Source organism: Adiantum capillus-veneris, chromosome 10, assembly GCF_014529385.1.
Source record: "Adiantum capillus-veneris isolate H3 chromosome 10, ASM1452938v2, whole genome shotgun sequence".
Classification (NCBI taxonomy): Eukaryota; Viridiplantae; Streptophyta; class Polypodiopsida; order Polypodiales; family Pteridaceae; genus Adiantum; species Adiantum capillus-veneris.
In genome coordinates, this window is record NC_140940.1 from 94,187,002 (window position 1) to 94,259,090 (window position 72,089).

General features: G+C 40.5%; 4 pseudogenes; 1 reads left to right on the forward strand and 3 right to left on the reverse strand.

Annotated features, from left to right (window-relative positions):
* Positions 1–5,861: 5,861 nt before the first annotated feature.
* Positions 5,862–7,132, reverse strand: LOC147449268 (uncharacterized; annotated as a pseudogene).
* A 20,418-nt stretch (positions 7,133–27,550) lies between these two features.
* LOC147449269 (uncharacterized) lies at positions 27,551–27,830 on the forward strand (annotated as a pseudogene).
* Positions 27,831–51,390: 23,560 nt separating this feature from the next.
* On the reverse strand, positions 51,391–51,668 carry LOC147449270 (uncharacterized; annotated as a pseudogene).
* A 6,232-nt stretch (positions 51,669–57,900) lies between these two features.
* On the reverse strand, positions 57,901–59,171 carry LOC147449271 (uncharacterized; annotated as a pseudogene).
* Between the last annotated feature and the right edge of the window lie 12,918 nt (positions 59,172–72,089).

The window sequence follows — 72,089 nt, forward strand, 5'->3', positions numbered from 1 at the left end:
TTGAATCACCTTTGCAATTGCCTTCTCATCCTTTATATACTTACCTTGCTTTCAGTCGCTCAACTTTAGGTTATGGGGTGACCTTTCCAATTACCTTTGAAAAACAAGATTTTCAAAAAGGTTGAAGTAGCCTTTCTAACTTTAGCTAATAAGGTCGCACACATTTTTTATAAATGGGAAATTGGGAATCAACAAATATTCATTTTAGTCCCCATCCGCACTAGCACTAATAATTCGGGTGCATCCGCACGGCGGGGGTAGAACCCCTGCCAGTCTTCATCAGTTTTGTCGCGTACGCCAACTCCTGCCAGTGCAAAGCAGACCTTTAACCAGACGAGGCGGGGATAGCCAATTTGTTTTCTAACTCTGTCGATTTTGGCAAAGTTGAGCCTTTAGATCCTCGTTTGTTGACGATAGTGGGCTGGGGTTCCACCCCTCGAGTGTGGATCCGCCCTTCGAGTGTCAATCTAGGGCATCTCATGTTATTTCAAGACAAGGGCCTTCCAAATCCATCAAAATTAAAAAAGGAGGAAGCGTATTGTTGATCTTCAAAAAAGGTGTGAAGTAAGATCACACATTCATAACTACATTTTGCAAGAAAATTGCAATATTACACAGCACGATCTCACGTTGTTGTCTTCTGGCACGCTTATAATGTGAAAACAAAATGTTCACCTCACTTTTAATGTCTTCTGCTATGTAGGACCAAATGTGACAATTAATGTACATAATGTCCAATATGCGACAACTGTTGCCATGGTTGTAGTCGTGTACATGTCTTACTCGGGTGGGGAGGCCTTGGACATGGCACTATTGCGTGTTTTATCGCATTAGAATATGTCCAATTTGGAAATGTACATACAGTACTCCACTTCGACCCAGATGCTATGGCATACACTTGTACAATCTCCAAGGCCTTTCTAATTACCTCTAGGCATGCTTTGGAGAAAAGTAGGGAGTCATCTGCAAATTGCTTCACGAGCAGTTGGTTGTTGTTTGGTAGAGAGAGCCCTTGAATCTTCCTTCTTGCAGTAACACTATCTTCAGGTAAATCCAATAGCGAACATTAGAGGGGCCAGTGGACAACCCTATTTGATTGATCTTTTGACTGCAAATGCTCCCACTATTCTCTCATTAAATAGGAGCTCATAGTGGCTACCAACACCAAGTAAGCCTACTAGCCGACACATCCGCGACCCAGTGGGCTAGAGGATGAGATCCAATAGCGAACATCAATGCGATTGTAGTGCAAGTTTTCCACAATTTAAGGAATTTTTTCCAGCTCGTTTGGGCTTTTTGTGGGGAAAAAGGATATTTTTTGGCTTAAAATGACAAAAAATGGTCAACAATGGCTCAAAAGGCCACATCATAGACATTTCCATGAATATGACAGTTGGAGTAACATTTTAGAAGAGGAATACCATCTCATTTAGCCTCTCTATGAAGGGATACTTCTTCTATGGAGTCCCTAGTGCAGTAGTGCATTGTTCTAACCCCATGTTTGAGCGTACGAGGGTTCCACTTAGGTTTTCTTCTCTTCAAAAAGGTGTGTAAGTTTGTCTATGAAAGTGTTGAAGCTTCCATAAAATGTCCTTGACGAAGAATTCAAGATGCAAGAAAGGGTTTTAATAGGGCAAACATACATTGTATTTGTGCAATTGGGAGTGAGACTACACCCAATCATCACAAACACAAGAGTTTCGAGTTGATCTTGGTTCTCTTTTAGAGTAAAGCTTTCATGGCTGGAGTTTTGTTCTTTTTTGGTGTGTCTTTTTCTTCAAATCTTTTGTGACTCGTTTAATTTTGTTGCGAACTCTCACAATCGAAGGCCAACCGCACTAGGCACTTCTCGACAATGTCTAAAGCACACTTGCTAGAAGCATCATTGTCATGTCATGCAAGCCGTGGACACGTATTAAAGGATACGATTTGATACCTCTATGATTTAAAAGATCCATTAGTATATGCACAAATTCACACTTAAGAGGTCCACAGACAAATGAGCATAATCCATTAGGAAGGAAATGGGATCTAAGGGAGCCTCTTTATTTGCCATGGGTTAAAAAGGAGATTATGAAAGGGGAAAATGGGTGGATGCCATGTGGACTAAAATGGTGGGTATGGAAGGGCCTAAAAGTAAGTGGTCAAAATTGTACTCAACTTTTCTCTAAATAGTTGAGTAAAACCCAATCCTTCCTCTCTCTAGTGGCTCCCAATTCCTCCCCCCTCTCTCCTAAAAGGGGGTCCCTCCAAAAATGTGTTGATCATTCCCTCCCTCTCTCTCTACTATACCATCTCTCACTTCTCTTCAATACACCTTGTACGTTGCTTCTGTTTCCTCCCCTAATTTTTCTCTCCCAAAAGCTCTGCAACAGAAGTTTGAACCTCCTTTCCCTCCTCAAGCTTACTGCATTCTCCTCAAGAATGCTACATTCTGCTCAAGCTGAAGCTTTCCATTTTTCCATGAACCTCACTAAACACCTCTACCTAAAGCTAAAGATCTACAATATTTCTGCTAGATCATCCCTCTTTCTTTTCTCAACAAGTTTCCTGCTCCTTCTCCATTCAGCTCTCTAGATAGGATCTACTTCCCTCTCAAGCTTTGCAACATTATCTTCCTCATTGAGCCAAAAAACAGGTTGAGTAGTACAGCAGTAAGTGGCATCAATCGTCTTTGTGTACCATCAAGAATCTTGCTCTTTATACAGTTGAGAACCGGAATGTGCAGTTTTCACAAAGTCTATTATTTAGCTAACCCAAATTATTTTCTCATATTGAACTAATCATTTAATGTGGGAAAGTAAATGCGAACAAGAATTAGAATATAGACATGTGCTTTTAGATCTAGCTTAGCACGAGACCAAAGGAAGAGAAGGCAACATGTGAAAAATGGAGATGGTCTATCAAAAAGCAATGACCAGATAATGGAGTTTAAAAGACCTTATGGTTAGCTTCATTAAAGACCTCCAAAGGTTAGTGTTAAAAGTCCTTATACATAGGACCTTTAGGTATTTTAGACCTTAAACAAGCTAAGCATGTGCTTGAGGTGCTTGTCGTGCTTGATGACTAATTAGGTGCTTGAGGTGCCTGTCATTCTTTCTGGCTAATGTGCTTGCGGGGCATGACTAAGGTTCTTAAGGGGTGAGGTGTTCCAAAGTCAACCTAGATCCCTACACAAGGGGATACAAGCCCTACAAGTAGGAACACACATACTCACTCACTCAAGGAAAGCCCAAGACAAAAGAGGCAACAAGCACACATGTCAAGCTCCCCCCATGTTGCCCTCATAAGGCGCCTAAAGCCTATTGGTTGGTCTCTAAAGGGGTCAAATGATAATTTAGTTTGTTTAATTAAATGTTTAAGCATTATTCAAGCTCTCTCTCTCGAAGGGGAAAGGAGGAAACTTGTCCAAAGTCTACCTCTATTGCTTGAAATGACCTAGGCTTGTGATTGGGTGGGCTTGACATGAGCCAATGAGCTTCAAGCATGATCTAGAAGGAGGGGTCGACCCAAGCAAGGAGGGGGTGTGCTTTCAATACATACACCCTCACACACACTCTCTTGGTTTGAATCAAGAACTTCATCTCCTTCTCCAAGCTTGCTAGGAACTTGAGAACCTACACCAACACTTCTTGGCTATGGAATGCAAATCCAACCAAGAGCCATGATCCAAAGCAAACTCTTTCCATCTTCTTCATCTCCACTACTATGCTACTATGCTAGTAGTCATCATTTTTGTCATCTAAGACAACTCCTCTCAAGCTTTTCAACATTATCTTTCTCATTAAGCCAAAAACTAGGTTAAGCAGTATAGCAGTAAGTGGCATCAATCATCTTTGTGTACCATCAAGAATCTTGGTCTTTATACAGCTGAGAACATGGATGGGCATTGTCATAAAATCTAATACTTAACTAACCCAAACGATCTTCTCATATTGAACTGATCATTTGATGTGGGAAAATAAATGGGAACAAGAGTTAGAATATAGACATGTGCTTTTAGATCTAGCTCAGCATGAGACCAAAGGGAGAGAAGGAAATATGTCCAAAAGGGAGATGGTATATCAAAGAGAAATGACCAGATAATGGAGTTTAAAAGACCTTAGGGTTAGCTTCATTAAATACCTCCAAAGGTTAGTGTTAAAAGTCCTTAGACCTAGGACCTTAAGGTATTCTAGGGCTTAATTAAATGTTAAAGCATTATTCAAGCTCTTTCTCTCAAAGGGGAAAGGAGGAAACTTGTCCAAAGTCTACCTCTATTTCTTGAAATGACCTAGGCTTGTGATTGTGTAGGCTTGACATGATCCAATGAGCTTCAAGCATGAGCTAGAACTAGGGGTCGACCAAAGCAAGGAGGGGGTGTGATTGCAAGATATACACCCTCTCACACACTCTCTTGGTGTGAAGCAATAATTTTGTCTCCTTAGCCAATCTTGTTGAGAAGTTGAGAGCCTACACCAACACTTCTTGGCTATGGAATGAAAATGCAACCAAGAGCCATGCTCCAAAGCAAAATCTTTCCATCTTATTCATCTCCACTACTATGCTACTATGCTATGCTAAGCCACAAGATTAATACAAGGGAGGAGACTATTTATTTCTCCTATGTTACTTCTTCTTACTCTTCCCTTCCCTCACTCCTTGCTAGATCTCTTCACCTTTGAAGGTGTTTGAGGCCTTGGGATTGAGGCTGGGGATATGTTAACACTAGTTTGGTACCAAAAAGGACACTACAGTATCCTTTTTGGGTGTTTTGCAAATAATTCTAGCAACTTTGTCGTGGATCATTTGACCAACTCCTTTCTAAGGGGTTTTACATACAAGATGAGAGTATTATTAGAAAAACCAAAAAAGCTAAATGGCCTTTACATAAAACCTCTCAAGTATCACATGGTATAAAACATTGATCTGCATTTTATGCATACATAATTTTCTTTCGTAAAAAAATCATTTGAATGAATTGTGAATTTGTAAGACCTCTTTCCAAGTTAGCGAATGATAGATGATCAACTATCACTTCAAGAAAAATAATTTTCACGTATGAAAAATTTATTTTTTATGCTTACACTCACCAAAACAGCAAATCCAAAAACGCATATGGCTCTTCAAGTCGACATTGATACATATGGTATACATGTCACAATGGAGAACAAGTTAAGAATCTTAGCTTATGACTAAGAAAAACAATTCACCATTTGTTTACAAAATTGCCTTACATGTGAGAATCCCTGCAAAGTGGTTATCAACAAGTTGCTCTTGCAAACGAATCATAAACTGAAACCGATTTACATTTTTTTTTCCATGCAAACACTTCCAAATTATGTACACATTTGCAAAAACAGAATCCGACATGCCCTAAAACAATGCATGCCACCACTTCCAACCATGTATAGTAGCCTCTAAACTGTACCCAGATCCCAAGACCATACTATCAAATACATCACAACCTGCTTTGTTCTTGTTATATACTAGATGGCTATGTTTGGACAAGTAAGTGCAACTCTATGACCACTTCCAATCTACCTCAATACTTCACCACTTTGCATACCATAGACATTGGAAGCAAAAAATTGTATTTTCATCCATCCAACTACATGCAAGCAGATGTTGGGGTCAGTCCAACTTGGGCGATCATCCATGTGCGAACCTCTTATTGTAAATCCTTTATAAGGCTTAATAAAACCATGCAAATCAAGAAGAACCACGCTCACGGTGCTCAATATGTAGCAACTGCAAATCCAAAAAGTTTTCCATGTTAGTCATGTAAGTACCTGTAGCACCATGCTCTTGTTCGGTCAAATACATCAAGAGATTGACTGATGTAAAACACCTATCAAAGAACACATGATGAACTTTTTATTTCAAATCTTTTGCAAACATAGGTTCAACATTATATGAAAGCTCTACACAAGGCAATTTGTCATACAAACGAAAGGAATAATTATACCCAGTCTCAGAATCATATAAGTTCCATAACTAGATCCCAACCTTGTGAGGCTTCTTGGGATTATATACCCTACATGGATTCAACTTACGTTTAGACGGTATAATCCTCTCATCAACAGTCACATTTTATCCACAATTGAATTGCAATTGAAACATTGCATTCAACCTTTCCTCTAATGGCAAGACTTGTCATAGCTTATGCTCTCACAATCTCTGAATTGACCTTTGAGAGTTGTCTCTTACATGCAAGAAATGCTTTATCTGTTGGTACTCAGTTTGCCCCATTTTCTCAGCATAGTCTAGATAATGCATGACACCACAAGTTTCCCCTTTCCAATAAATAATTCTTGTCTGGCATATACTCCAAAGCCATGCCAAGAGAGGCACCAAGAAATTGCAGAAAATAGTGCAGAAAATAGAAACAAACCCGTTAGACTTGTTCTTTCTTTTCCAATGCATATCTATTTGTCTCACCCACAATCATGTCAATCAAGTCTAACGGGAACAATGCTATAAAAGGCTGAATTTCTGTGAGCTCTCTTGGTACTTTTCCCAAGTCTAGACCTCCAATATCTACAAATGTGGGAAGCACTCTAAATGTACCTTCAAGTTTGACATGCATCTTATCACCACTCTTCCTTGAAGGCATAGTCACATTAGACCAATTGGACTCATCATCACTGTCCCGCAAGACCGGCCCTTTGGCCTCCAAAAGCTCATCCTTGCATTCATTTTCTTCTCCCATAGATCCATGATCATCACAAGAATCACCTGCTTCATGGATACTTGATTTCTAACCTTTTGTATCAAGCGTCTTTTGCACTTTTCCACGCTTTTTGAGAAGCTTCTAGCCCTTGCCATGAGCATGACTACTCTCTACATCACCATAAGCATCATGAATTTATTGCATGATTCCTCTCAGCCTTTCTAGATGCATCATGAGTGTCCACATTCACATTATTAGCACAACCATCAAAAGAAAATCAGCATGTTGGGCCTTTGTATGCCCTCTACCCACGATGAAAGGCTTTGGAGGTCGACCTCTCTTACATGATGTAGGAGGTTCACCTACAACAGGCATAGTTGCAATAGAAGCAAATGTAGACAATCAAGGGGCTTCCTCATTTCTTTCTTCCACATGCGCATAAAATGCATGCATAGTAAGCGTATCATCCATAGCGTCCATAACATGCATCAAATGGGCATCACCACAAGCTGTATCAATTGCATCAAGGACAATAGGCATCTCTACACAAGGTAATACATTGTCTCTCTGATTTTCCCTCTTTTGACATCACAAAGATATGGCCAAGGAGAGATCATCATCGACATCAAATGCAGTACGCATATCAAGCATGGTTTTCTCCTTAGATACAATGTACATGCGTATAGAGTCCCATGACAACATGTAGGCGGTCTCATCACCATCAAAAATGCATTTGAACAATCCTTTGCATGAGTTATATGACACAATCTTTTCCTTGTACTGCTTGGTCTCCCAATCAAGAGGGGGAGCTCTTTTTTCCCATTCAACACCAAATCCCATGGCAAGGTAGAGAAGCTCTCGTCCCTCTAAAGTGAGGCAAAATGCATTGGAAGGTAGCCATGTTAGCAAGGATGAGGTCACCGTGGCATGGAGAAAAATTTGTGGGCGAGCAGGACACCCAGAGGAGGATTACCGAGTGATGTTTTACCTGTGTGCTGTGTTGCAGGTTTCGGATTGGTTTTTTATTTTGCTCAAGAAATTCAAATTTCAACATGATAAGGCTTTACTTTCACTTACAATGCTTCTAAGATCCAAAGATCTTGTGCGTTCAATTGCCATGGAGATCCAATGGCAGGCATCACTTCAGCCCCAAGGTGAGAGTTGCATAGCCATGCAAGGTCGCCGATGAAAAACATGAGCACATAGATCTTGATTTTTTAACCCACTAGCACTCACCATTTGACCCAAACCAAAATTTCATGATATTCTTGGAGTCATACTCTAAACCTACATAATGTTTTATGGGAAAATTGGCTAAAAGTGTGCATTTTTAAAAAAGGACAAAATTCATGTGCTCACAGGAAACTTTAGTGTCTTAGGACACTTGAGTGTCCAATTACAGGACTAGTTTTCCTGCTTTTGCAAGATAGTTAAGGGCATAATTTTGGTGTATGAAGTCAACCATCTTCATTGCACCAATGAGGTCTCAAGGAACACAAGATTGTATTGTACCAAGTCTATCTTTATGGGGGAATCTATAATACAAAATCCTTTTGGAGGGGGGACCGGCTCCACATAAATTCGGACCTCAACTGTTGTCAATTTCTCTACTCCTTTCTCTCTCTCTTTTACAAGTATTGTTCATGCCAAGCTAATTAGCTGTAGTGTTCATCTTGCTACCTTTAATCATTTACTCTTCTTATGCTCTTTAAGAATTCTCTTAAAGGAAATGCTCACTATTGTTATTTCAATTTCTTCTACAGTCAATGTTATAGCCATGTTCCATTACATTGTTATCACAGCTATTGGTTTTTATTTTCTTCCTTAAGAAGAGAGGTCCTTAAGTTTTCCATGAAAGGTTGGACATGTTCATTGCAAGAGGGTAAGTGGGACATGGATCTATTAGCTTGGTTGAAAAAGACTTAGTTTGAGGTATGTTGTTGGGAGCTATAGACTTAATAATGGATTCTTTTCAGACTTGCCTTCATATTAACCATTATTGAGGTACTAGCAAGCTCAACAAGAACCATAACCAATCGAGCAATGTTAGACCCTATCCATTACTCTTTGCAATCAAAGTCTCTAAACCACGGGTGTGGTTGCTTGAGAGCTAATTTTCAAAGGTAAAGAAGAGTAGCAACTAAGGTTTTCAAGGGCACCAAAGCACAAACTAACATATACACAAGTTTAATTAGCGTGGTTGACAATAATAAAGAGAGTAGAATGAATATTGACAATCTTGATTTTGCACATGAAGGTGCTACCGATGATGCACCAATGTTTGTGAACTATCTTGTTCCTGGGTTGCAACAAGCTATGGCGGCAGCCATGCCTTACAAGCCAAAGTTACTCAACAACTTCGTGCTTATGGGATTTGTCTACCTCTCCAAGAAGAGTGAGATCTTAGGAAGCCTCCTGTTGAGACTTCAAAAATAAGACTGATACTAGTCTTTGTTACCCAATAACTCCCTCCTATGACACCACACAACACATTGTTCAAATCTTCTTGTGCAATCATTCAATGTCTCTCTTTTCTTTTATTTAAAGCTTTAAATTTGAGAGATAGTGTTCTGTTTGATTCCCATTTTCAAGAATACTACCACAAACCTACTTCCCAATGTGGGTAGGTCAGTGATTGTTTATCTCTCTATCTTTTAAAAACATTTAAATTCTTTTCTTTCAACCGTCAACCCAAATCCATCATACTAGGTTTTACAATATACACGTGGTAGTGATGTGTGTGAACACACTTAGGACCTCCGGGGAATTTTTCCCTTCACTAGGAGGTTTTTCCCCCATGCATTGTATATACGCCCATCACTCTAGGGCCAACTTATCTTTCAATTGCACACTAAGTAATATACTCTTTATTATGTGCCTTGAGCTTCCCTCATCTTCTCCAAGTTGTTTCCATTTCCGTGAAACCCTAGTTCTAACAATTGGCATCAGAGCAGGTTGCATCCTCTTGAGCTCAGTCACCAGCATCGCCCACACACTCCTACTCAATTTTGTAGATTTTAGTGAGCATAAATTTTTTATTCAAGCTCACTTTAGCCTCCGTTTCCACTACAAGCAATACTGTGTAAGCAATTTTGTCCTTTTGTGCAAAATTTTGTGAGTGTTGTTTTTTGCATAACAGGTCTCTTACAAACTTCTTTGGGTTGTGTTGCATAGTACACATTAGTCCCACGTCAATTCTCCTCTTTTCACGTAGTTTTCAATTAGGTGCATTCATTTTCCACGGTTGACAACAACACAAATGTGTTCAAGATCTTTGCTACTGAGGTAAATTGGATGTGGACAACTACTCAATATGGGCTTACATGATGCAACATGTTTTTGTGTCAAAGGGAGTGTGGAATGTTGTACAGGGCATTGATGTACATCCCTGGGTTGTTGCTACGAGAGTTGTTTTGCCTATGAGTGGGCAAGCTCATTGCGATGTAAGAGATGTGTACGTTGATGCATTGATTGCATAATATGTGGATTGCACTATCACTCCTCACATTTGTTCAACTAAATCTGCAAAAAAGGGCTTGAGATATTTTGGTTGGTCTTTATGCAAGCCGCAATGAGGCCAAAATTGCATTTCTACGTAAAAATCTAGAGTCAAAGATTATGCATGAGGAAGATGAAATGGACACTTTCCTTGCTCGTATTAAGGATATCAATGAGTAACTTATTTCTATGATTGAAGTCATTTCTGATAGTTCCCTGATGCAGACTATTCTTGATGCTTTGTTTGCTTCTTACCATACTTTTGCTAGTACTTGGAGGCTTATGACCCAAAGAAATTCTAAAGCTATCAAGTTTGATGCATTATGCACATTGTTGTTGCACAGGAAAATAGGGCTAAACAGTGTGCTATTGAGTAGGCCTTTATAGTTGGGGTAAAGGCGCTACACCTTTCCCGGGGCCAGACGTCCAGTGTTCAATTGTCTATCCACGTGTATACATACCCTTATTTTTTCTATATGAACAATAATGAGATCTTCACTCTTAGTTCCTGAGGTTGCTCCACCCACACCGTCTCATGCTCCTCCCCTTCCCCACACGCATCACACCGTTTCACACAATTAAAATTAGGCATACACACACTCAATTAGAGTACTCACACAACTGATTCTGATGCACAGAATTGTAATTTAGCATCCAAACATGCAATTAGGCAATTTCACAATGCTAATTTTCACATTCAATTCTAGGAAAGTTTGGGCATTACGAAAACATGCAAACATTCCAAATCACAAATTGATAACGGTTTTAGGCATTTTTTGGATGAGTACAAAAGCCATAAATGATGCCAAAAAAGATTGCTGACCACCCTCATGTATATATATGTACATAATGCTTCCAACTTTGAAAGTGTTCGTGTAAAATACCTTGTACAAAGGCTTGGTTTTGGTCAAGCTATTGGTTGAGTTTTGGGTTGGTCAAGCTTTAAATTTTTTTTTTTAATGAGCATTCCTAGACATGCTTGATAGCTTGCAAATCGGACTCCGACATCATGAGTTACACGCACTCGAAGTGGATGGTTTTTCACTTAAAAAGTGGCGGCGGATGCACGTGGGAAGACGGCAAGTGGGCCGACATGATGGTTTTCTTTAGCAATGGTATGTTTATAAATTTCTGGAGTTAGCCGGGGTAATAAGCTGCAAGCCATGATTTACAGCGCTACGAGGTCACCCGCTACGCCTCCGAGAAAATGGCTCAAGTTGGGGGCAAAACAGAAATTTTAGGTTTGGACATGGGGAAGTTGGGGAAGGTGGGAGGATGGTTCCATGTGGCAATGGAATAACCCCACATAGAGGGGAGCATGTGGAAATTGGAGGGTATAAGGGGGGGAGTGGGTACCCCTATCGGTATATCAAAGGAGCTAATGGAGCTTCTTGGCCTTGATTGTGAGGGCTTGTGGGCTTTGGGGGAGAGATGGGGAGCCATTTTCAGTCCACACCAGCTGCCTAGGCGCCTGGACACTTTTTTGGTCCACCGGACATCCCCTTTCCCCACTTGCCTTGGTCAAAAAGTGGCCAACAGCTCATTTTTGACCCAAAAAAGGCCAAAAATGAACCAATAAAAAGGTGCCTAAAGAGGGAAAACAATTCGGCTAAGAAGAGAGAGAAAATACCTTGGGATAAGAACCAAAAAAATCCCCCTTTAATAGTTGTATTTTCCTGCACATCCTTTTTTGCTAACAGAGACTTGTTTTTTGGAGCTTTTGAGAGACCTTCCATCTTCAAAAGCTTGTAACTTTCTCGTCGGTTATCATAATCAAGCATATGGATTCTCTACGGAGATCCTCACGACACAAGCTTTGCGTTCATGGTCTTGGTTTTCATGGTTTGAGTTAGAGCTGTTTGTCGCCCATCTTCACAGGTGATCGACTTTGGTGTTTTCTACCGTCATACAGGGTTTCTTTCCAACGGTGTGACTCGTGCAGACCTATAGAGGCACTTTTTTTCCTTGTCCTTTGAACTCTAACAACGGCTAAGCATCTCGCACAAGATTTGAGTCCAATGGCACCCTCCAATCACTGATAACACAACGTGTAGGCCGATTTTGTTGATGCTCCAAAGCCTAATCTTGCATTCCAAAATCAACAAATTGTTAGTAGAAACTGACATTGTTCAAATGAAATCCAAGCCTTTAATTAGGCAAACATTAAAGCATAAGCACCAAAATTTTAGTGCAATTAGTAGAAAACTAGTGTGTATAGTGAAATTACCAAGGGGTTAGTGTGAAATTAGAATGTGTAGGCACACAATTAGCAAGATTTGGTATCAAATTCGGGGAATTTGAACACATTGCTTTATGCAAAGACATCCAAGATTCACAAAACCATCAACACATGTGAAATTAGTGAGGAAACCTATCCAATTATGCCATAATTACACTAGAGTAGGCTATTGCTCCCCAACAATGGTGCCAACTATTGTGTTATATTTGGAGCCGAGGTGGCCTTGCAAAATACCAAAAATAACATGCTAAAAACCATCAAACTAACCAATCTGCATACTGGTATAACCCATATCACATAATCAAGATTACACTTGATCAGAGAGAGATAGATGGTTGAAGAGAGCGAGGAAACGCATGCGGATCTCCTAAAGCAAAGTGCTACACCGGAATAGTGAGGGGAAGATAAGACAGAAGAGAAGAAACACAAAGGCAGGAGAGTTCTATCTTACCATGTGTAGGCACTCGAGTACACATGTATCCACATCCATAAATTTCCATATCATTATTGCAAAGTGGAGAGTCATGCTGCATGAGGCGTAGGCACTCTAATTACATGTGTCAATAACCATAAGTTCCATACCAAGGTGTGGAGTGGAGAGTCCTACCCTCTTCAAGAGTAGGAGCTCTAACATGTGTAGAAATTGTGCCATTCCAATTCAATATCCTTGCCATGAAAATGTACAATGTCTCAACCAGTGTGCTACGTAATGTGACCAAGGTTTGTGTAAAAATTGATACATAGAGGTTCTTCTACGTGACAACATTTCACGTAGATCTGCAATAGTAGTTCTCAACGATAAAGCAGTAAAAATGACTTCTTTATCAATTGTAAACCTAATTGAAGCACACACTAAATGCATTCACATTTTAAAAGTTTGTCATGAGAGTTGTTTACAATGTAGGGATGGGAGTCAGTAGAGATTAGTGTTGTGTGATAATAATACAAAGGTCAAATAGTAGCTCTAAATAAAGAAATTAATGATGGGTGCTTTAATTTAGGCAACTTGCATAATAAAATTTAAAAAGAAAATCCATGCCTAATACATTAGCTTAACCTCAACCATCAAAAAAGGATATTAGAAACATTAGTAGGGATGACATACAATATTAAATAACATACCATAGATGGAACATTAAAGACAAGACTTCGGCAAATTAATGTAAATCTAATTTCACTACACGCTACCAATGAGTATATCCAGACATAATTAAGATATATGTGCTGGATATACTCTTGGAAAGCGGTTGTAGTAGAAATTAGATTTACTTAATTTGTCATGGAAGCTTGTCTTTAATGTTCCATCATATGGTATGTTATTTTAATATTGTATGGCATCCTACTAATGTTTTAATATCCTTTTTTGATTGGTTGAGGGTTAAGCTAATGTATTAGGCATGGATTTTCTTTTTAAAGTTTATATGCACGTTGCCTAAATTAAAGCACCCATCATTAATTTCTTTATTTGAGCTACTATTTGAACTTTGTATTATTATCACACAACACTAATCTCTACTGACTCCCATCCCTTCATTGTAAACAACTCTCATGACAAACTTTTAAATGTGAATGCATTTAGTGTGTGCTTCAATTAGGTTTACAATTGATAAGAAGTCATTTTTACTGCTTTATCGTTGAGAACTACTATTGCAGATCTACGTGAAATGTTGTCACGTAGAAGAACCTCTATGTATCAATTTTTACACAAACCCTTGGTCACATTACGTAGCACACTGGTTGAGACATTGTACATTTTCATGGCAAGGATATTGAATTGGAATGGCACAATTTCTACACATGTTAGAGCTCCTACTCTTGAAGAGGGTAGGACTCTCCACTCCACACCTTGGTATGGAATTATGGTTATTGACACATGTAATTAGAGTGCCTACGCCTCATGCAGCATGACTCTCCACTTGGCAATAATGATATGGAAATTTATGGATGTGGATACATGTGTACTCAGTGCCTACACATGGTAAGATAGAACTCTCTGCCTTTGTGTTTTTCTCTTCTGTCTTATCTTCTCCCTCACTTTTCCGGTGTAGCACTTTGCTTTAGGAGATCCGCATGCGTTTCCTCGCTCTCTTCAACCATCTATCTCTCTCTGATCAAGTGTAATCTTGATTATGTGATATGGGTTATACCAGGTATGCAGATTGGTTAGTTTGATGGTTTTTAGCATGTTATTTTGGTATTTTGCAAGGCCACCTCGGCTCCAAATATAACACAATAGTGGCACCATTGTTGGGGAGCAATAGGCCTACTCTAGTGTAATTATGGCATAATTGGATAGGTTTCCTCACTAATTTCACATGTGTTGATGGTTTTGTGAATCTTGGATGTCTTTGCATAAAGCAATGTGTTCAAATTCCCCGAATTTGATACCAAATCTTGCTAATTGTGTGCCTACACATTCTAATTTCACACTAACCCCTTGGTATTTCACTATACACACTAGTTTTCTACTAATTGCACTAAAATTTTGTGCTTATGCTTTTATGTTTGCCTAATTAAAGGCTTGGATTTCATTTGAACAATGTCAGTTTTACTAACAATTTGTTGTTGATTTTGGAATGCAAGATTAGGCTTTGGAGCATCAACAAAATCGGCCTACACGTTGTGTTATCAGTGATTGGAGGGTGCCATTGGACTCAATCTTGTGCGAGATGCTTAGCCGTTGTTAGAGTTCAAAGGACAAGGAAAAAAAGTGCCTCTATAGGTCTGCACGAGTCACACCGTTGGAAAGAAACCCTGTATGACGGTAGAAAACACCAAGTCGATCACCTGTGAAGATGGGCGACAAACAGCTCTAACTCAAACCATGAAAACCAAGACCATGAACGCAAAGCTTGTGTCGTGAGGATCTCCGTAGAGAATCCATATGCTTGATTATGAATCCGACGAGAAAGTTACAAGCTTTTGAAGATGGAAGGTCTCTCAAAAGCTCCAAAAAACAAGTCTCTGTTAGCAAAAAAGGATGTGCAGGAAAATACAACTATTAAAGGGGGATTTTTTTGGTTCTTATCCCAAGGTATTTTCTCTCTCTTCTTAGCCGAATTGTTTTCCCTCTTTAGGCACCTTTTTATTGGTTCATTTTTGGCCTTTTTTGGGTCAAAAATGAGCTGTTGGCCACTTTTTGACCAAGGCAAGTGGGGGAAAGGGGATGTCCGGTGGACCAAAAAAGTGTCCAGGCGCCTAGGCAGCTGGTGTGGACTGAAAATGGCTCCCATCTCTCCCCCAAAGCCCACAAGCCCTCACATCAAGGCCAAGAAGCTCCATTAGCTCCTTTGATACCATAGGGGTACCCACTCCCCCCCTTATACCCTCCAATTTCCACATGCTCCCCTCTATGTGGGGTTATTCCATTGCCACATGGAACCATCCTCCCACCTTCCCCAACTTCCCCATGTCCAAACCTAAAATTTCTGTTTTGCCCCAACTTGAGCCATTTTCTCGGAGGCGTAGCGGGTGACCTCGTAGCGCTGTAAATCATGGCTTGCAGCTTATTACCCCGGCTAACTCCAGAAATTTATAAAACATACCATTGCTAAAGAAAACCATCATGTCGCCCACTTGCCGTCTTCCCACGTGCATCCGCCGCCACTTTTTAAGTGAAAAACCATCCACTTCGAGTGCGTGTAACTCATGATGTCGGAGTAATTTTGCAAGCTATCAAGCATGTCTAGGAATGCTCATTAAAAAAAAAAATTTTAAAGCTTGACCCAACCCAAAACTCAACCAATAGCTTGACCAAACCAAGCCTTTGTACAAGGTATTTTACACGAACACTTTCAAAGTTGGAAGCATTATGTACATTATATATACATGAGGGTGGTCAGCAATCTTTTTTGGCATCATTTATGGCTTTTGTACTCATCCAAAAAATGCCTAAAACCGTTATCAATTTGTGATTTGGAATGTTTGCATGTTTTTCGTAATGCCCAAAACTTTCCTAGAATTGAATGTGAAAATTAGCATTGTGAAATTGCCTAATTGCATGTTTGGATGCTAAATTACAATTCTGTGCATCAGAATCAGTTGTGTGAGTACTCTAATTGAGTGTGTGTATGCCTAATTTTAATTGTGTGAAACGGTGTGATGCGTGTGGGGAAGGGGAGGAGCATGAGACGGTGTGGGTGGAGCAACCTCAGGAACTAAGAGTGAAGATCTCATTATTGTTCATATAGAAAAAATAAGGGTATGTATACACGTGGATAGACAATTGAACACTGGACGTCTGGCCCCGGGAAAGGTGTAGCGCCTTTACCCAACTATAAAGGCCTACTCAATAGCACACTGTTTAGCCCTATTTTCCTGTGCAACAACAATGTGCATAATGCATCAAACTTGATAGCTTTAGAATTTCTTTGGGTCATAAGCCTCCAAGTACTAGCAAAAGTATGGTAAGAAGCAAACAAAGCATCAAGAATAGTCTGCATCAGGGAACTATCAGAAATGACTTCAATCATAGAAATAAGTTACTCATTGATATCCTTAATACGAGCATGCAAGGTAAGTTCCATTTCATCTTCCTCATGCATAATCTTTGACTCTAGATTTTTACGTAGAAATGCAATTTTGGCCTCATTGCGGCTTGCATAAAGACCAACCAAAATATCTCAAGCCCTTTTTTGCAGATTTAGTTGAACAAATGTGAGGAGTGATAGTGCAATCTCCATATTATGCAATCAATGCATCAACGTACACATCTCTTACATCGCAATGAGCTTGCCCACTCATAGGCAAAACAACTCTCGTAGCAACAACCAGGGATGTACATCATGCCCTGTACAACATTCCACACTCCCTTTGACACAAAAACATGTTGCATCATGTAAGCCCATATTGAGTAGTTGTCCACATCCAATTTACCTCAGTAGCAAAGATCTTGAACACATTTGTGTTGTTGTCAACCGTGGAAAATGATGCACCTAATTGAAAACTACGTGAAAAGAGGAGAATTGACGTGGGACTAATGTGTACTATGCAACACAACCCAAAGAAGTTTGTAAGAGACCTGTTATGCAAAAAACAACACTCACAAAATTTTGCACAAAAGGACAAAATTGCTTACACAGTATTGCTTGTAGTGGAGGAAACGGAGGCTAAAGTGAGCTTGAATAAAAATTTATGCTCACTAAAATCTACAAAATTGAGTAGGAGTGTGTGGGCGATGCTGGTGACTGAGCTCAAGAGGATGCAACCTGCTCTGATGCCAATTGTTAGAACTAGGGTTTCACGGAAATGGAAACAAAACTTGGAGAAGATGAGGGAGCTCAAGGCACATAATAAAGAGTATATTACTTAGTGTGCAATTGAAAGATAATTGGCCCTAGAGTGATGGGCGTATATACAATGCATGGGGGGAAAAACCTCCTAGTGAAGGGAAAAATTCCCGGAGGTCCTAAGTGTGTTCACACACATCACTACCACGTGTATATTGTAAAACCTAGTATGATGGATTTGGGTTGACGGTTGAAAGAAAAGAATTTAAATGTTTTTAAAAGATAGAGAGATAAACAATCACTGACCTACCCACATTGGGAAGTAGGTTTGTGGTAGTTTTCTTGAAAATGGGAATCAAACAGAACACTATCTCTCAAATTTAAAGCTTTAAATAAAAGAAAAGAGAGACATTGAATGATTGCACAAGAAGATTTGAACAATGTGTTGTGTGGTGTCATAGGAGGGAGTTATTGGGTAACAAAGACTAGTATCAGTCTTATTTTTGAAGTCTCAAACAGGAGGCTTCCTAAGATCTCACTCTTCTTGGAGAGGTAGACAAATCCCATAAGCACGAAGTTGTTGAGTAACTTTGGCTTGTAAGGCATGGCTGCCGCCATAGCTTGTTGCAACCCAGAACAAGATAGTTCACAAAAATTGGTGCATCATCGGTAGCACCTTCATGTGCAAAATCAAGATTGTCAATATTCATTCTACTCTCTTTATTATTGTCAACCACGCTAATTAAACTTGTGTATATGTTAGTTTGTGCTTTGGTGCCCTTGAAAACCTTAGTTGCTACTCTTCTTTACCTTTGAAAATTAGCTCTCAAGCAACCACACCCGTGGTTTAGAGACTTTGATTGCAAAGAGTAATGGATAGGGTCTAACATTGCTCGATGGTTATGGTTCTTGTTGAGCTTGCTAGTACCTCAATAATGGTTAATATGAAGGCAAGTCTGAAAAAATCCATTATTAAGTCTATAGCTCCCAACAACATACCTCAAACTAAGTCTTTTTCAACCAAGCTAATAGATCCATGTCCCACTTACCCTCTTGCAATGAACATGTCCAACCTTTCATGGAAAACTTAAGGACCTCTCTTCTTAAGGAAGAAAATAAAAACCAATAGCTGTGATAACAATGTAATGGAACATGGCTATAACATTGACTGTAGAAGAAATTGAAATAACAATAGTGAGCATTTCCTTTAAGAGAATTCTTAAAGAGCATAAGAAGAGTAAATGATTAAGGTAGCAAGATGAACACTACAGCTAATTAGCTTGGCATGAACAATACTTGTAAAAGAGAGAGAGAAAGGAGTAGAGAAATTGACAACAGTTGAGGTCCGAATTTATGTGGAGCCGGTCCCCCCTCCAAAAGGATTTTGTATTTAGATTCCCCCATAAAGATAGACTTGGTACAATACAATCTTGTGTTCCTTGAGACCTCATTGGTGCAATGAAGATGGTTGACTTCATACACCAAAATTATGCCCTTAACTATCTTGCAAAAGCAGGAAAACTAGTCCTGTAATTGGACACTCAAGTGTCCTAAGACACTAAAGTTTCCTGTGAGCACATGAATTTTGTCCTTTTTTTAAAATGCACACTTTTAGCCAATTTTCCCATAAAACATTATGTAGGTTTAGAGTATGACTCCAAGAATATCATGAAATTTTGGTTTGGGTCAAATGGTGAGTGCTGTGGGTTAAAAAATCAAGATCTATGTGCTCATGTTTTTCATCGGCGACCTTGCATGGCTATGCAACTCTCACCTTGGGGCTGAAGTGATGCCTGCCATTGGATCTCCATGGCAATTGAACGCACAAGATCTTTGGATCTTAGAAGCATTGTAAGTGAAAGTAAAGCTTATCATGTTGAAATTTGAATTTCTTGAGCAAAATAAAAAACCAATCCGAAACCTGCAACACAGCACACAGTAAAACATCACTCGGTAATCCTCCTCTGGGTGTCCTGCTCGCCCACAAATTTTTCTCCATGCCACGGTGACCTCATCCTTGCTAACATGGCTACATTCCAATGCATTTTGCCTCACTTTAGAGGGACGAGAGCTTCTCTACCTTGCCATGGGATTTGGTGTTGAATGGGAAAAAAGAGCTCCCCCTCTTGATTGGGAGACCAAGCAGTACAAGGAAAAGATTGTGTCATATAACTCATGCAAAGGATTGTTCAAATGCATTTTTGATGGTGATGAGACCGCCTACATGTTGTCATGGGACTCTATACGCATGTACATTGTATCTAAGGAGAAAACCATGCTTGATATGCGTACTGCATTTGATGTCGATGATGATCTCTCCTTGGCCATATCTTTGTGATGTCAAAGAGGGAAAATCAGAGAGACAATGTATTACCTGTGTAGAGATGCCTATTGTCCTTGATGCATTGATACAGCTTGTGGTGATGCCCATTGATGCATGTTATGGACGCTATGGATGATACGCTTACTATGCATGCATTTTTATGCGCATGTGGAAGAAAGAAATGAGGAAGCCCCTTGATTGTCTACATTTGCTTCTATTGCAATATGCCTGTTGTAGGTGAACCTCCTACATCATGTAAGAGAGGTCGACCTCAAAGCCTTCATCGTGGGTAGAGGGCATACAAAGGCCCAACATGCTGTTTTTCTTTTGATGGTTGTGCTAATAATGTGAATGGGGACACTCATGATGCATCTAGAAAGGCTGAGAGGAATCATGCAATAAATTCATGATGCTTATGGTGATGTAAGAGAGTAGAGCTCATGGCAAGGGCTAGAAGCTTCTCAAAAAGCGTGGAAAAGTGCAAAAGACGCTTGATACAAAAAGGTTAGAATCAAGTATCCATGAAGCAGGTGATTCTTGTGATGATCATGGATCTATGGGAGAAGAAAAGAATGCAAGGATGAGCTTTTGGAGGCCAAAGGGCCGGTCTTGCGGGACAGTGATGATGAGTCCAATTGGTCTAATGTGACTATGCCTTCAAGGAAGAGTGGTGATAAGATGCATGTCAAACTTGAAGGTACATTTAGAGTGCTTCCCACATTTGTAGATATTGGAGGTCTAGACTTGGGAAAAGTACCAAGAGAGCTCACAGAAAATTCAGCCTTTTATAGCATTGTTCCCGTTAGACTTGATTGACATGATTGTGGGTGAGACAAATAGATATGCATTGGAAAAGAAAGAACAAGTCTAAGGGTTTGTTTCTTTTTCTGCACTATTTTCTGCAATTTCTTGGGGCCTTCTTGGCATGGTTTGGTTATATGCCAGACAAGAATTATTTATTGGAAAGGGGAAACTTGTGGTGTCATGCATTATCTAGACTATGCTGAGAAAATGGGCAAACTGAGTACCAACAGATAAAGCATTTCTTGCATGTAAGAGACAACTCTCATAGGTCAATTCAGAGATTGTGAGAGCATAAGCTATGACAAGTCTTGCCATTAGAGGAAAGGTTGATGCAATGTTTTCAATTGCAATTCAATTGTGGATAAAATGTGACTGTTGATGAGAGGATTATACCGTCTAAACGTAAGTTGAATCCATGTGGGTATATAATCCCAAGAAGCCTCACAAGGTTGGGATCTAGTTATGGAACTTATATGATTCTGAGACTGGGGTATAATTATTCCTTCGTTTGTATGACAAATTGCCTTGTGTAGAGCTTTCATATTATGTTGAACCTATGTTTGCAAAAGATTTGAAATAAAAAGTTCATCATGTGTTCTTTGATAGGTGTTTTACATCAGTCAATCTCTTGATGTATTTGACCGAACAAGAGCATGGTGCTACAGGTACTTACATGACTAACATGGAAAACTTTTTGGATTTGCAGTTGCTACATATTGAGCACCGTGAGCGTGGTTCTTCTTGATTTGCATGGTTTTATTAAGCCTTATTAAAGGATTTACAATAAGAGGTTCGCACATGGATGATCGCCCAAGTTGGACTGACCCCAACATCTGCTTGCATGTTGTTGGATGGATGAAAATACAATTTTTTGCTCCAATGTCTATGGTATGCAAAGTGGTGAAGTATTGAGGTAGATTGGAAGTGGTCATAGAGTTGCACTTACTTGTCCAAACATAGCCATCTAGTATATAACAGAACAAAGCAGGTTGTGATGTATTTGATGTATGGTCTTGGGATCTGGGTACAGTTTAGAGGCTACTATACATGGTTGGAAGTGGTGGCATGCATTGTTTTAGGGCATGTCGGATTCTGTTTTTGCAAATGTGTACATAATTTGGAAGTGTTTGCATGGAAAAAAAAATGTAAATCGGTTTCAGTTTTGATCGTTTGCAAGAGCAACTTGTTGATAACCACTTTGCAGGGATTCTCACATGTAAGGCAATTTTGTAAACAAATGGTGAATTGTTTTTCTTAGTCATAAGCTAAGATTCTTAACTTGTTCTCCATTGTGACATGTTTACCATATGTATCAATGTCGACTTGAAGAGCCATATGCGTTTTTGGATTTGCTGTTTTGGTGAGTGTAAGCATAAAAAATAAATTTTTCATACGTGAAAATTATTTTTCTTGAAGTGATAGTTGATCATCTATCATTCGCTAACTTGGAAAGAGGTCTTACAAATTCACAATTCATTTCAAATGATTTTTTTACGAAAGAAAATTATGTATGCATAAAATGCAGATCAATGTTTTATACCATGTGATACTGAGAGGTTTTATGTAAAGGCATTTTTTGCATTTTTGGTTTTTCTAATAATACTCTCATCTTGTATGTAAAAACCCTTAGAAAGGAGTTGGTCAAATGATCCACGACAAAGTTGCTAGAATTATTTGCAAAAACACCCAAAAAGGATACTGTAGTGTCCTTTTTGGTACCAAACTAGTGTTAACATATCCCCAGCCTCAATCCCAAGGCCTCAAACACCTTCAAAAGGTGAAGAGATCTAGCAAGGAGTGAGGGAAGGGAAGAGTAAGAAGAAGTAACATAGGAGAAATAAATAGTCTCCTCCCTTGTATTAATCTTGTGGCTTAGCATAGCATAGTAGCATAGTAGTGGAGATGAATAAGATGGAAAGATTTTGCTTTGGAGCATGGCTCTTGGTTGCATTTTCATTCCATAGCCAAGAAGTGTTGGTGTAGGCTCTCAACTTCTCACAAGATTGGCTAAGGAGACAAAATTATTGCTTCACACCAAGAGAGTGTGTGAGAGGGTGTATATCTTGCAATCACACCCCCTCCTTGCTTTGGTCGACCCCTAGTTCTAGCTCATGCTTGAAGCTCATTGGATCATGTCAAGCCTACACAATCACAAGCCTAGGTCATTTCAAGAAATAGAGGTAGACTTTGGACAAGTTTCCTCCTTTCCCCTTTGAGAGAAAGAGCTTGAATAATGCTTTAACATTTAATTAAGCCCTAGAATACCTTAAGGTCCTAGGTCTAAGGACTTTTAACACTAACCTTTGGAGGTATTTAATGAAGCTAACCCTAAGGTCTTTTAAACTCCATTATCTGGTCATTCTCTTTGATATACCATCTCCCTTTTGGACATATTTCCTTCTCTCCCTTTGGTCTCATGCTGAGCTAGATCTAAAAGCACATGTCTATATTCTAACTCTTGGTCCCATTTATTTTCCCACATCAAATGATCAGTTCAATATGAGAGATCGTTTGGGTTAGTTAAGTATTAGATTTTATGACAATGCCCATCCATGTTCTCAGCTGTATAAAGACCAAGATTCTTGATGGTACACAAAGATGATTGATGCCACTTACTGCTATACTGCTTAACTAGTTTTTGGCTTAATGAGAAAGATAATGTTGAAAAGCTTGAGAGGAGTTGTCTTAGATGACAAAAATGATGACTACTAGCATAGTAGCATAGTAGTGGAGATGAAGAAGATGGAAAGAGTTTGCTTTGGATCATGGCTCTTGGTTGGATTTGCATTCCATAGCCAAGAAGTGTTGGTGTAGGTTCTCAAGTTCCTAGCAAGCTTGGAGAAGGAGATGAAGTTCTTGATTCAAACCAAGAGAGTGTGTGTGAGGGTGTATGTATTGAAAGCACACCCCCTCCTTGCTTGGGTCGACCCCCTTCTAGATCATGCTTGAAGCTCATTGGCTCATGTCAAGCCCACCCAATCACAAGCCTAGGTCATTTCAAGCAATAGAGGTAGACTTTGGACAAGTTTCCTCCTTTCCCCTTCGAGAGAGAGAGCTTGAATAATGCTTAAACATTTAATTAAACAAACTAAATTATCATTTGACCCCTTTAGAGACCAACCAATAGGCTTTAGGCGCCTTATGAGGGCAACATGGGGGGAGCTTGACATGTGTGCTTGTTGCCTCTTTTGTCTTGGGCTTTCCTTGAGTGAGTGAGTATGTGTGTTCCTACTTGTAGGGCTTGTATCCCCTTGTGTAGGGATCTAGGTTGACTTTGGAACACCTCACCCCTTAAGAACCTTAGTCATGCCCCGCAAGCACATTAGCCAGAAAGAATGACAGGCACCTCAAGCACCTAATTAGTCATCAAGCACGACAAGCACCTCAAGCACATGCTTAGCTTGTTTAAGGTCTAAAATACCTAAAGGTCCTATGTATAAGGACTTTTAACACTAACCTTTGGAGGTCTTTAATGAAGCTAACCATAAGGTCTTTTAAACTCCATTATCTGGTCATTGCTTTTTGATAGACCATCTCCATTTTTCACATGTTGCCTTCTCTTCCTTTGGTCTCGTGCTAAGCTAGATCTAAAAGCACATGTCTATATTCTAATTCTTGTTCGCATTTACTTTCCCACATTAAATGATTAGTTCAATATGAGAAAATAATTTGGGTTAGCTAAATAATAGACTTTGTGAAAACTGCACATTCGGGTTCTCAACTGTATATAAAGAGCAAGATTCTTGATGGTACACAAAGACGATTGATGCACTTACTGCTGTACTACTCAACCTGTTTTTTGGCTCAATGAGGAAGATAATGTTGCAAAGCTTGAGAGGGAAGTAGATCCTATCTAGAGAGCTGAATGGAGAAGGAGCAGGAAAATTGTTGAGAAAAGAAAGAGGGATGATCTAGCAGAAATATTGTAGATCTTTAGCTTTGGTAGAGGTGTTTAGTGAGGTTCATGGAAAAATGGAAAGCTTCAGCTTGAGCAGAATGTAGCATTCTTGAGGGAGTTGAAGCAGTAAGCTTGAGGAGGGAAAGGAGGTTCAAACTTCTGTTGCAGAGCTTTTGGAGAGAAAAATTAGGGGAGGAAACAGAAGCAACGTACAAGGTGTATTGAAGAGAAGTGAGAGATGGTATAGTAGAGAGAGAGGGAGGGAATGATCAACACATTTTTGGAGGGACCCCCTTTTAGGAGAGAGGGGGGAGGAATTGGGAGCCACTAGAGAGAGGAAGGATTGGGTTTTACTCAACTATTTAGAGAAAAGTTGAGTACAATTTTGACCACTTACTTTTAGGCCCTTCCATACCCACCATTTTAGTCCACATGGCATCCACCCATTTTCCCCTTTCATAATCTCCTTTTTAACCCATGGCAAATAAAGAGGCTCCCTTAGATCCCATTTCCTTCCTAATGGATTATGCTCATTTTGTCTGTGGACCTCTTAAGTGTGAATTTGTGCATATACTAATGGATCTTTTAAATCATAGAGGTATCAAATCGTATCCTTTAATACGTGTCACGGCTTGCATGACATGACAATGATGCTTTAGCAAGTGTGCTTTAGACATTGTCGAGAAGTGCCTAGTGCGGTTGCCTTCGATTGTGAGTGAGAGTTCGCAACAAAATTAAACGAGTCACAAAAGATTTGAAGAAAAAGACACACCAAAAAAGAACAAAACTCCAGCCATGAAAGCTTTACTCTAAAAGAGAAACCAAGATCAACTCGAAACTCTTGTGTTTGTGATGATTGGGTGTAGTCTCACTCCCAATTGCACAAATACAATGTATGTTTGCCCTATTAAAACCCTTTCTTGCATCTTGAATTCTTCGTCAAGGACATTTTATGGAAGCTTCAACACTTTCATAGACAAAACTTACACACCTTTTTGAAGAGAAGAAAACCTAAGTGGAACCCTCGTACGCTCAAACATGGGGTTAGAACAATGCACTACTGCACTAGGGACTCCATAGAAGAAGTATCCCTTCATAGAGAGGCTAAATGAGATGGTATTCCTCTTCTAAAATGTTACTCCAACTGTCATATTCATGGAAATGTCTATGATGTGGCCTTTTGAGCCATTGTTGACCATTTTTTGTCATTTTAAGCCAAAAAATATCTTTTTTCCCCACAAAAAGCCAAACGAGCTGGAAAAAATTCCTTAAATTGTGGAAAACTTGCACTACAATCGCATTGATGTTCGCTATTGGATCTCATCCTCTAGCCCACTGGGTCGCGGATGTGTCGGCTAGTAGGCTTACTGGTGTTGGTAGCCACTATGAGCTCCTATTTAATGAGAGAATAGTGGGAGCATTTGCAGTCAAAAGATCAATCAAATAGGGTTGTCCACTGGCCCCTCTAATGTTCGCTATTGGATTTACCTGAAGATAGTGTTACTGCAAGAAGGAAGATTCAAGGGCTCTCTCTACCAAACAACAACCAACTGCTCGTGAAGCAATTTGCAGATGACTCCCTACTTTTCTCCAAAGCATGCCTAGAGGTAATTAGAAAGGCCTTGGAGATTGTACAAGTGTATGCCATAGCATCTGGGTCGAAGTGGAGTACTGTATGTACATTTTCCAAATTGGACATATTCTAATGCGATAAAACACGCAATAGTGCCATGTCCAAGGCCTCCCCACCCGAGTAAGACATGTACACGACTACAACCATGGCAACAGTTGTCGCATATTGGACATTATGTACATTAATTGTCACATTTGGTCCTACATAGCAGAAGACATTAAAAGTGAGGTGAACATTTTGTTTTCACATTATAAGCGTGCCAGAAGACAACAACGTGAGATCGTGCTGTGTAATATTGCAATTTTCTTGCAAAATGTAGTTATGAATGTGTGATCTTACTTCACACCTTTTTTGAAGATCAACAATACGCTTCCTCCTTTTTTAATTTTGATGGATTTGGAAGGCCCTTGTCTTGAAATAACATGAGATGCCCTAGATTGACACTCGAAGGGCGGATCCACACTCGAGGGGTGGAACCCCAGCCCACTATCGTCAACAAACGAGGATCTAAAGGCTCAACTTTGCCAAAATCGACAGAGTTAGAAAACAAATTGGCTATCCCGCCTCGTCTGGTTAAAAGGTCTGCTTTGCACTGGCAGGAGTTGGCGTACGCGACAAAACTGATGAAGACTGGCAGGGGTTCTAACCCCCGCCGTGCGGATGCACCCGAATTATTAGTGCTAGTGCGGATGGGGACTAAAATGAATATTTGTTGATTCCCAATTTCCCATTTATAAAAATGTGTGCGACCTTATTAGCTAAAGTTAGAAAGGCTACTTCAACCTTTTTGAAAATCTTGTTTTTCAAAGGTAATTGGAAAGGGTCACCCATAACCTAAAGTTGAGCGACTGAAAGCAAGGTAAGTATATAAAGGATGAGAAGGCAATTGCAAAGGTGATTCAAAAATGACGAACGCAGTGTGCTCATTGGAGTCATAGTGGTGGCTGCGTTTATGGTGGCGAGTGGGAGCGCAGGAGTACAGCACCGCGTAGGCAACGAGAACGGATGGAGTCTCCGCACCAACTTCACGGCCTGGACGCTTGAGCACCATATCCATGTGGGCGACACCCCTGCGTAAGTAGAGAGAGAGAGAGAGAGAGAGAGAGAGAGAGAGGAGAGAGAGATAGTGGAGAGAGAAGCTCAGCTTATGTGTGTGTGGTTTTTGTGTGTGCAGTGTTTGAGTATAATCCACAGCTCCACAACGTGCTGCTCTTGAGCCCACTTGACTGGGCCTTGTGCAACGTTAACGCCACCAAGGAGCGGCCCCCTCTCTTCATGGACGAAAGAGGCCACACCATCTTCGGCCCCCTGCAGCAAGCAGGAATCTACCACTTCACATGTGGCCACGCCGACCATTGTGACGAGGGGATGAAGCTTGGCGTCTATGTCCGCCTGCTTCCGGGCCACCCCTCCGAGCAGCCCCCCACTCCTCCTGATCTCGACTACCCCCACTCCACCTCCAATCGATAATCCTGATCTCGACTACCCCACTCCATCTCCAATCGATACTCCTGATCTCGACTACCCCACTCCACCTCCAATCGACTACTCCTGAAGTCGGCCCACTCCGGTCTTTCCGTCTCCCATATCTACTCCCCGGTCTCCTGATGTACAGCTCCCGCCCTTCCCCACTCCCTCTTGTGCATACGCTACATCCTCTCCTTCATTATGGGCCACATCATCATTGTCATGCATGAAGAAGCGGGCCTGCTCTTTTTTTTTTCTCTTCGTTTTTTTATGTATAAAATAAAGAACGAAGATTTTGGATTCTCTCTCTCTCTCTCTCCCCCTGTGAAATTGAATCATATTGTTACAGTATGTCCACTAGGGCTTTCATACTTAGCTCTTGTGGTGTCAAAGTCAACGCATCTTCATTCATTCTATCATTGATTAAGTTCAAAGTGATAGAAGACCTGAAGATTCTATACTTTTCATACATAAAAGTATTCTAATAGTTCATATGAACGATAAGAACCAAATTCTAAAGGAGTGTAAACATCTATGCATCCCTTCATCTTCTGTCTTAATGAATGCAAATGTTGATATTGTATCTAGTCACTTTAATTCCCATGCAGTCTGTCCACCAATGCATTGAGCATTTGGGCAAAACCCAGTCCTTGTCTCTTGCATCTATGTCTTGATTGATTGGCACTTGTTTCCCATTGATACATGCTTTAGATGACTTTTTAAGCTTGTACCTTCTTCTCATGTGCAAAAAGGGAAGAGCAATTCCCGGAGAGTCCACCCCTTGATCAATAAAGCTTGACCCTTTTTGTACATATGAAGAGCTTTTTTCCCTAACACCAAAGCAGGAGGTTTGTGAAAAACAAAACTCCAATACAATGATTCTTGGCCTATGGAATTCCCAAAATACTTCGCTCGCCCCTACCAAATGAGCTTAGAGGCAACCATCTTCCAAAATTTAATAAGCATAGTAGAGACATCATACCCACTTTTAATTATAACATCAGAGAACAATTTCTCCCCATGTAGGCAAAGTCTTAGGCGTGAAAATATACAACAGGATGTTCAACTGCAAACCAAATATATTCAACCCAATCTCTGTTTCTTTCCAACACATACTCTACTAATGTTGCCCTCCTAGCCACTACATAGGTGTCAAGTTCTAATATGCCCAATCCCCATGATGTCAGGGTTGAGTTCACTAGGCGATCAAAGCAGATGAGGTTTATTCTTTCCCCACAAAAACATAGCTACGATTGAGTTAAATTTTTGAAACTAAGCCTTGGACCAATGAATGGAGTGGGAGAAAGTAGAGGACTTAAGGGATCAAAATGCTCAAAATTATTTTTGACTCTAACATGCAAAGGCCACTGCTTACAGTGCTAGGAAGCTATTTTCTGATACACCCTATCTAGGATTCCATTCCTACAAGCTTTTCTAAGACACATGGACTCCAATAGGATAACTTTAATGACTAAATATTGTACAAGTAGTCTAGCCTAGATGCAGTTGAGAACAGTTCCAGAAAATCAATAGCTCTGTTGACATTTACATTGTTAGCCTTTACGAACATAAATGTGCCATCTGCATAACCCTGCCCCATTATTTGTTTGTTGGAGAGCAGAAGACCCTGCAAGACTTGGTCTTTAGCCAAGGTCTTTAGCGAACTTATCCAAGTAGGTAAAAAAGGGATATGAGGCAACATCATACATAAGAGGGATTATGGGGACAACCCTATCTCAATGATCTTTTCAAAGGCATTTTATATTTTTTCATTTGTAAGCAGCCTTGAGTATGATCCTTCCCCAAGTAGATAGATATATTTCCTCATTCTTGGCCCAAACCCAATTTTACCAAATATATGAGAGATGAACTCCCAGTACATTGTGCCAAAAGCCTTGAAGAAATATGTAAGGCCAAAGGGAAAACCAGGGGGTCACAGACCTAGGCCAAGGCCCTAACTACATGGTGTGTATGGAGGATTCTAAGAATAGACTAGGGCTAGGAATTCTAGTACTTATAGGAATTCTCATGGCATTTCCCTGATATTGCGGTGTTATTGGGCTAAGGGGAGAGGGGAGGAGGGTAGCAAGGCATGGAGGCTTTGCATGGTGCATGTGTGGTCTCTCTCTCTCTCTCTCTCTCTCTCTCTCTCTCTCTCTCTCTCTCTCTCTCATGTCGTATGGGGTGGACATGGTCCCTTGGGTCAAGGAATCTGAGCAAACAAAGCTATGGGAGTGATCTCCTCCACAATAGAGGCACCAAGACGAAGACAAATTGCCATGGATATGGCCACTAGCAGGGATAAGAGCGCTAGACAATAGTCGCAAAAACATGTGTTGTTGGGCTTGTTAAACTTGCGTTGATGAGGGGGAGAAGGTTAACATAGTAGCCTTGATCCTCGCAGTCTGTAGCGAGAACTAAAGCTCTCCCACCTTCGTTTGCACTGTCGCCATCACTGATATGCAAAAAAAAGTGTCCTTTTCACTTGAGGGCTCAAACCCTTTGGGGTTCCATAGTTTTTAAAAGAAAAAACAACACAAGGGAGTGTGCCCGCGGGCCATTTCCTACCCATCTCTCTCGAGCTACAAAGTTACAAAGGTGGAAAGCTATGAGGTACATAGTCATCATCTTGACTCCGGCTTGTGGGGAGATGATGCAAGGCATGCATAAATTTTCTATGCAAGGCATGAAGAATGTCGGATATTTGTGAAAACACAAAACTCCTATGGACTCCAATGCAAGGCATGGTGGGGATCATGGAGTCAGGAATTTTGTTCTTCCAATATGGCGTCCACTCGACAAGGTGACGGATCAGCAAACTCAATTTTCTTTAGAATCTATCTTGACTTTGAGCATGGACACAAGGTAGCATATATGATATCGACAATGCAAGGGCCATAAGATCAGCCAGTACAATATTACATTAGTTATGTGTGATTACAAAATCAGGGTTTACCAAGGTACATCGGAATACTTTGATTATGAACACATAATCAAGTGTTGACTAGCAAAGCATACGCCCAATCGGTTGACATGGTCGCGAGTAAGTAGGTTTTTTGATGTTTAGCTTGATCTCAGTTTTGTTTTGTAGGAACACTCTACAAACTTGTGAAAGATATCATGGTTGTCTCTACAAGGAGTCTTCACATTTCTTGGTCATGTCCTTTTCACCCAGTTCCGTTACATGCAAGGCATAGGTTTATGTCTCTATTCAGGAGGATGGCTCCAACAAAGATAACCATCAGGTTTTTATGATGCTCCTCAACACACAAAAAGGTGACTTCTTTCAAATGTTTTAGTTCATCAATCGTAGCGGATGCATGTAGGCAAGGTTGTCTAGTGATAACGGCAAGTCAGGCATGGCATGTGACTTGTAACACAAAGGTACTCTTTTAGATACATCTTACTTACGATAACCTGTTTAGCATACCTAAGCGAGTTTTGAATGGATATCCTTTAGATTCCATGACATTCATGATGCCATAAAGGAGATCAGCAAGAGAAAGTAGTAAAATTCTCATTGATAGTGGGAAACAACCCTAAGATTTGTTCAAAGATGTTAAAAATAACACATAGTTGTCAGATGTTGCATGGGCCAAGCATTGAATGGTCGCAGGGTTGTAAGATATTTTTTTATTTTTATTTTTCCATGGCCCAAGGGGCGAGATTCAGACTTGAAGGAAAATGACAGTGATCAACTCACATTACTAGCAGGGAACTCGTGAGCTCTTAGGAAATTTGGACGTTTTAACTTTGTTGTGATGATAGTTAGCCCAAGCTAGTTGACCAAAAACAACGTTTAAAACACCTGCGACTTGGACACATGGCAATGCAGGGGCAACGTACAATGTAGCAACAATAGTAGTTTTCACACCACTAAGTAGTTCTAAGATACTGGAACCGTCCCACTTACACTGCGAGTCACCTCCATGCATCCAATCAACTACCCATGTTTCTCCCTACCTACCTGCAATAGCAACAAAAGAGCAGCTCCAACTACCATTAGACTACCCCTTTTCACACAGTCAAAAGATGGGTATCCCACACTCCTTTACCTTCTCATCTCTCTCTCATCTCGCTCCTTCTCTCTCTCTCTTTCTCTCAGCCGCAACCAACCCTCGATTCCACACACAAACACCCACAGAGGGCATGCAACTCCTTGAATTGCATTCTTCTCTCTCTCTCTCTCTCTCTCTCTCTCTCTCTCTCTCTCTCTCTCTCTCTCTCTCTCTTAATTTTACCCACTCCCTTGCGACTGTGGTATGCCAATCCACGCACACACAGGTTGTTTATCTCTGGAGTTTGACTACATATCTCTCTCACTCTTCCTCCCTACACCATCTCACCTTATGTATTGACCTTTCATGTGGAGAAGCAACTACGCATGATAATTTCAGCCAAAGGAAAGATAAACTATCACCATGTATGGATTTCAAACGGGCACCAATGTACATTGAAATGGTTGAGCAAAAAATTATGGATGAAGAAGCTTCAACATGATGCACCATTGGAAACTAAATGGGAAGCTTTCAAGGAAGTTATTTGTTCTTGTGCCGAAGAATGCTTTTCTATAAAGCATCTCCATGGTATCAACAAAGATAGATCACGCAAAAGGTAGTTTGATAAAGAATGTCAAGATGCTCGAAAGTCTTGATAAAGAGCTGATGCAACTATGGACAAGGAAAAACTATCAAAGTCATTTGCATACTTACAAGGCATTGATTCAAAAAGAGAGAGAAGATGGGAAGTAAAGCAACAACTTTTTCAAGTCAAGAAAAGGCACATGCATGTGGAAGATTTTGGAGAACTTGAGGGGCAAGCGGGGTTGAGAATTTTGGTAACTTGAGTCTTGTGGATATGTACACCATTGTAGGCAATTATATGAGCAAGCAAATGCTGAAAAAATACCATTTTATGGTTCACTCCTATGTATGCCCTCTTTTTTTACTATTGAGGATGTATGTGGTGGGCTTGAAAAGTTGGCCACTCGCAAAGCGGGAGATCTTCAAGGTATCAAGTCGAAGATGATCAAATGGATGGGAGATTTTACCCATGAGTGGATATGTGTTATGTTCAACCTTGCACTTCAACATGGTATGCCTTATGATTGGAGTACTAATTGGGTTAAGCCTTTGCACAAAGGAGGGTATGTAAACAATGTAAACAACTACTGGACTATAATGATTGGGTCTCTTATGGTAAAGTTGTTTGGGTGCATAATGGAGATGAAATCCAGTGATTGGGCTGAAGATAATGACAAGCGTGCAAAGGGACAAGCGGGTTTTTGTCGATGCCATAGCACCATTAATCATCTTGTCACTATTCATGTTCTCATGGAGGAAAGTCAGTTGAAAGGCAAGCGATTGTATTGTTGTTTTGTGGACTTTAAGAAAGCCTTTGATATGATTCCACGTAACAATTTGTGGAGAAGGATGGAAGAACTCCATTTGCCAAGTGAGTTTGTGCTTACGGTTTCTCGAATCTATGAGAAGGTGATTTGTCAATTGCGCATGGGAAGAGAGATTTTAGAAATTTTTGTAAGCACTATTGGGGTTAAACAAGGATGTCCGTTGTCACCAACTCTCTTTGGTCTATGCATCGATCAATTGGAACAAATGGTACTTGAATTTATGCAAGAAGAAGGCATTGAAGAGGTCACTATTTGCAATGCAGTAATCATGCTTTTGTTGTATGCGGATGATGTAGTGCTTCTAGCACACACTTTAGAAGATGCACAAAAGCTTATGGTTATCCTTGAGAACTTTTGTTTGCATAGTGGGCTGATTGTGAATGAATCCAAGACAAAGGTTATGCTTGTGAAAACCAACCATAAGGAGAAGCCATGCATTGTGTACAACAACGAGACACTTGAAGTTGTTGAGAGCTTTAAGTACCTTGGCCTTGAGGTTCCATCCAATCACAAGTGGCATAAATGTGCTATGTGCCGTTTGGAAGCGGGAAAGAGAGCATTCTATGCATTTGAGAACATGTGTAATGTGGGAAACATCAAGTGTTGGGTTCTTAAGAAGTATCTTTTTGATGCATTGGTGACACCGGTTCTTCTTTATGGAGTTGAAGTATGGGGTGGAGTTGAAGTGTGGGGTGGGAGCATCTCAAAGTCTAATTGGAAAGTGTTTGAGAATGTCCAAAAGTGTTTCCTTACAAAATTTCTCCAAGTGAAGACACAAACACCATATATGCTCCTAATTCTTGAGTCGGGATGTCTTCCAATGGAGGTTATGGGCACGGAAAGGGTTGTGGAGTACATGATAAAGATGCGTCAAAACCCCTCACATCAACTTCCTACAACTACATGAGAAGAAAGAAAAAAAGTTCAAAAGATGCATAAAAGCAAGATCTTGAGCACAGGATGCAAGACATAAACAAGTGATTTGGGAGATGGGATGCATTACACTTGCTATATAACGCTTCAATTGACTCCCAAGTTAATGAAGCTTTTCTACAGCACCAATGTATTACAGCTTGGGAGAAATTCGGTGGGTCACGCTTCATACATTACACCACCCATATTGCCCCAACTACAAAACCATGTTCTTTGCTGAAAGAGGAAACCGTACTCACACTTACATGCTTGAGCCTATCCCCTTGTTGACGATACGCACTATTGTAGCCATTCGGCTTAGCTCCCATTTCCTTCGATGTGAGATAGGGCGTTGGGGCAATGTAGAAGAGTCAAATCGCCTATGCACATTATGCTCACTACAAGTTCGAGAGTCTGAGTACCACACCCTACTAGAGTGCTCAGATTTTGGTCACATCCTAGCTTTCTTTTCTCACATTTTCAGCCATAACTTAGACCTACACACTTTCCTCTCCTAGCCAAAGTCTAGGCTCTCCATTGCGACTCTCATCACCACAATTTTGGAGTATGGAGAGTTACTCATTAGCCATACACATACTACATCACATGTAACTTTGGTCCCATAGGTCATATTTGACCTCCAAGGACGATAATAAAATCTCTCTCTCTCTCTCTCTCTCTCTCTCTCTCATGCACTGATCGCCCAAGTGATCTCTCCCTCTTTCTCGTTCCAGCCGCAAACCAATCTTTTGTACTAATTTCTCTCTCTCTCTCTCTCTCTCTCTCTCTCTCTCTCTCTCTCTCTCTCTCTCCCTCCCAATACGACTACTTCTAGAGGCAAACATTTGGAAGCTCTTCAATTGTAAGCCACGCTGCAAATCCATTGAGCAGATAGTGATTGCTATATAGTTTCTTCTACAAGTGCACCCCTTCCCGAAAGGCTTCATTAAGAATCAAGTCATGCCGATCAATGAGAAATGAAGCATAGAGTTTAGCAGCTTGGCTCGACATATTGTTGCAGCCATCAAGCCTAGGAGGTATGAGGGGAAAGAAAGGGAACCTTCATAATGAAGGACAACAGAACCTTCCAAGAGCACCACATATAAGGAAGAAGGCAATGGAGGGTGATCTATATCTTGCACACAGGATTTGTGGATTGAGAATGGTGAAAATATTGCAATAAGTAGCAAAACAAAAATGGAAGGAAGTTGCAGCGCAGACATTTCATGCATGGTAGTCTATTTTGTTGAAGGTTCAAGTCAGAGTAGTACTGTGGCTTTTGGTAATTAGAGATAATTAAGAAGAGAGTGAAGGAGGCAAATGGATTTGTTGCTTGAGAGGAATTGAAGGTTCTTGCTTTGGATGTATTGTCAAGGTGAGCATAGCACACCCTCCCTCTCATTCAGTGTAATTGACCCTTCTCCGTAACTCTCTGTCTCTCTCTCCCCCTCCCACTATGAGTGCTTACAATGGTGGATATTGATGAAGCTCTTAAGCGACTCGTGCAATACTTTCTCGGACAACGTCGGGCATTGAACACATTGCTTCATGCACACACATCCACAATCCACAAAACCATTAACACATGTGAAATTAGTGAGAAAATCTATCCAATTATGCCATAATTACACTAGCGTAGGCTATTGCTCCCCGAGAATGGTGCCAACTGTTGTGTTACATTTGGAGTCGAGGTGGCCCTGCAAAATACCAAAATAACATGCTACAAACCATCAAACTAACCAATTTGCATACCTGGTATAACCCATATCACATAATCAACATTGCACGCGATCAGAGAGAGATAGAGGGCGCAGGAAAGTGAGGGAATGCATGCGGATCTCCTAAAGCAAAGTGCTACATCAGCATGGTGAGGGAGAAGAGAAGAGAGAAGAGAAGAAACATAGAGGCACTAGGAACAATCTCCCCAAGTGCAAGAGTGAGAATTTCCCTCTTGCTTGTAATTATTTATAGATTCACGATGCTAAAAAATGAATACATAATGCCGGTCGGACATAAATGGCTATAGATCATAATGAGCAGTTGAGTAAGAAATGTACATATCCCTTATCTATAACATACTCTCAGGTTGGTAAAGCAATTGTCCTCAACTGCAAGGTACATAAGTGGTGGGGTCCAATGTGAGGTACAAGATGATGAGTACATGCTTGCATAACACACTCAGTTGCTAAAAACCAAAAGAGTAACAATGATTAGTAGAAAGTAATTTAAAAGTGAAAAATGTGTAACCTATGGATTGTTTGATGGAAGTGCATGAAGTCAATGTGCATAGGTACAGAGTGCAACATTGGTCAAAAATGTTTTTCCAGATAGACCACCATCTATCATCGTGAGATACCCATTCATCTTATACTTTCATATCAATCCATACCAAATGTGGTGGGCCAGTTCCACATATAATGGAACCACAGAGAGTTTTGTCTTACCAGGCATAGGCACTCGAGTACACATGTATCCACATCCATAAACTTCCATATCATTATTGCAAAGTGGAGAGTCATTGCACATGAGGTGTAAGCACGCTAATTACACGTGTCAATAACCATAAGTTTCCGTAACAAGATGTGGAGTGAAGAGTCCTGCCCTCTTCAAGAGTAGGAGCTCTAGCATCTGTAGAAATTGTGCCCTTCCAATTCCATATCCTTGGGCATGACAATGTCCAATGTCTCAACAAGTGTGCTACATAATGTGACCAAGGTTTTTCGTAAAATGTATACCTAGAAGTTCTCGGACGTGACACCATTGCATGTAGCTTTATCTGCAATAGTGTTCTCAAAGACAAAGTAGTAAAAATGACTTCTTATCAATTGCAAAACTAGTTTAAGCACACACAAAATGCATTAACATTTTAAAAGTTTGTAATGAGAGCTGTTTACAATGTAGGGATGGGAGTCAATAGAGATTAGTATTGTGTGATAACAATACGAAGGTCAAATAGCAGCTCTAAATGAAAAAAATTAATGATCGTGCTTTAATTTAGGCAACTTGCATAATAAAATTTAAAAGAAAATCCCATGCCTAATACATGACCTTAACCTTAACCATCAAAAAATGATATTAGAAACATTAGTAGGGATGACATACAATATTAAGTATTATACCATATGATGGAACATTAAAGAGAACCTTTGAGCCAATTCATTGTAAATATAATTCCACTTCACCTCTACCAACAAGTATAACTAGACATAATTAAGGTAATATCTTGTGCAAGAAACAATGAGAGGGCAATTTTGTTGTTGATAGTAGATAGTTGCGTTCATAGTTATATTTGCATTGCTATAGTTGGGAGAACATTCACTTTAGGTGGTGGTAGCTACAATTGTATCGGTCAAACCATCTTGCTTTCCACGGAGCTACATCGGTTCGTGTCAACTCAACTTAACTGAGAGTAAGGGTGGAATGTTTTAAAGTAATTATGTCTCATGTGTCACTACAGTTTCTTGACGTGAGTTGAGAAAGGTTGTTACTAAGACCATGTGCCTAAGACCTTAACTCAATGACCTTCTTTTATTAAAACAAATGTAGCTTTCTCACACATTTACATAAGACTATGCTCAAGAATAAGGAAGAAATAGATTTTGCCATCATCCAATTTCCATGTGGCACTAATCAAGAATCTTTATCCAATAATGTGCATCATGCAATCTTCAACAATATTAGAAAGCACAAAAAACGTGATAAATGGGGTTAGAGAGCCATTATGTTGTCTATTGCATTTATTCGTGATATTAGGTATACCACCACCATTTTGTATGTTATTCTCTTCTTCTTTCAATTTCTTGATGAAGTTATGAAAAGTGGTCAAAATGAACCCATCATCTAAATATCCTCAAATGTGGCTTGCTCTACTTGGTGAGAATCAGAGATGCATAAATGTGTAGTTTAGATTTAAATGAATGTAATACCTTGTTTTAATGAGTGATATTTATGGAAGTGCTTGCATACAAGGTGTGGAGCACGTAATGAGGTTTAAAAGAAACCTAAGAAAAGAAAAGAGAGATATGATGCCGGTTGTATACACCCACTCCATGAGGGGAATGTGTGTGTGTTGTTGTTGTTGTGTTTGTATGTGGGTGGATATATCATTTGAATACAAAGGTAGGGCCTACAATTTGGTTTGATTATGGATATTGGCCATCATCCAAAAGGGAAGGGGGAGAGGGGGGAAAGAGTGAGAGAAAAGAAATGAAATGTTACATTAAATGTCTTTAAAAGGCCAAACTAACACATAAGTCAGTACACAAGATTGGTTCGCCACTGGAACAATAAAGAGGGAGAGATCACTTGGTCCATCAGTCCTGTGCATGAGGGGGGGGAGAGAGAGAGAGAGAGAGAGAGAGAGAGAGAGAGAGAGAGAGAGAGAGAGAGAGAGAGAGAGAGAGAGAGAGAGATGAGAACGGAAAGGAGTGTGGGATACACCATCCTTTGACTGTATGAAAAGGGGTAGTCCAACGGTAGTTGGAGCTGCTCTTTTGTTGCTATGGCAGGTAGATAGGAGACACATGGGTAGTTGATTGGATGCATGGAGGTGACTCGCATTGTAGGTGGGACAGTTCCAACATCTTAGAACTACGTAGTGGTAGTGAAAAGTACTATTGTTGCTACATTGTACGTTGCCCCTGCATTGCCGGTGTGTCCAAGTCGCAGGTGTTGTACACGTTTTTTTTTGGTCATCTAGCTTGTGCTACTATCATCACAACAAAGTTGCAATGTCCAAAATCCCTAAGAGCTCACCAATTCCCTACTAGTAATGGGAGTTGATCATTGTCATTTTCCTTCAAGTCTGAATCTCTCCCCTTGGGCCATGAAAAAAAATAATATATATATATATATCTTACAACCCTGCGACCCTTCAATGCCTTGTGCCATGCAGCGTCTGACAACTATGTGTTATTTTTAAGATCTTTGAACAAATCTTAGGGTTGTTTCCCACTATCAATGAGAGTTTTACTACTTTCTCTTGCTGATATCCTTTATGGCATCATGAATGTCATGGAATCTAAATGATATCCATTCAAAACGTGCTTGGGTATGCTAAACGGGTTATCACAAGTAAGATGTATCTAAAAAGAGTCTTTGTGTTACAAGTCACAAGCATGCTTGACTTGTGGTTACCACTAGACAACTTGCCTACATGCATCCGCTACGATTGATGAACTAAACATTGAAATAAGTCACCTTTTGTGTGTTGAGGAGCATCATAAAAACTGTATGGTTATCTTTGTTGGATCCATCTTCTTAATGAGGACATAAACATTTGCCTGGCATGTATCGGAACTGGGTTGAAAGGACGTGACAAAAGATGTCAAGAATCCTTCTTGAGACAACCATGATATCTTTCTCAAGTTTGTAGAGTGTTCCTATAAAACAAAATCGATCAAGCTAAACATATAAAACTAATTACTCATGGCCATTTCAATCTATTTGGCCTTTGCTTTGCTAGTCAACACTTGATTATGTGTTCCATAATGCATAAGTATGGCCGATATCTTAATAATTGATTTGTTATCAATGTTTACCAAGATACATCGGACATACTTTGATTATGGAACACATAATCAAGTGTTGACTAGCAAAGCATAGGCCAAATTGGTTGACATGGCCATGAGTAAGTAGGTTTTTTGATGTTTAGCTTGATCTCAGTTTTGTTTTGTAGGAACACTCTACAAACTTGAGAAAGATATCATGGTTGTCTCTAGAAGGATTCTTGACATCTTTTGGTCACGTCCTTTTCACCCAGTTCCGATACATGCAAGGCATATGTTTATGTCCCTATTAAGGAAGATGGATCCAACAAAGATAACCCATACAGGTTTTTATGATGCTCCTCAACACACAAAAAGGTGACTTATTTCAAATGTTTAGTTCATCAATCGTAGCGGATGCATGTAGGCAAGGTTGTCTAGTGGTAACCACAAGTCAAGCATGGCTTGTGACTTGTAACACAAAGGTACTCTTTTTAGATACATCTTACTTGTGATAACCCGTTTAGCATACCCAAGCACGTTTTGAATGGATATCATTTAGATTCCATGACATTCATGATGCCATAAAGGATATCAGCAAGAGAAAGTAGTAAAACTCTCATTGATAGTGGGAAACAACCCTAAGATTTGTTCAAAGATCTTAAAAATAACACATAGTTGTCAGACGCTGCATGGCACAAGGCATTGAAGGGTCGCAGGGTTGTAAGATATATATATATATATATTTTTTTTTCATGGCCCAAGGGGAGAGATTCAGACTTGAAGGAAAATGACAATGATCAACTCCCATTACTAGTAGGGAATTGGTGAGCTCTTAGGGATTTTGGACATTGCAACTTTGTTGTGATGATAGTAGCACAAGCTAGATGACCAAAAAAAAACGTGTACAACACCTGCGACTTGGACACACGGCAATGCAGGGGCAACGTACAATGTAGCAACAATAGTACTTTTCACTACCACTACGTAGTTCTAAGATGTTGGAACTGTCCCACCTACAATGCGAGTCACCTCCATGCATCCAATCAACTACCCATGTGTCTCCCTATCTACCTGCCATAGCAACAAAAGAGCAGCTCCAACTACCGTTGGACTACCCCTTTTCATACAGTCAAAGGATGGTGTATCCCACACTCCTTTCCGTTCTCATCTCTCTCTCTCTCTCTCTCTCTCTCTCTCTCTCTCTCTCTCTCTCTCTCTCTCTCTCTCTCTCTCTCTCTCTCTCCCCCCTCATGCACAGGACTGATGGACCAAGTGATCTCTCCCTCTTTATTGTTCCAGTGGCGAACCAATCTTGTGTACTGACTTATGTGTTAGTTTGGCCTTTTAAAGACATTTAATGTAACATTTCATTTCTTTTCTCTCACTCTTTCCCCCTCTCCCCCTTCCCTTTTGGATGATGGCCAATATCCATAATCAAACCAAATTGTAGGCCCTACCTTTGTATTCAAATGATATATCCACCCACATACAAACACAACAACAACAACACACACACATTCCCCTCATGGAGTGGGTGTATACAACCGGCATCATATCTCTCTTTTCTTTTCTTAGGTTTCTTTTAAACCTCATTACGTGCTCCACACCTTGTATGCAAGCACTTCCATAAATATCACTCATTAAAACAAGGTATTACATTCATTTAAATCTAAACTACACATTTATGCATCTCTGATTCTCACCAAGTAGAGCAAGCCACATTTGAGGATATTTAGATGATGGGTTCATTTTGACCACTTTCATAACTTCATCAAGAAATTGAAAGAAGAAGAGAATAACATACAAAATGGTGGTGGTATACCTAATATCACGAATAAATGCAATAGACAACATAATGGCTCTCTAACCCCATTTATCACGTTTTTTGTGCTTTCTAATATTGTTGAAGATTGCATGATGCACATTATTGGATAAAGATTCTTGATTAGTGCCACATGGAAATTGGATGATGGCAAAATCTATTTCTTCCTTATTCTTGAGCATAGTCTTATGTAAATGTGTGAGAAAGCTACATTTGTTTTAATAAAAGAAGGTCATTGAGTTAAGGTCTTAGGCACATGGTCTTAGTAACAACCTTTCTCAACTCACGTCAAGAAACTGTAGTGACACATGAGACATAATTACTTTAAAACATTCCACCCTTACTCTCAGTTAAGTTGAGTTGACACGAACCGATGTAGCTCCGTGGAAAGCAAGATGGTTTGACCGGATACAATTGTAGCTACCACCACCTAAAGTGAATGTTCTCCCAACTATAGCAATGCAAATATAACTATGAACGCAACTATCTACTATCAACAACAAAATTGCCCTCTCATTGTTTCTTGCACAAGATATTACCTTAATTATGTCTAGTTATACTTGTTGGTAGAGGTGAAGTGGAATTATATTTACAATGAATTGGCTCAAAGGTTCTCTTTAATGTTCCATCATATGGTATAATACTTAATATTGTATGTCATCCCTACTAATGTTTCTAATATCATTTTTTGATGGTTAAGGTTAAGGTCATGTATTAGGCATGGGATTTTCTTTTAAATTTTATTATGCAAGTTGCCTAAATTAAAGCACGATCATTAATTTTTTTCATTTAGAGCTGCTATTTGACCTTCGTATTGTTATCACACAATACTAATCTCTATTGACTCCCATCCCTACATTGTAAACAGCTCTCATTACAAACTTTTAAAATGTTAATGCATTTTGTGTGTGCTTAAACTAGTTTTGCAATTGATAAGAAGTCATTTTTACTACTTTGTCTTTGAGAACACTATTGCAGATAAAGCTACATGCAATGGTGTCACGTCCGAGAACTTCTAGGTATACATTTTTACGAAAAACCTTGGTCACATTATGTAGCACACTTGTTGAGACATTGGACATTGTCATGCCCAAGGATATGGAATTGGAAGGGCACAATTTCTACAGATGCTAGAGCTCCTACTCTTGAAGAGGGCAGGACTCTTCACTCCACATCTTGTTACGGAAACTTATGGTTATTGACACGTGTAATTAGCGTGCTTACACCTCATGTGCAATGACTCTCCACTTTGCAATAATGATATGGAAGTTTATGGATGTGGATACATGTGTACTCGAGTGCCTATGCCTGGTAAGACAAAACTCTCTGTGGTTCCATTATATGTGGAACTGGCCCACCACATTTGGTATGGATTGATATGAAAGTATAAGATGAATGGGTATCTCACGATGATAGATGGTGGTCTATCTGGAAAAACATTTTTGACCAATGTTGCACTCTGTACCTATGCACATTGACTTCATGCACTTCCATCAAACAATCCATAGGTTACACATTTTTCACTTTTAAATTACTTTCTACTAATCATTGTTACTCTTTTGGTTTTTAGCAACTGAGTGTGTTATGCAAGCATGTACTCATCATCTTGTACCTCACATTGGACCCCACCACTTATGTACCTTGCAGTTGAGGACAATTGCTTTACCAACCTGAGAGTATGTTATAGATAAGGGATATGTACATTTCTTACTCAACTGCTCATTATGATCTATAGCCATTTATGTCCGACCGGCCATTATGTATTCATTTTTTAGCATCGTGAATCTATAAATAATTACAAGCAAGAGGGAAATTCTCACTCTTGCACTTGGGGAGATTGTTCCTAGTGCCTCTATGTTTCTTCTCTTCTCTCTTCTCTTCTCCCTCACCATGCTGATGTAGCACTTTGCTTTAGGAGATCCGCATGCATTCCCTCACTTTCCTGCGCCCTCTATCTCTCTCTGATCGCGTGCAATGTTGATTATGTGATATGGGTTATACCAGGTATGCAAATTGGTTAGTTTGATGGTTTGTAGCATGTTATTTTGGTATTTTGCAGGGCCACCTCGACTCCAAATGTAACACAACAGTTGGCACCATTCTCGGGGAGCAATAGCCTACGCTAGTGTAATTATGGCATAATTGGATAGATTTTCTCACTAATTTCACATGTGTTAATGGTTTTGTGGATTGTGGATGTGTGTGCATGAAGCAATGTGTTCAATGCCCGACGTTGTCCGAGAAAGTATTGCACGAGTCGCTTAAGAGCTTCATCAATATCCACCATTGTAAGCACTCATAGTGGGAGGGGGGAGAGAGAGACAGAGAGTTACGGAGAAGGGTCAATTACACTGAATGAGAGGGAGGGTGTGCTATGCTCACCTTGACAATACATCCAAAGCAAGAACCTTCAATTCCTCTCAAGCAACAAATCCATTTGCCTCCTTCACTCTCTTCTTAATTATCTCTAATTACCAAAAGCCACAGTACTACTCTGACTTGAACCTTCAACAAAATAGACTACCATGCATGAAATGTCTGCGCTGCAACTTCCTTCCATTTTTGTTTTGCTACTTATTGCAATATTTTCACCATTCTCAATCCACAAATCCTGTGTGCAAGATATAGATCACCCTCCATTGCCTTCTTCCTTATATGTGGTGCTCTTGGAAGGTTCTGTTGTCCTTCATTATGAAGGTTCCCTTTCTTTCCCCTCATACCTCCTAGGCTTGATGGCTGCAACAATATGTCGAGCCAAGCTGCTAAACTCTATGCTTCATTTCTCATTGATCGGCATGACTTGATTCTTAATGAAGCCTTTCGGGAAGGGGTGCACTTGTAGAAGAAACTATATAGCAATCACTATCTGCTCAATGGATTTGCAGCGTGGCTTACAATTGAAGAGCTTCCAAATGTTTGCCTCTAGAAGTAGTCGTATTGGGAGGGAGAGAGAGAGAGAGAGAGAGAGAGAGAGAGAGAGAGAGAGAGAGAGAGAGAGAGAGAATTAGTACAAAAGATTGGTTTGCGGCTGGAACGAGAAAGAGGGAGAGATCACTTGGGCGATCAGTGCATGAGAGAGAGAGAGAGAGAGAGAGAGAGAGAGATTTTATTATCGTCCTTGGAGGTCAAATATGACCTATGGGACCAAAGTTACATGTGATGTAGTATGTGTATGGCTAATGAGTAACTCTCCATACTCCAAAATTGTGGTGATGAGAGTCGCAATGGAGAGCCTAGACTTTGGCTAGGAGAGGAAAGTGTGTAGGTCTAAGTTATGGCTGAAAATGTGAGAAAAGAAAGCTAGGATGTGACCAAAATCTGAGCACTCTAGTAGGGTGTGGTACTCAGACTCTCGAACTTGTAGTGAGCATAATGTGCATAGGCGATTTGACTCTTCTACATTGCCCCAACGCCCTATCTCACATCGAAGGAAATGGGAGCTAAGCCGAATGGCTACAATAGTGCGTATCGTCAACAAGGGGATAGGCTCAAGCATGTAAGTGTGAGTACGGTTTCCTCTTTCAGCAAAGAACATGGTTTTGTAGTTGGGGGCAATATGGGTGGTGTAATGTATGAAGCGTGACCCACCGAATTTCTCCCAAGCTGTAATACATTGGTGCTGTAGAAAAGCTTCATTAACTTGGGAGTCAATTGAAGCGTTATATAGCAAGTGTAATGCATCCCATCTCCCAAATCACTTGTTTATGTCTTGCATCCTGTGCTCAAGATCTTGCTTTTATGCATCTTTTGAACTTTTTTTCTTTCTTCTCATGTAGTTGTAGGAAGTTGATGTGAGGGGTTTTGACGCATCTTTATCATGTACTCCACAACCCTTTCCGTGCCCATAACCTCCATTGGAAGACATCCCGACTCAAGAATTAGGAGCATATATGGTGTTTGTGTCTTCACTTGGAGAAATTTTGTAAGGAAACACTTTTGGACATTCTCAAACACTTTCCAATTAGACTTTGAGATGCTCCCACCCCACACTTCAACTCCACCCCATACTTCAACTCCATAAAGAAGAACCGGTGTCACCAATGCATCAAAAAGATACTTCTTAAGAACCCAACACTTGATGTTTCCCACATTACACATGTTCTCAAATGCATAGAATGCTCTCTTTCCCGCTTCCAAACGGCACATAGCACATTTATGCCACTTGTGATTGGATGGAACCTCAAGGCCAAGGTACTTAAAGCTCTCAACAACTTCAAGTGTCTCGTTGTTGTACACAATGCATGGCTTCTCCTTATGGTTGGTTTTCACAAGCATAACCTTTGTCTTGGATTCATTCACAATCAGCCCACTATGCAAACAAAAGTTCTCAAGGATAACCATAAGCTTTTGTGCATCTTCTAAAGTGTGTGCTAGAAGCACTACATCATCCGCATACAACAAAAGCATGATTACTGCATTGCAAATAGTGACCTCTTCAATGCCTTCTTCTTGCATAAATTCAAGTACCATTTGTTCCAATTGATCGATGCATAGACCAAAGAGAGTTGGTGACAACGGACATCCTTGTTTAACCCCAATAGTGCTTACAAAAATTTCTAAAATCTCTCTTCCCATGCGCAATTGACAAATCACCTTCTCATAGATTCGAGAAACCGTAAGCACAAACTCACTTGGCAAATGGAGTTCTTCCATCCTTCTCCACAAATTGTTACGTGGAATCATATCAAAGGCTTTCTTAAAGTCCACAAAACAACAATACAATCGCTTGCCTTTCAACTGACTTTCCTCCATGAGAACATGAATAGTGACAAGATGATTAATGGTGCTATGGCATCGACAAAAACCCGCTTGTCCCTTTGCACGCTTGTCATTATCTTCAGCCCAATCACTGGATTTCATCTCCATTATGCACCCAAACAACTTTACCATAAGAGACCCAATCATTATAGTCCAGTAGTTGTTTACATTGTTTACATACCCTCCTTTGTGCAAAGGCTTAACCCAATTAGTACTCCAATCATAAGGCATACCATGTTGAAGTGCAAGGTTGAACATAACACATATCCACTCATGGGTAAAATCTCCCATCCATTTGATCATCTTCGACTTGATACCTTGAAGATCTCCCGCTTTGCGAGTGGCCAACTTTTCAAGCCCACCACATACATCCTCAATAGTAAAAAAAAGAGGGCATACATAGGAGTGAACCATAAAATGGTATTTTTTCAGCATTTGCTTGCTCATATAATTGCCTACAATGTGTGTACATATCCACAAGACTCAAGTTACCAAAATTCTCAACCCGCTTGCCCCTCAAGTTTCTCCAAAATCTTCCACATGCATGTGCCTTTTCTTGGACTTGAAAAAGTTGTTGCTTTACTTCCCATCTTCTTCTCTTCTTTTGAATCAATGCCTTGTATGTATGCAAATGACTTTGATAGTTTTCTTTGTCCATAGTTGCATCAGCTTTATCAAGGACTTTCGAGCATCTTGACATTCTTTATCAAACTACCTTTTGCGTGATCTATCTTTGTTGATACCATGGAGATGCTTTATAGAAAAGCATTCTTCGGCACAAGAACAAATAACTTCCTTGAAAGCTTCCCATTTAGTTTCCAATGGTGCATCATGTTGAAGCTTCTTCATCCATAATTTTTGCTCAACCATTTCAATGTACATTGGTGCCCGTTTGAAATCCATACATGGTGATAGTTTATCTTTCCTTTGGCTGAAATTATCATGCGTAGTTGCTTCTCCACATGAAAGGTCAATACATAAGGTGAGATGGTGTAGGGAGGAAGAGTGAGAGAGATATGTAGTCAAACTCCAGAGATAAACAACCTGTGTGTGCGTGGATTGGCATACCACAGTCGCAAGGGAGTGGGTAAAAATTAAGAGAGAGAGAGAGAGAGAGAGAGAGAGAGAGAGAGAGAGAGAGAGAGAGAGAGAGAGAGAGATGCAATTCAAGGAGTTGCATGCCCTCTGTGGGTGTTTGTGTGTGGAATCGAGGGGTTGGTTGCGGCTGAGAGAAAGAGAGAGAGAGAGAGGAGCGAGATGAGAGAGAGATGAGAAGGTAAAGGAGTGTGGGATACACCATCTTTTGACTGTGTGAAAAGGGGTAGTCTAATGGTAGTTGGAGCTGCTCTTTTGTTGCTATTGCAGGTAGGTAGGGAGAAACATGGGTAGTTGATTGGATGCATGGAGGTGACTCGCAGTGTAAGTGGGACGGTTCCAGTATCTTAGAACTACCTAGTGGTGGTGAAAACTACTATTGTTGCTACATTGTACGTTGCCCCTGCATTGCCATGTGTCCAAGTCGCAGGTGTTGTAAACGTTGTTTTTGGTCAACTAGCTTGGGCTACTATCATCACAACAAAGTTGAAAACGTCCAAATTTCCTAAGAGCTCACGAGTTCCCTGCTAGTAATGTGAGTTGATCACTGTCATTTTCCTTCAAGTCTGAATCTCGCCCCTTGGGCCATGAAAAAATAAAAATAAAAAAATATCTTACAACCCTGCGACCATTCAATGCCTTGCCCCATGCAACATCTGACAACTATGTGTTATTTTTAACATCTTTGAACAAATCTTAGGGTTGTTTCCCACTATCAATGAGAATTTTACTACTTTCTCTTGCTGATCTCCTTTATGGCATCATGAATGTCATGGAATCTAAAGGATATCCATTCAAAACTCGCTTGGGTATGCTAAACAGGTTATCGTAAGTAAGATGTATCTAAAAGAGTACCTTTGTGTTACAAGTCACATGCCATGCCTGACTTGCCGTTATCACTAGACAACCTTGCCTACATGCATCCGCTACGATTGATGAACTAAACATTTGAAAGAAGTCACCTTTTTGTGTGTTGAGGAGCATCATAAAAACCTGTATGGGTTATCTTTGTTGGAGCCATCCTCCTGAATAGAGACATAAACCTATGCCTTGCATGTATCGGAACTGGGTGAAAAGGACATGACCAAGAAATGTGAAGACTCCTTGTAGAGACAACCATGATATCTTTCACAAGTTTGTAGAGTGTTCCTACAAAACAAAACTGAGATCAAGCTAAACATCAAAAAACCTACTTACTCGCGACCATGTCAACCGATTGGGCGTATGCTTTGCTAGTCAACACTTGATTATGTGTTCCATAATCAAAGTATGTCCGATGTACCTTGGTAAACCCTGATTTGTAATCACACATAACTAATGTAATATTGTACTGGCTGATCTTATGGCCCTTGCATTGTCGATATCATATATGCTACCTTGTGTCCATGCTCAAAGTCAAGATAGATTCTAAAGAAAATTGAGTTTGCTGATCCGTCACCTTGTCGAGTGGACGCCATATTGGAAGAACAAAATTCTGACTCCATGATCCCCACCATGCCTTGCATGGAGTCCATAGGAGTTTTGTGTTTTCACAAATATCCGACATTCTTCATGCCTTGCATAGAAAATTTATGCATGCCTTGCATCATCTCCCCACAAGCCGGAGTCAAGATGATGACTATGTACCTCATAGCTTTCCACCTTTGTAACTTTGTAGCTCGAGAGAGATGGGTAGGAAATGGCCCGCGGGCACACTCCCTTGTGTTGTTTTTTCTTTTAAAAACTATGGAACCCCAAAGGGTTTGAGCCCTCAAGTGAAAAAGGACACTTTTTTTTGCATATCAGTGATGGCGACAGTGCAAACGAAGGTGGGGAGAGCTTTAGTTCTCGCTACAGACTGCGAGGATCAAGGCTACTATGTTGAACCTTCTCCCCCTCATCAACGCAAGTTTAACAAGCCCAACAACACGATGTTTTGCGACTATTGTCTAGCGCTCTTATCCCCTGCTAGGTGGCCATATCCATGGCAATTTGTCTTCGTCTTGGCTGCCTCTATTGTGGAGGAGATCACTCCCATAGCTTTGTTTGCTCAGATTCCTTGACCCAAGGGACCATGTCCACACCATACGACATGAGAGAGAGAGAGAGAGAGAGAGAGAGAGAGAGAGAGAGAGAGAGAGAGAGACCACACATGCACCATGCAAAGCCCTCCATGCCTTGCTACCCTCCTCCCCTCTCCCCTTAGCCCTAATAACACCGCAATATCAGGGGAAATGCCATGAGAATTCCTATAAGTACTAGAATTCCTAGCCCTAGTCTATTCTTAGAATCCTCCATACACACCATGTAGTTAGGGCCTTGGCCTAGGTCTGTGACCCCCTGGTTTTCCCTTGGCCTTACATATTTCTTCAAGGCTTTTGGCACAATGTACTGGGAGTTCATCTCTCATATATTTGGTAAAATTGGGTTTGGGCCAAGAATGAGGAAATATATCTATCTACTTGGGGAAGGATCATACTCAAGGCTGCTTACAAATGAAAAATTATAAAATGCCTTTGAAAAGATCATTGAGATAGGGTTGTCCCATAATCCCTCTTATGTATGATGTTGCCTCATATCCCTTTTTTACCTACTTGGATAAGTTCGCTAAAGACCTTGGCTAAAGACCAAGTCTTGCAGGGTCTTCTGCTCTCCAACAAACAAATAATGGGGCAGGGTTATGCAGATGGCACATTTATGTTCGTAAAGGCTAACAATGTAAATGTCAACAGAGCTATTGATTTTCTGGAACTGTTCTCAACTGCATCTAGGCTAGACTACTTGTACAATATTTAGTCATTAAAGTTATCCTATTGGAGTCCATGTGTCTTAGAAAAGCTTGTAGGAATGGATCCTAGATAGGGTGTATCAGAAAATAGCTTCCTAGCACTGTAAGCAGTGGCCTTTGCATGTTAGAGTCAAAAATAATTTTGAGCATTTTGATCCCTTAAGTCCTCTACTTTCTCCCACTCATTCATTGGTCCAAGGCTTAGTTTCAAAAATTTAACTCAATCGTAGCTATGTTTTTGTGGGGAAAGAATAAATCCTCATCTGCTTTGATCGCCTAGTGAACTCAACCCTGACATCATGGGGGATTGGGCATATTAGAACTTGACACCTATGTAGTGGCTAGGAGGGCAACATTAGTAGAGTATGTGTTGGAAAGAAACAGAGATTGGGTTGAATATATTTGGTTTGCAGTTGAACATCCTGTTGTATATTTTCACGGCACTAAGACTTTGCCTACATGGGAGAAATTGTTCTCTGATGTTATAATTAAAAGTGGGTATGATGTCTCTACTATGCTTATTAAATTTTGGAAGATGGTTGCCTCTAAGCTCATTTGGTAGGGGCGAGCGAAGTATTTTGGGAATTCCATAGGCCAAGAATCATTGTATTGGAGTTTTGTTTTTCACAAACCTCCTGCTTTGGTGTTAGGGAAAAAAGCTCTTCATATGTACAAAAAAGGGTCAAGCTTTATTGATCAAGGGGTGGACTCTCCGGGAATTGCTCTTCCCTTTTTGCACATGAGAAGAAGGTACAAGCTTAAAAAGTCATCTAAAGCATGTATCAATGGGAAACAAGTGCCAATCAATCAAGACATAGATGCAAGAGACAAGGACTGGGTTTTGCCCAAATGCTCAATGCATTGGTGGACAGACTGCATGGGGAATTAAAGTGACTAGATACAATATCAACATTTGCATTCATTAAGACAGAAGATGAAGGGATGCATAGATGTTTACACTCCTTTAGAATTTGGTTCTTATCGTTCATATGAACTATTAGAATACTTTTATGTATGAAAAGTATAGAATCTTCAGGTCTTCTATCACTTTGAACTTAATCAATGATAGAATGAATGAAGATGCGTTGACTTTGACACCACAGGAGCTAAGTATGAAAGCCCTAGTGGACATACTGTAACAATATGATTCAATTTCACAGGGGGAGAGAGAGAGAGAGAGAATCCAAAAATCTTCGTTCTTTATTTATACATAAAAAAACGAAGGGAAAAAAAAAAGAGCAGGCCCGCTTCTTCATGCATGACAATGATGATGTGGCCCATAATGAAGGAGAGGATGTAGCGTATGCACAAGAGGGAGTGGGGAAGGGCGGGAGCTGTACATCAGGAGACCGGGGAGTAGATATGGGAGACGGGAAAGACCGGAGTGGGCCGACTTCAGGAGTAGTCGATTGGAGGTGGAGTGGGGTAGTCGAGATCAGGAGTATCGATTGGAGATGGAGTGGGGTAGTCGAGATCAGGATTATCGATTGGAGGTGGAGTGGGGTAGTCGAGATCAGGAGGAGTGGGGCGGCCTCGGAGGGGTGGCCCGGAAGCAGGCGGACATAGACGCCAAGCTTCATCCCCTCGTCACAATGGTCGGCGTGGCCACATGTGAAGTGGTAGATTCCTGCTTGCTGCAGGGGGCCGAAGATGGTGTGGCCTCTTTCGTCCATGAAGAGAGGGGGCCGCTCCTTGGTGGCGTTAACGTTGCACAAGGCCCAGTCAAGTGGGCTCAAGAGCAGCACGTTGTGGAGCTGTGGATTATACTCAAACACTGCACACACAAAAACACACACACACATAAGCTGAGCTCTCTCTCTCTATCTCTCTCTCTCTCTCTCTCTCTCTCTCTCTCTCTCTCTCTCTACTTACGCAGGGTGTCGCCCACATGGATATGGTGCTCAAGCGTCCAGGCCGTGAAGTTGGTGCGGAGACTCCATCCGTTCTCGTTGCCTACGCGGTGCTGTACTCCTGCGCTCCCACTCGCCACCATAAACGCAGCCACCACTATGACTCCAATGAGCACACCTGCGTTCGTCATTTTTGAATCACCTTTGCAATTGCCTTCTCATCCTTTATATACTTACCTTGCTTTCAGTCGCTCAACTTTAGGTTATGGGGTGACCTTTCCAATTACCTTTGAAAAACAAGATTTTCAAAAAGGTTGAAGTAGCCTTTCTAACTTTAGCTAATAAGGTCGCACACATTTTTTATAAATGGGAAATTGGGAATCAACAAATATTCATTTTAGTCCCCATCCGCACTAGCACTAATAATTCGGGTGCATCCGCACGGCGGGGGTAGAACCCCTGCCAGTCTTCATCAGTTTTGTCGCGTACGCCAACTCCTGCCAGTGCAAAGCAGACCTTTAACCAGACGAGGCGGGGATAGCCAATTTGTTTTCTAACTCTGTCGATTTTGGCAAAGTTGAGCCTTTAGATCCTCGTTTGTTGACGATAGTGGGCTGGGGTTCCACCCCTCGAGTGTGGATCCGCCCTTCGAGTGTCAATCTAGGGCATCTCATGTTATTTCAAGACAAGGGCCTTCCAAATCCATCAAAATTAAAAAAGGAGGAAGCGTATTGTTGATCTTCAAAAAAGGTGTGAAGTAAGATCACACATTCATAACTACATTTTGCAAGAAAATTGCAATATTACACAGCACGATCTCACGTTGTTGTCTTCTGGCACGCTTATAATGTGAAAACAAAATGTTCACCTCACTTTTAATGTCTTCTGCTATGTAGGACCAAATGTGACAATTAATGTACATAATGTCCAATATGCGACAACTGTTGCCATGGTTGTAGTCGTGTACATGTCTTACTCGGGTGGGGAGGCCTTGGACATGGCACTATTGCGTGTTTTATCGCATTAGAATATGTCCAATTTGGAAATGTACATACAGTACTCCACTTCGACCCAGATGCTATGGCATACACTTGTACAATCTCCAAGGCCTTTCTAATTACCTCTAGGCATGCTTTGGAGAAAAGTAGGGAGTCATCTGCAAATTGCTTCACGAGCAGTTGGTTGTTGTTTGGTAGAGAGAGCCCTTGAATCTTCCTTCTTGCAGTAACACTATCTTCAGGTAAATCCAATAGCGAACATTAGAGGGGCCAGTGGACAACCCTATTTGATTGATCTTTTGACTGCAAATGCTCCCACTATTCTCTCATTAAATAGGAGCTCATAGTGGCTACCAACACCAAGTAAGCCTACTAGCCGACACATCCGCGACCCAGTGGGCTAGAGGATGAGATCCAATAGCGAACATCAATGCGATTGTAGTGCAAGTTTTCCACAATTTAAGGAATTTTTTCCAGCTCGTTTGGGCTTTTTGTGGGGAAAAAGGATATTTTTTGGCTTAAAATGACAAAAAATGGTCAACAATGGCTCAAAAGGCCACATCATAGACATTTCCATGAATATGACAGTTGGAGTAACATTTTAGAAGAGGAATACCATCTCATTTAGCCTCTCTATGAAGGGATACTTCTTCTATGGAGTCCCTAGTGCAGTAGTGCATTGTTCTAACCCCATGTTTGAGCGTACGAGGGTTCCACTTAGGTTTTCTTCTCTTCAAAAAGGTGTGTAAGTTTGTCTATGAAAGTGTTGAAGCTTCCATAAAATGTCCTTGACGAAGAATTCAAGATGCAAGAAAGGGTTTTAATAGGGCAAACATACATTGTATTTGTGCAATTGGGAGTGAGACTACACCCAATCATCACAAACACAAGAGTTTCGAGTTGATCTTGGTTCTCTTTTAGAGTAAAGCTTTCATGGCTGGAGTTTTGTTCTTTTTTGGTGTGTCTTTTTCTTCAAATCTTTTGTGACTCGTTTAATTTTGTTGCGAACTCTCACAATCGAAGGCCAACCGCACTAGGCACTTCTCGACAATGTCTAAAGCACACTTGCTAGAAGCATCATTGTCATGTCATGCAAGCCGTGGACACGTATTAAAGGATACGATTTGATACCTCTATGATTTAAAAGATCCATTAGTATATGCACAAATTCACACTTAAGAGGTCCACAGACAAATGAGCATAATCCATTAGGAAGGAAATGGGATCTAAGGGAGCCTCTTTATTTGCCATGGGTTAAAAAGGAGATTATGAAAGGGGAAAATGGGTGGATGCCATGTGGACTAAAATGGTGGGTATGGAAGGGCCTAAAAGTAAGTGGTCAAAATTGTACTCAACTTTTCTCTAAATAGTTGAGTAAAACCCAATCCTTCCTCTCTCTAGTGGCTCCCAATTCCTCCCCCCTCTCTCCTAAAAGGGGGTCCCTCCAAAAATGTGTTGATCATTCCCTCCCTCTCTCTCTACTATACCATCTCTCACTTCTCTTCAATACACCTTGTACGTTGCTTCTGTTTCCTCCCCTAATTTTTCTCTCCCAAAAGCTCTGCAACAGAAGTTTGAACCTCCTTTCCCTCCTCAAGCTTACTGCATTCTCCTCAAGAATGCTACATTCTGCTCAAGCTGAAGCTTTCCATTTTTCCATGAACCTCACTAAACACCTCTACCTAAAGCTAAAGATCTACAATATTTCTGCTAGATCATCCCTCTTTCTTTTCTCAACAAGTTTCCTGCTCCTTCTCCATTCAGCTCTCTAGATAGGATCTACTTCCCTCTCAAGCTTTGCAACATTATCTTCCTCATTGAGCCAAAAAACAGGTTGAGTAGTACAGCAGTAAGTGGCATCAATCGTCTTTGTGTACCATCAAGAATCTTGCTCTTTATACAGTTGAGAACCCGGAATGTGCAGTTTTCACAAAGTCTATTATTTAGCTAACCCAAATTATTTTCTCATATTGAACTAATCATTTAATGTGGGAAAGTAAATGCGAACAAGAATTAGAATATAGACATGTGCTTTTAGATCTAGCTTAGCACGAGACCAAAGGAAGAGAAGGCAACATGTGAAAAATGGAGATGGTCTATCAAAAAGCAATGACCAGATAATGGAGTTTAAAAGACCTTATGGTTAGCTTCATTAAAGACCTCCAAAGGTTAGTGTTAAAAGTCCTTATACATAGGACCTTTAGGTATTTTAGACCTTAAACAAGCTAAGCATGTGCTTGAGGTGCTTGTCGTGCTTGATGACTAATTAGGTGCTTGAGGTGCCTGTCATTCTTTCTGGCTAATGTGCTTGCGGGGCATGACTAAGGTTCTTAAGGGGTGAGGTGTTCCAAAGTCAACCTAGATCCCTACACAAGGGGATACAAGCCCTACAAGTAGGAACACACATACTCACTCACTCAAGGAAAGCCCAAGACAAAAGAGGCAACAAGCACACATGTCAAGCTCCCCCCATGTTGCCCTCATAAGGCGCCTAAAGCCTATTGGTTGGTCTCTAAAGGGGTCAAATGATAATTTAGTTTGTTTAATTAAATGTTTAAGCATTATTCAAGCTCTCTCTCTCGAAGGGGAAAGGAGGAAACTTGTCCAAAGTCTACCTCTATTGCTTGAAATGACCTAGGCTTGTGATTGGGTGGGCTTGACATGAGCCAATGAGCTTCAAGCATGATCTAGAAGGAGGGGTCGACCCAAGCAAGGAGGGGGTGTGCTTTCAATACATACACCCTCACACACACTCTCTTGGTTTGAATCAAGAACTTCATCTCCTTCTCCAAGCTTGCTAGGAACTTGAGAACCTACACCAACACTTCTTGGCTATGGAATGCAAATCCAACCAAGAGCCATGATCCAAAGCAAACTCTTTCCATCTTCTTCATCTCCACTACTATGCTACTATGCTAGTAGTCATCATTTTTGTCATCTAAGACAACTCCTCTCAAGCTTTTCAACATTATCTTTCTCATTAAGCCAAAAACTAGGTTAAGCAGTATAGCAGTAAGTGGCATCAATCATCTTTGTGTACCATCAAGAATCTTGGTCTTTATACAGCTGAGAACATGGATGGGCATTGTCATAAAATCTAATACTTAACTAACCCAAACGATCTTCTCATATTGAACTGATCATTTGATGTGGGAAAATAAATGGGAACAAGAGTTAGAATATAGACATGTGCTTTTAGATCTAGCTCAGCATGAGACCAAAGGGAGAGAAGGAAATATGTCCAAAAGGGAGATGGTATATCAAAGAGAAATGACCAGATAATGGAGTTTAAAAGACCTTAGGGTTAGCTTCATTAAATACCTCCAAAGGTTAGTGTTAAAAGTCCTTAGACCTAGGACCTTAAGGTATTCTAGGGCTTAATTAAATGTTAAAGCATTATTCAAGCTCTTTCTCTCAAAGGGGAAAGGAGGAAACTTGTCCAAAGTCTACCTCTATTTCTTGAAATGACCTAGGCTTGTGATTGTGTAGGCTTGACATGATCCAATGAGCTTCAAGCATGAGCTAGAACTAGGGGTCGACCAAAGCAAGGAGGGGGTGTGATTGCAAGATATACACCCTCTCACACACTCTCTTGGTGTGAAGCAATAATTTTGTCTCCTTAGCCAATCTTGTTGAGAAGTTGAGAGCCTACACCAACACTTCTTGGCTATGGAATGAAAATGCAACCAAGAGCCATGCTCCAAAGCAAAATCTTTCCATCTTATTCATCTCCACTACTATGCTACTATGCTATGCTAAGCCACAAGATTAATACAAGGGAGGAGACTATTTATTTCTCCTATGTTACTTCTTCTTACTCTTCCCTTCCCTCACTCCTTGCTAGATCTCTTCACCTTTGAAGGTGTTTGAGGCCTTGGGATTGAGGCTGGGGATATGTTAACACTAGTTTGGTACCAAAAAGGACACTACAGTATCCTTTTTGGGTGTTTTGCAAATAATTCTAGCAACTTTGTCGTGGATCATTTGACCAACTCCTTTCTAAGGGGTTTTACATACAAGATGAGAGTATTATTAGAAAAACCAAAAAAGCTAAATGGCCTTTACATAAAACCTCTCAAGTATCACATGGTATAAAACATTGATCTGCATTTTATGCATACATAATTTTCTTTCGTAAAAAAATCATTTGAATGAATTGTGAATTTGTAAGACCTCTTTCCAAGTTAGCGAATGATAGATGATCAACTATCACTTCAAGAAAAATAATTTTCACGTATGAAAAATTTATTTTTTATGCTTACACTCACCAAAACAGCAAATCCAAAAACGCATATGGCTCTTCAAGTCGACATTGATACATATGGTATACATGTCACAATGGAGAACAAGTTAAGAATCTTAGCTTATGACTAAGAAAAACAATTCACCATTTGTTTACAAAATTGCCTTACATGTGAGAATCCCTGCAAAGTGGTTATCAACAAGTTGCTCTTGCAAACGAATCATAAACTGAAACCGATTTACATTTTTTTTTCCATGCAAACACTTCCAAATTATGTACACATTTGCAAAAACAGAATCCGACATGCCCTAAAACAATGCATGCCACCACTTCCAACCATGTATAGTAGCCTCTAAACTGTACCCAGATCCCAAGACCATACTATCAAATACATCACAACCTGCTTTGTTCTTGTTATATACTAGATGGCTATGTTTGGACAAGTAAGTGCAACTCTATGACCACTTCCAATCTACCTCAATACTTCACCACTTTGCATACCATAGACATTGGAAGCAAAAAATTGTATTTTCATCCATCCAACTACATGCAAGCAGATGTTGGGGTCAGTCCAACTTGGGCGATCATCCATGTGCGAACCTCTTATTGTAAATCCTTTATAAGGCTTAATAAAACCATGCAAATCAAGAAGAACCACGCTCACGGTGCTCAATATGTAGCAACTGCAAATCCAAAAAGTTTTCCATGTTAGTCATGTAAGTACCTGTAGCACCATGCTCTTGTTCGGTCAAATACATCAAGAGATTGACTGATGTAAAACACCTATCAAAGAACACATGATGAACTTTTTATTTCAAATCTTTTGCAAACATAGGTTCAACATTATATGAAAGCTCTACACAAGGCAATTTGTCATACAAACGAAAGGAATAATTATACCCAGTCTCAGAATCATATAAGTTCCATAACTAGATCCCAACCTTGTGAGGCTTCTTGGGATTATATACCCTACATGGATTCAACTTACGTTTAGACGGTATAATCCTCTCATCAACAGTCACATTTTATCCACAATTGAATTGCAATTGAAACATTGCATTCAACCTTTCCTCTAATGGCAAGACTTGTCATAGCTTATGCTCTCACAATCTCTGAATTGACCTTTGAGAGTTGTCTCTTACATGCAAGAAATGCTTTATCTGTTGGTACTCAGTTTGCCCCATTTTCTCAGCATAGTCTAGATAATGCATGACACCACAAGTTTCCCCTTTCCAATAAATAATTCTTGTCTGGCATATACTCCAAAGCCATGCCAAGAGAGGCACCAAGAAATTGCAGAAAATAGTGCAGAAAATAGAAACAAACCCGTTAGACTTGTTCTTTCTTTTCCAATGCATATCTATTTGTCTCACCCACAATCATGTCAATCAAGTCTAACGGGAACAATGCTATAAAAGGCTGAATTTCTGTGAGCTCTCTTGGTACTTTTCCCAAGTCTAGACCTCCAATATCTACAAATGTGGGAAGCACTCTAAATGTACCTTCAAGTTTGACATGCATCTTATCACCACTCTTCCTTGAAGGCATAGTCACATTAGACCAATTGGACTCATCATCACTGTCCCGCAAGACCGGCCCTTTGGCCTCCAAAAGCTCATCCTTGCATTCATTTTCTTCTCCCATAGATCCATGATCATCACAAGAATCACCTGCTTCATGGATACTTGATTTCTAACCTTTTGTATCAAGCGTCTTTTGCACTTTTCCACGCTTTTTGAGAAGCTTCTAGCCCTTGCCATGAGCATGACTACTCTCTACATCACCATAAGCATCATGAATTTATTGCATGATTCCTCTCAGCCTTTCTAGATGCATCATGAGTGTCCACATTCACATTATTAGCACAACCATCAAAAGAAAATCAGCATGTTGGGCCTTTGTATGCCCTCTACCCACGATGAAAGGCTTTGGAGGTCGACCTCTCTTACATGATGTAGGAGGTTCACCTACAACAGGCATAGTTGCAATAGAAGCAAATGTAGACAATCAAGGGGCTTCCTCATTTCTTTCTTCCACATGCGCATAAAATGCATGCATAGTAAGCGTATCATCCATAGCGTCCATAACATGCATCAAATGGGCATCACCACAAGCTGTATCAATTGCATCAAGGACAATAGGCATCTCTACACAAGGTAATACATTGTCTCTCTGATTTTCCCTCTTTTGACATCACAAAGATATGGCCAAGGAGAGATCATCATCGACATCAAATGCAGTACGCATATCAAGCATGGTTTTCTCCTTAGATACAATGTACATGCGTATAGAGTCCCATGACAACATGTAGGCGGTCTCATCACCATCAAAAATGCATTTGAACAATCCTTTGCATGAGTTATATGACACAATCTTTTCCTTGTACTGCTTGGTCTCCCAATCAAGAGGGGGAGCTCTTTTTTCCCATTCAACACCAAATCCCATGGCAAGGTAGAGAAGCTCTCGTCCCTCTAAAGTGAGGCAAAATGCATTGGAAGGTAGCCATGTTAGCAAGGATGAGGTCACCGTGGCATGGAGAAAAATTTGTGGGCGAGCAGGACACCCAGAGGAGGATTACCGAGTGATGTTTTACCTGTGTGCTGTGTTGCAGGTTTCGGATTGGTTTTTTATTTTGCTCAAGAAATTCAAATTTCAACATGATAAGGCTTTACTTTCACTTACAATGCTTCTAAGATCCAAAGATCTTGTGCGTTCAATTGCCATGGAGATCCAATGGCAGGCATCACTTCAGCCCCAAGGTGAGAGTTGCATAGCCATGCAAGGTCGCCGATGAAAAACATGAGCACATAGATCTTGATTTTTTAACCCACTAGCACTCACCATTTGACCCAAACCAAAATTTCATGATATTCTTGGAGTCATACTCTAAACCTACATAATGTTTTATGGGAAAATTGGCTAAAAGTGTGCATTTTTAAAAAAGGACAAAATTCATGTGCTCACAGGAAACTTTAGTGTCTTAGGACACTTGAGTGTCCAATTACAGGACTAGTTTTCCTGCTTTTGCAAGATAGTTAAGGGCATAATTTTGGTGTATGAAGTCAACCATCTTCATTGCACCAATGAGGTCTCAAGGAACACAAGATTGTATTGTACCAAGTCTATCTTTATGGGGGAATCTATAATACAAAATCCTTTTGGAGGGGGGACCGGCTCCACATAAATTCGGACCTCAACTGTTGTCAATTTCTCTACTCCTTTCTCTCTCTCTTTTACAAGTATTGTTCATGCCAAGCTAATTAGCTGTAGTGTTCATCTTGCTACCTTTAATCATTTACTCTTCTTATGCTCTTTAAGAATTCTCTTAAAGGAAATGCTCACTATTGTTATTTCAATTTCTTCTACAGTCAATGTTATAGCCATGTTCCATTACATTGTTATCACAGCTATTGGTTTTTATTTTCTTCCTTAAGAAGAGAGGTCCTTAAGTTTTCCATGAAAGGTTGGACATGTTCATTGCAAGAGGGTAAGTGGGACATGGATCTATTAGCTTGGTTGAAAAAGACTTAGTTTGAGGTATGTTGTTGGGAGCTATAGACTTAATAATGGATTCTTTTCAGACTTGCCTTCATATTAACCATTATTGAGGTACTAGCAAGCTCAACAAGAACCATAACCAATCGAGCAATGTTAGACCCTATCCATTACTCTTTGCAATCAAAAGTCTCTAAACCACGGGTGTGGTTGCTTGAGAGCTAATTTTCAAAGGTAAAGAAGAGTAGCAACTAAGGTTTTCAAGGGCACCAAAGCACAAACTAACATATACACAAGTTTAATTAGCGTGGTTGACAATAATAAAGAGAGTAGAATGAATATTGACAATCTTGATTTTGCACATGAAGGTGCTACCGATGATGCACCAATGTTTGTGAACTATCTTGTTCCTGGGTTGCAACAAGCTATGGCGGCAGCCATGCCTTACAAGCCAAAGTTACTCAACAACTTCGTGCTTATGGGATTTGTCTACCTCTCCAAGAAGAGTGAGATCTTAGGAAGCCTCCTGTTGAGACTTCAAAAATAAGACTGATACTAGTCTTTGTTACCCAATAACTCCCTCCTATGACACCACACAACACATTGTTCAAATCTTCTTGTGCAATCATTCAATGTCTCTCTTTTCTTTTATTTAAAGCTTTAAATTTGAGAGATAGTGTTCTGTTTGATTCCCATTTTCAAGAATACTACCACAAACCTACTTCCCAATGTGGGTAGGTCAGTGATTGTTTATCTCTCTATCTTTTAAAAACATTTAAATTCTTTTCTTTCAACCGTCAACCCAAATCCATCATACTAGGTTTTACAATATACACGTGGTAGTGATGTGTGTGAACACACTTAGGACCTCCGGGGAATTTTTCCCTTCACTAGGAGGTTTTTCCCCCCATGCATTGTATATACGCCCATCACTCTAGGGCCAACTTATCTTTCAATTGCACACTAAGTAATATACTCTTTATTATGTGCCTTGAGCTTCCCTCATCTTCTCCAAGTTGTTTCCATTTCCGTGAAACCCTAGTTCTAACAATTGGCATCAGAGCAGGTTGCATCCTCTTGAGCTCAGTCACCAGCATCGCCCACACACTCCTACTCAATTTTGTAGATTTTAGTGAGCATAAATTTTTTATTCAAGCTCACTTTAGCCTCCGTTTCCACTACAAGCAATACTGTGTAAGCAATTTTGTCCTTTTGTGCAAAATTTTGTGAGTGTTGTTTTTTGCATAACAGGTCTCTTACAAACTTCTTTGGGTTGTGTTGCATAGTACACATTAGTCCCACGTCAATTCTCCTCTTTTCACGTAGTTTTCAATTAGGTGCATTCATTTTCCACGGTTGACAACAACACAAATGTGTTCAAGATCTTTGCTACTGAGGTAAATTGGATGTGGACAACTACTCAATATGGGCTTACATGATGCAACATGTTTTTGTGTCAAAGGGAGTGTGGAATGTTGTACAGGGCATTGATGTACATCCCTGGGTTGTTGCTACGAGAGTTGTTTTGCCTATGAGTGGGCAAGCTCATTGCGATGTAAGAGATGTGTACGTTGATGCATTGATTGCATAATATGTGGATTGCACTATCACTCCTCACATTTGTTCAACTAAATCTGCAAAAAAGGGCTTGAGATATTTTGGTTGGTCTTTATGCAAGCCGCAATGAGGCCAAAATTGCATTTCTACGTAAAAATCTAGAGTCAAAGATTATGCATGAGGAAGATGAAATGGACACTTTCCTTGCTCGTATTAAGGATATCAATGAGTAACTTATTTCTATGATTGAAGTCATTTCTGATAGTTCCCTGATGCAGACTATTCTTGATGCTTTGTTTGCTTCTTACCATACTTTTGCTAGTACTTGGAGGCTTATGACCCAAAGAAATTCTAAAGCTATCAAGTTTGATGCATTATGCACATTGTTGTTGCACAGGAAAATAGGGCTAAACAGTGTGCTATTGAGTAGGCCTTTATAGTTGGGGTAAAGGCGCTACACCTTTCCCGGGGCCAGACGTCCAGTGTTCAATTGTCTATCCACGTGTATACATACCCTTATTTTTTCTATATGAACAATAATGAGATCTTCACTCTTAGTTCCTGAGGTTGCTCCACCCACACCGTCTCATGCTCCTCCCCTTCCCCACACGCATCACACCGTTTCACACAATTAAAATTAGGCATACACACACTCAATTAGAGTACTCACACAACTGATTCTGATGCACAGAATTGTAATTTAGCATCCAAACATGCAATTAGGCAATTTCACAATGCTAATTTTCACATTCAATTCTAGGAAAGTTTGGGCATTACGAAAACATGCAAACATTCCAAATCACAAATTGATAACGGTTTTAGGCATTTTTTGGATGAGTACAAAAGCCATAAATGATGCCAAAAAAGATTGCTGACCACCCTCATGTATATATATGTACATAATGCTTCCAACTTTGAAAGTGTTCGTGTAAAATACCTTGTACAAAGGCTTGGTTTTGGTCAAGCTATTGGTTGAGTTTTGGGTTGGTCAAGCTTTAAATTTTTTTTTTTTAATGAGCATTCCTAGACATGCTTGATAGCTTGCAAATCGGACTCCGACATCATGAGTTACACGCACTCGAAGTGGATGGTTTTTCACTTAAAAAGTGGCGGCGGATGCACGTGGGAAGACGGCAAGTGGGCCGACATGATGGTTTTCTTTAGCAATGGTATGTTTATAAATTTCTGGAGTTAGCCGGGGTAATAAGCTGCAAGCCATGATTTACAGCGCTACGAGGTCACCCGCTACGCCTCCGAGAAAATGGCTCAAGTTGGGGGCAAAACAGAAATTTTAGGTTTGGACATGGGGAAGTTGGGGAAGGTGGGAGGATGGTTCCATGTGGCAATGGAATAACCCCACATAGAGGGGAGCATGTGGAAATTGGAGGGTATAAGGGGGGGAGTGGGTACCCCTATCGGTATATCAAAGGAGCTAATGGAGCTTCTTGGCCTTGATTGTGAGGGCTTGTGGGCTTTGGGGAGAGATGGGGAGCCATTTTCAGTCCACACCAGCTGCCTAGGCGCCTGGACACTTTTTTGGTCCACCGGACATCCCCTTTCCCCACTTGCCTTGGTCAAAAAGTGGCCAACAGCTCATTTTTGACCCAAAAAAGGCCAAAAATGAACCAATAAAAAGGTGCCTAAAGAGGGAAAACAATTCGGCTAAGAAGAGAGAGAAAATACCTTGGGATAAGAACCAAAAAAATCCCCCTTTAATAGTTGTATTTTCCTGCACATCCTTTTTTGCTAACAGAGACTTGTTTTTTGGAGCTTTTGAGAGACCTTCCATCTTCAAAAGCTTGTAACTTTCTCGTCGGTTATCATAATCAAGCATATGGATTCTCTACGGAGATCCTCACGACACAAGCTTTGCGTTCATGGTCTTGGTTTTCATGGTTTGAGTTAGAGCTGTTTGTCGCCCATCTTCACAGGTGATCGACTTTGGTGTTTTCTACCGTCATACAGGGTTTCTTTCCAACGGTGTGACTCGTGCAGACCTATAGAGGCACTTTTTTTCCTTGTCCTTTGAACTCTAACAACGGCTAAGCATCTCGCACAAGATTTGAGTCCAATGGCACCCTCCAATCACTGATAACACAACGTGTAGGCCGATTTTGTTGATGCTCCAAAGCCTAATCTTGCATTCCAAAATCAACAAATTGTTAGTAGAAACTGACATTGTTCAAATGAAATCCAAGCCTTTAATTAGGCAAACATTAAAGCATAAGCACCAAAATTTTAGTGCAATTAGTAGAAAACTAGTGTGTATAGTGAAATTACCAAGGGGTTAGTGTGAAATTAGAATGTGTAGGCACACAATTAGCAAGATTTGGTATCAAATTCGGGGAATTTGAACACATTGCTTTATGCAAAGACATCCAAGATTCACAAAACCATCAACACATGTGAAATTAGTGAGGAAACCTATCCAATTATGCCATAATTACACTAGAGTAGGCTATTGCTCCCCAACAATGGTGCCAACTATTGTGTTATATTTGGAGCCGAGGTGGCCTTGCAAAATACCAAAATAACATGCTAAAAACCATCAAACTAACCAATCTGCATACCTGGTATAACCCATATCACATAATCAAGATTACACTTGATCAGAGAGAGATAGATGGTTGAAGAGAGCGAGGAAACGCATGCGGATCTCCTAAAGCAAAGTGCTACACCGGAATAGTGAGGGAGAAGATAAGACAGAAGAGAAGAAACACAAAGGCAGGAGAGTTCTATCTTACCATGTGTAGGCACTCGAGTACACATGTATCCACATCCATAAATTTCCATATCATTATTGCAAAGTGGAGAGTCATGCTGCATGAGGCGTAGGCACTCTAATTACATGTGTCAATAACCATAAGTTCCATACCAAGGTGTGGAGTGGAGAGTCCTACCCTCTTCAAGAGTAGGAGCTCTAACATGTGTAGAAATTGTGCCATTCCAATTCAATATCCTTGCCATGAAAATGTACAATGTCTCAACCAGTGTGCTACGTAATGTGACCAAGGGTTTGTGTAAAAATTGATACATAGAGGTTCTTCTACGTGACAACATTTCACGTAGATCTGCAATAGTAGTTCTCAACGATAAAGCAGTAAAAATGACTTCTTATCAATTGTAAACCTAATTGAAGCACACACTAAATGCATTCACATTTTAAAAGTTTGTCATGAGAGTTGTTTACAATGTAGGGATGGGAGTCAGTAGAGATTAGTGTTGTGTGATAATAATACAAAGGTCAAATAGTAGCTCTAAATAAAGAAATTAATGATGGGTGCTTTAATTTAGGCAACTTGCATAATAAAATTTAAAAAGAAAATCCATGCCTAATACATTAGCTTAACCTCAACCATCAAAAAAGGATATTAGAAACATTAGTAGGGATGACATACAATATTAAATAACATACCATATGATGGAACATTAAAGACAAGCTTCCGGCAAATTAATGTAAATCTAATTTCACTACACCGCTACCAATGAGTATATCCAGACATAATTAAGATATTAGCTTGTGCAAGAAGCAATGAGAGGGAAATTTTGTTGTTTATAGTAGATAGTTGTGCTCATAGCTATATTTGCATTGCTATCATTGGGAGAACATTCAATTTAGGTGGTGGTAGCTACAAATGTATCAAGTTGAACAATCTTGCTTGGCACGGATCTACATCCGGCCGTGTCAACTCAATTAAACTGAGAGTAAGGGTGGAATATTTTGAAGTAATTTTCTCTCATGTGTCACACTGTAGCACGTTGCACAAAAAACGATGTAGATATCGACAAGACAATGTTTATTTAAAAGTAAAATACGATGAAATAAGCATCATAATAAACGCCGGTATCATAGCACCGATATATATACCGATAACAACTGCCAAAATACAGGCAGTTATCTATGCCTATATACATGAATTTTTTAGCACCAAAAATTTTATCTAATACTAGTGGTTGTTTCGATGCCTATACCGACACGGATACCGAACTCTGTTTCGACAACCAAACGTGCAAATGTTTTTTTGGGCGGAGAGGGTTGGGAACTGATGCTGCATGTAGTGTAGCAACAGAAAACATCCCTCTCTACCCAAAAGAGCAACCGCACTCCACCTACAAGTTGACGCTAAAGAGCGGGGGTATACAGATTATCAAAGTTGTAAAAAGAACAAAACCACAAAATCAAAGGTTAATCATGACAAGTTCTCAAAATCATAACCATAATGTCAACTCCCAAACCATAGGCACAACGGAATAAAGATTTTATATCCATAATTAAAACATGATTCAAAAACTGCAAAACCATAAACATAACCCACTCCCCATAGCATAACCATTACCATAACTTGCTTGTCGTACCATAACCATAATAACCATACCATCATTGCAAAACCATAACCATAACCATAAACTGATTGCAAAACCATAACCATCACATGATTGCCATACCATCACTGAAAACCATAACCATAACTTGATTTCCAAACCCTAACCATACCATGATTGACATACCATCATTGTAAAACCATAACCATAACTTGATTGCCAAACCATGACCAAAACCTCTGTGCCATACCATAACCATAACCTCTCTGCCATACCATGATTGAAAAACAAATCATAATCACAAATGGAATGTAAAGCCATAAACATAAGCAGTACAAAATTGTACATGTAAACAATCACTAAGTAAGATTATATCACGAAGCCCACAATTGAAAAAAAGAATGTACAAAGAAGACTGTATGACGATGATTGAATAAGATTGTATCCAGAAGACCGTCATGGTAATTCCTCCCAGTCGACGTCCTCTCCCTCCTCCTGCAGCTGGGTCAAAAGGGCCACAAGTCCATGCTTGTACCCATATATACTTCTCCTCTAGGCGTGTCGGAAGGCGCTTCACGGTAACTTCCTACAAAATTTTGGTTTAACCATAAGATAAATATTCAAACATCATATATATTTTCAACAATTCAAAGCATACGTATAATACTTACAAACTCATGTCGAAGTATGTCATAGCCTCCACTCCCAAGATGTGACACTCCAGTAGACTCCAAACGTGCTTTGGCTGCATCTCTTTGCTGTTGAAATCTGTCTAGATTGTCTTGTGTCTCTCATGCAATACACGCCCACTCTTCTGCGTCCAACCATGCCAGCTTTGGACTTTCAGCATTGTACCTATCTCTCACTTCTGACCAATGGTGTGTCATTGTGGCCTTTGCCACGTCCAAAATCCATCCAATCGAGACTGGATTATACCTCTCTATCAACCTGTACTCTCTGTGAATGGTCTTGACGATGTAACTCTTTCTTTCATTGTCAAGATCCATCATAGAGTGACCAAATTGAATTGTATAGAGCTATTGAATCCTCTGTCGCATGGCCTTTTCGACCCTATCTGCCACAACAGCCCCATCCTTGCTCTTGTACACCTTGCTAGGATCATGCTCGTGTGATCCCCAAGGTATACGTGGTGTGTCAATTGGTGAACTATCTACTGAATATAGTGGGGGATTCTCTCTCGATGGTGTGGAAACGTCAGTAGAATCGCTACCACAGCAACCACCACCTCCAAAATGACGCCTACCGCATCTCAAGGATGAACCACCCGTCAATGTAGGGGGCACACTAGTCCTAGGCATAGGGGGCACACTAGACTGAGGTGTGGGTCCGATCGATGTAGGGACCACACTAGTCCTAGGCATAGGGTCGGTCATAGTAGGTCTAGAGGAACCTATTGCCCAAAGGCTCTATGCCATCACAATCTGGTGTGAAGTCTATCAAAAATAGACCCATCTGCTCGAGTGACATTCCAACAGGAGTGATAGGAACACTAAAACTACGAGAGTATGGCTCACCATCATTGGCCATGGCTATAGATACACAAATAACACCCACAAAATACGTTAGGTTAGTGAAGAAATGCTTAACCAATACAAATAACAAATAAACAGATTGCCAACACAAATGAATGAATCTAGAGTGTATTGTAGACTAATAAAAAGATTTTTAGAAAAGAGATCCTAGAAAAAATCATTAGTTAATCTCTCCTCTTCTATGAAATTTGAAGCACCAAAGATGTCTATCTCAATCTCCACTTCTGCATCTTTGTCATCAAACCCTACTTCTTCGTCGATCTCCACATCAGCTTCCGTATTTGACACTTCATCTCTAGGTTCAGGCATATGGTCACCACTGACCTCCAACTCAAAATCCAAACTTATATCATCCGTCGGCCCTGCACTCTGTTCATGAATCACCTCTTCAACCTCAACTTCCAATCCTTTACACACTTGCTTATTCCGTGGAGTAACGTGAACAACATAGAGCCAGCGCGGTTTAGATAGATCAATTTCATCATTTTCTCTCCACAGTGGATCTAGTGTGAACACAACTTGTTCACAATGCTTTAGAAGTACAAATGTATCCTACGCATTTGTCCACACCCGCCTAGAGTTCACTTGAATCAATCCACTCATCTTTGTGCACAATTGCATTAGGGCTGTTGGTAATAACTTTTAACCACGACATGAAAGATAAAAATATCAAATTTCCCAAAGCTAATCTTCAAGATGTCTTGGATGTATCCAAAGTATTCAAGTTGGCTAGTCTTTGTGTTCTCATCCCTGGCACTGCTCTTACTTTCTTGGATGAAGCTTGCCCTAACATCAATGTCGAAAGTGACCCTTTTTTCATCAATCTGTTCCACTCTGAAGTGTTTTCCATGCGACCACAAAGCTCCATATTTGTGACATTGCAGCCACAATATTGAAATAGACTTAAAGTTATTAAAGTAATGTTATCATTTGGAGCTCGAAAAGGATGTTGTGAAAATTTACATGCCAATTGCAACCCCTTGACATCTCCTCTTCCTCTTCCATAATCAACACTCCATTCCTCTCTGCCTCTGAGATTGTCTCATCTAACCACTGCCCGGTTGGAAAGTCAGGAAATTTCTGAAGATGATCTAGAAAAGGAAGGTTTCTAGTGGCATGGTTGCGCTTGAATTGCAGGCGATCTGTCAAGTGTTGTTCCTTTTCCCCTTCGTACCTCTCTAGCCACTTTTGCATGATGTTTGAGTTGAGAAGGCAAAATCTCATAACCTTTTCTCGCATTGTGATGTCCATTTTCATAACAATGCCTTGTCCCTACGGCTCGTCCCCTGTCACCTTATGTTGACCTCAGTAGTCCACATTTGGGGCATCTCTGGGTTAATCCGCTCCAGTGTCGAGAAATGCCCAGCGCACCATAGCACTCCTGTTGAGCCCCTCTGCAACCAATTTGATGCACCTTCACACGACGGCTTCTCCTTCCCAAGCCCCCATGCACACGCTCGTCCACTCCACCTTCCTTCCTTAGCAAGAAAGACTCTCCACGGCATGCAACATGCAAAAGTAGACATACAACATACAAATGTGGTGTCTTCATGAAGCTTAAGGGCCGGAAGTCCGCCCATATTCACAAAGGGGAAGTTGATCTCCCAAAGGCCCGTTAAACAGCCGCCGGAAAGGGGTTTTTAAGTGTGAATCAAGGGAAGAAATCAATGGACATAGGTGGCAGGCAGCGAGGCAAGGCGTAGGGAAAGAGGAAGATGCTCAGGTAGGCCAGACCGGTACTCCGATGATGACGTGCATGAAGGGAAAAATGCAAAGCTTGCCATGGCGCTCCATTTTGGTGGTTTTTCTATCATGTTTGGTGGTTTTGCAAATTTTGATGCCACATCATCAAGTGGGCTTCACGCGCCTTGTCACGTGCCTTGTCACAACAGCGTGACAAAAAAAGAGGGAGAGATACTAAAAACATAGGGCATAATGAGTTTTTGAAGCCATGAACGTGAAGAGGTAACGAGGAGGGAGGAGGAGACAAGGGAGGGCTCTCTCAAGCTCACAAGGCTGAAGGAGGGTCTCTCGCTCTCTCCCTTGCTCTCGGAGAAGCAAACCACTCTCTCTTTCTTGTTCTTGGATGATCAAGGGAGGAAGGAGAAACTCTCTCTCTCTCTCTCTCGTGCTTAATCAAAGGAGCAGCAAGGGGCTCTCGACCTCAAGGAGGAGCTTGCCATCTCTTTGGCTCTTGACCTCAAGGAGGGGCTTGCCATCTCTCTTGCTCTCGAAACTAGATATAACAGAGAGAAAAAGCATTGAAGTAAGATCTCTCTCTCTTAGATCTCTCTCTCTTGTGCATGAGCAAGTGATTTCATCTAAGGAAGCAAGAGGGAAGCTCAAGGCAGGGCAAAGAAAGGATCAACATGATTAGCCTTACGTTTATCAACACCAATCACGGACAAACATTTTGAATCAGTGCAGGTTAAACTAATTTGGCCTAGATTCTGTAAGCGGGAGCTTAAAATCCTTAATTTGCAATTAAATAAGTTAATGGTGCTGTTAACAGCACCACCTTGGCTATTGTGCGTCAAATTTTTTCGGCATCATAAAATTCATTTATTCGGGCACTTTGGTCCTGTTTGGAAGAGGTTACTTGAAAATTGTGTGGTGTGGTGCATCTTTTCTTCCTCTCTTCTCCCACACCTAGTAGCCCGCTGGCTCACGTTTCAAACACATATCCCCCAACATTTGGTGAACCCGATGCAAAACAAGCTGGGATGGGAGGTATAGATGGAGAATTTAGAGCAAATGATGATGATTGCAGAGTTAAGTGAAAACGATTTGATGATAAGTCAACAGTTCCAAATTTTTCAAAGATGCTTGAATTGGTTCAAGGATCTCTGCTTGAAATGGAGGTCATGAAGAAAGAATCAAATGGATGAAGCTCTAGATACACCTTTAGATGCGGTATATGATGAGAGACGAGTCTTTGATGGATATGATCAATAAGGCTACCTAGAGTGTTGTGAGTCAGAAACCAAGTTAAGAGGGATACCAGAAGAGTTAATGATCAGATATTTTGAGCAATTAGTAAGTTCATATTTGAAGGAACAAATTCAAGAGATTACCAAAGCCTGCAACAATGATTGGGAATACCTCAAAGAAGCTATTGTACAAGTAAATTATTAGCTATTTACTTGTATAATAGCTTCTTTGAGGTATTCCCCAATCATTGTTGCAGGCTATGGTAATCTCTTGAATCTGTGGGACAGTGGGACCTCAGCACTCGCATGCCAAGGTCAATCAGTTGAGGAGACCCGATGGGTCAGTTGTTTGTGAGCCCGAGGATATGCGTGCAATTGCTACTGACTTTTACCGTGAGTTACTATCGGCTGAGCCCCAGTCAGAGAGACAGGATGCATGCAAGGAGCAGGTTTGGGCACACATGCCTTGTCTTGTGACTGAGGAGATGCGCCAGAGGTTAGAGATACCTCTTCAGCTTGAGGAGCTACACACGGCTCTTAGGCCCCTCCCTCGTGGTAGCTGTCCAGGTAAGGATGGGCTGACTCCCAGGGCTGACTCCCAGCTTCTTCTTAGAGTACTGGGACCTGCTTGGCCCAGATCTTTGTAGTGCCTTTCAGTACATTCTCCACACAGGAGTGATGTCGGATAGCATGAGTGAGGGCCTGATTTACCTCATTCCAAAGGAGGGTGGCTGCTTGGATGAGATTCGACAGTGGCGCCCCATCACAATCCTAAACTCAGCCTACAAAATTCTTGCCAAGGCTCTCAGTTTGAGGATTCAGCCACTTTTGGAGAGCCTTATACATGGGACTCAGATAGGTTTTGTCAAGGAACGCAGTTTCCTTGAAAACATCTTCACCTGGGAGGCTTCTGCCTTGGCACGACTCCGTGGGGAGGACCTTGTGATTCTTCTTCTCGATTTTGAGAAGGCATACGACAGAGTTGACTGGGACTTTCTAGAGGGCACGCTACACAGGATGGGCTTCTCAGATGCTTGGATCAGAGGGGTGTGAGCTTTGTACAGACACGCTCACAGTCAGGTGCTTTTGGCAGGAGGTAGAGATGAGCGCTTCATCCTCACACGATCAGTCCGACAGGGGTGTCC